Source organism: Tiliqua scincoides, chromosome 2 (genome assembly GCF_035046505.1).
Source record: "Tiliqua scincoides isolate rTilSci1 chromosome 2, rTilSci1.hap2, whole genome shotgun sequence".
Lineage (NCBI taxonomy): Eukaryota > Metazoa > Chordata > Lepidosauria > Squamata > Scincidae > Tiliqua > Tiliqua scincoides.
In genome coordinates, this window is record NC_089822.1 from 210714570 (window position 1) to 210785644 (window position 71075).

At 44.0% G+C, this 71075-nt stretch overlaps 3 protein-coding genes across 6 annotated transcripts; 1 reads left to right on the forward strand and 2 right to left on the reverse strand.

Moving 5' to 3' along the window:
• Positions 1-380: 380 nt before the first annotated feature.
• TREX1 (three prime repair exonuclease 1) lies at positions 381-12148 on the reverse strand. 2 transcript variants are annotated; one of them, XM_066615936.1, is made up of 3 exons: positions 12054-12137; positions 4718-4878; positions 381-1818 (listed from the first exon to the last, which is right to left on the reverse strand). In XM_066615936.1, exons 2-3 carry the CDS (start codon positions 4851-4853, stop codon positions 818-820), a joined length of 1137 nt encoding a protein of 378 aa, XP_066472033.1. In that variant the 5' UTR covers positions 4854-4878; positions 12054-12137; the 3' UTR covers positions 381-817. The 2 variants fall into 2 exon arrangements, with proteins under 2 accessions (XP_066472033.1, XP_066472034.1); XM_066615937.1 differs by lacking the exon at positions 4718-4878 and having other exon boundaries at positions 12054-12148.
• A 2901-nt stretch (positions 12149-15049) lies between these two features.
• Positions 15050-40901, reverse strand: ATRIP (ATR interacting protein). 3 transcript variants are annotated; one of them, XM_066616087.1, is made up of 14 exons: positions 40728-40901; positions 37456-37890; positions 33283-33365; positions 31420-31590; positions 30497-30612; positions 29928-30085; positions 28025-28096; positions 25324-25453; positions 22709-23413; positions 22006-22154; positions 18398-18489; positions 17479-17562; positions 16412-16664; positions 15050-15283 (listed from the first exon to the last, which is right to left on the reverse strand). In XM_066616087.1, the coding sequence occupies exons 2-14, from the start codon at positions 37871-37873 to the stop codon at positions 15216-15218; spliced, it is 2499 nt and encodes an 832-aa protein (XP_066472184.1). In that variant the 5' UTR covers positions 37874-37890; positions 40728-40901; the 3' UTR covers positions 15050-15215. The 3 variants fall into 3 exon arrangements, with proteins under 3 accessions (XP_066472184.1, XP_066472185.1, XP_066472186.1); XM_066616088.1 differs by lacking the exon at positions 28025-28096; XM_066616089.1 differs by lacking the exons at positions 15050-15283; positions 16412-16664; positions 17479-17562; positions 18398-18489 and adding an exon at positions 18820-19760.
• A 5749-nt stretch (positions 40902-46650) lies between these two features.
• LOC136641021 (protein BTG1-like) lies at positions 46651-48484 on the forward strand. The gene is made up of 2 exons (XM_066616587.1): positions 46651-47012; positions 47847-48484. The coding sequence occupies exons 1-2, from the start codon at positions 46895-46897 to the stop codon at positions 48197-48199; spliced, it is 471 nt and encodes a 156-aa protein (XP_066472684.1). The 5' UTR covers positions 46651-46894; the 3' UTR covers positions 48200-48484.
• The last annotated feature ends 22591 nt before the right edge of the window (positions 48485-71075 follow it).

A 71075-nucleotide genomic window follows, 5' to 3' on the forward strand; every position in this document is an offset into this window, starting at 1 on the left:
TAGTTCCATTTTTTCTCTTTTTTTCCCAGCAAGTAGTAATTCTTAAAGTTTTTGCTTTCTCTAAGGCCCAAGAGTGAATTTTGGAGGCCAGAGGCCAACATTTTACCTCCTGTTCTTAGTTTAGGTGTGTTCATTTCTCCACTACCAGCTGTGTACAGCTCTGTAACCCTCTTCTCTGCTTTCACAAATTTCCTCATCTCCCCCCCCCCCATAATTATTAATAGCAATTTTGATCAAGGAACTATGATGGCTGATCTGCATTGTTCCAGTTTACCCTCGACTACTGTAGTGAGTATTACCCTTCTCCCACAAATGAACCAGCATGCCTGTGGGTGTATTCTGAATCGTATACCACTTAAGATAAGTAAAAATCCATAATATTTTCAATTCCACCTTCCTATATTGTACCTAGCATAGCTTACAAAGATAAAGCAAAAGTCACAAAATACTTGAACAAGTGTCATAAGATTTGCCATGAATATATAAACAGTTAAAACCAGAATTTTAAAAGCCCTGCTGATACAATAAAGAAAGCTGGAGATATAATTACAGTACACCAATGGTTCTCAAACTGTGGGTCTGGAACCCACCAGTAGGTTGCAACCCAGTTGTTGGTGGTTCATGAAACTGATAGGGTAGAATAGACTACGTGTATCAAGGGTAGACAACCTACTACTCAGGGGGCATACTGCTGCCCAAACACCATTATAGCCATAGAGGCTTGAGCAGCTGGTAAAGTGAAACTTTTTTTAGGCAGGTCCCGATGCTAAAAGGTTTGAGAACCACTGTAGTACACAATTCAGAATATGCTCTTGGATTATTCAGGAGTTCTGAATGCAATCCATGTGACTAGCATTAACACAAGAAACACGAGCAACATATTTTGAAATTCAGCAGGATGTTCAACAATACTGTTGTAGCTGGGACTGTATTCATTACACTCTGGTTCACTGACCCAATCTGGAAAAGGCCTGTTTGGACAGTTTCTTGTTACCCTTTGCCGTGGCTCCACCTGTAAGTAACTGGGATGTGCTCGTTGAATGTTCCCAGACATTTTGGAAAATGAATAATTTCTCTCATTTTCCTTGTACATGGCTTTAATGGTATTAAACGGTCTTGCATTGGAATCCATCCAGTATATGAGGTCTCTGGCACGTTGCTGAAAGATGCTGATTAGTGTGATGACATCCCCTTCTGCGCTGTGACAGTTCCGAGGATATACTTGGTAGAACTTAAAATATAAGTCACGAAGGCTGTATCTTTTGTTGCCGCCATGTCGGCTAGGTTGATATAGGAACTGGTGACGCTGGTTGTTTTCGTTGTCTAGGGCTTTCATGGCTTTAATAGTATCTGCACAATAGATTCCATCAAGGGCTGAGATACCCAATGCAGACAGTTCAGCTCTCAGTAGTGGAAAATCATAACTATAGCCATTGTGAGCCACCAAACAGATTGGCGGGTCCTGACGACCGAAAAAAGCAGTGATCATGTGCAGAATATGCAAGTTAAAGGTTTGCTTCTTATTACTAGCAAACATTTCATTATTCAGTCCTGTGATGGAACTTGCTGTTGGGGTGAATGGCTTGTCTGGGTTAATACAAACACAGAGTTTATCTGCTAACCGGGGAATGGAAGGAATTGGTTTGGTAAAATAATTAGTATATTGAGGATTTTCTAAGGCATGTCTGCTCACAGAAACCAAGCACATTTCTGCAATTTTAGGCCGAGATGGGGGCAACCCTGTTGCTTCCAGGTCCATAAAAACAAATGTCTGAATTGGTCTGGGGGGCAGCTCAGATGCTGAATACATTGTGAGAACTAGGAAAAACAAAAGTGGAAATTAAACAAAGATACAGGACTGAGAAAGCACTGAATTCTTATTTGCAAGCCAACCAAAACAGCCTCTTTAAGTGACAAGTTGCAAGGGAGGGGCAATAGAATACAGCAAGAATCAACAGCACAACAACCCTTTTTGATCATGCACTTTCACAAGTGGTCAGAGCAGGATTGCCCTGTAAGAAGGCCAGGTGAAGGAGAAGAAGATAAAGGTCCCCCTTTCTTCCTCTTACCTTCAGGTCCATCACTGCCTCCTCCCACTTGCTCCACCCAGTTCTATTGAAACAAACAGGCTGGGCAGGGCATGCTGAGAGCACTCAGGGATCGGAGGAGCTGGGTAGGCAAGGAGGAGGCAGCAGCAACAGTGGTGGTGGGATGCACATGTACTAATATGTGCACTAGGTTTCTTTTGTTTTAAAGGGGTGTTTCAAACTGGCAGGAGTGGCAGATCTGCTCAAACCACTCCTGCTTAATCATTGCCACCTTTGGTCCTCTTTTCAGACAAAGCGTGCTCTCAAAGTGGTGAAGGATAATTTTAAAACAAGTGTACATGCATGTCAACATTAAAGTGGCTGACATACAGCACTAAAATATATATATTTCTTTCTCTATCCATAACCAATTCTGATATACTTTCCCTAGTATTTTTAAAGTGTGTGTAGCCAAATGTATGGAAAGTGCCTACACAGAAAACTTAGAAAATTCCAGGCAATAAAAAGTACTCATAGTGACTTCTTAAGCACATCTTTTCAGAAGTGAGCTCCATTGACTTTAACGAGACTTACCTGAGAGTAAATATGTCTAGGATCACAGCCTGACAGCCCAATCCTAACCTGCCCTGGAGCAGGCAGGCCAGTAGGCCTGCCCAGCATCCAGAGCAGGGTTGGGGCCAGTTGCAGCTCAGCCTGGGGCAAGAAGAATTCCTTCCCCTTACCCCAGGTAAAGCTGCAGCAGCCCCAATGGGGTTCCTCAGATCTGTGCCACTTCAAGAGGTGGCGCATATCCAAGCAGCCCAAAGCTTCTCCAGGTTGCTCAGGACTGGGGTTAGGCTCTGGCACAAGTGCCAGATCCTGGCCCCATTCCCGCTCATCCACAGTCCACCCATGGGCCTGTCCTCTGCCTCGAAATGCCTGATTCCCACCCTCCCCACGCCTCCTCCTGACCCCTGTGTTGGCCTGACTTGGCCAGTATGGGCTTGGGCCAGCCTCTGGAGGCTGGCGCTTGTCCATGTGCCAGCCTCCCGCCTTGGATGCTGGCACGAAAGTAGCTGGCACGAATGGCCTTGGATGCTGGCACGAATAGCTTCATGGCGCTATTACGACACTGTTGGGCTGAAGCAAGGGACAAGATTACACCCTTAGTCTTGTAGCATCTTAAGTCTTGAAGGCATCACAAGACTCTTTGTAATGTGAAATAGCACATAGTCACAGTGCAAGGGACTTGGAGCATGTTTGCATGTTACACTGAAGTTGGAAAGAAATGTGACCAAATTAACAGTTTTCTCTTCTTACTGTTGTAATGTGCAGTGTAATTTGTGCATCTCAGAAATCCCATTTCATACAACAGAAGCAGGGGGTGAAAAAGCAGGAGTCACTTTCATGCTTTTCAAAAGCCTTTCTCCATCTGTTCACTGAATGTGTGGGGGGAAGTGAGACTGTGCCTGCCAGCCACAAGGCACCTGCCACAACTCCAGCAGCACGTGTTAGGCATTAATTGGAAATTCAATAGACAGACATAGGTCTTCATGCAAACTGAAATTCAGGTCAATACAGATACCTGTTTACAGGTGGCTGTTGCCCAATTCGTTGCTTCTAGTTAGCTTACAGTCCAGACTAGTTCATCTAGGGGTACAGACAGCTGTGAACTAGCTTGGAAGATGCTTGCTACTGTCATTCACCTCTGCATATATGTTCAAAATCAATACCACTTTTTAGTTGCTTTTTTAAATAACACTTTAAACAACACTTTTAAAAAACCAATTAAGAATGGGATTGTTTTTTGGAAAAAGAATGGTAATTATGCCTAAAGCAGATGCATGGCAACCAACAGATTCAAGAAATACCAACAAGAGAGACAAATGATGGGTGAACAGCCACACTTGAATATGTAGTGATTAACACCACACAGTTTTTGTCAAGACAAAGGCAACTATTTGAATACAGAAAAGTAACATCAGAATCTGTTTCTCTACTGAAGTGATGTATTTTGTCACATGAAGATCAGATCCCTTGTATGAAGTATGCAGGTAGGGAAAAGGGTCACTTCTCATATCAGAAATGATACTTCTCCAGACTATGAACCCACAGACAATAGCTTTCCCACACAGACACATGGACAGGGGTGGTCAGATTTAGATATACCTGTAAATGCACAGGAATTGCTTTTCCATGACACAAAGTCACAGAAGCTGGGGTTACTGCATCCAGTAATAGTGTGGAAAATTTCTCACTGATTTATTTTTCTGCAAAAAGAATTGAGTGCTGCATTAAATTAATTAGTACTGTGAGGAATGCATACAATTCCAGTCAAACTGGGTAGTTTCAAAATTGAAATTAACTTTTCAGATAACTCTCTCTAGGAAGTGCATCATGCACAGTACATAGCCATCTGCAAGTGCTAAAGTTAGTATACAGTATTTATCAATTTGTGTGCCTTCTTTTTTTCTCTCTTAAAATATAACCAGTATAAAGGAAGATCTATTATTGAGTTGTCATGTATCAAAATATTTACAAGTATTCCTATACAAATAATAGAAGTAATTGAGAGTACATACATTGTACACTTTACAGTTCAACTACTTTACATAAGAACGTAAGAAGAGCCTGCTGGAACAGGCCAAAGGCCCATCTACTCCAGCTTCCAGTATCTCACAGTGGCTCACCTGATGCCTCTCCCTTGCATCTCGCATTCTGAGGTAACCTACTTTTAAAACCAGGATGACGTGTATACTCCTTCTGACTTGTAATCTGTGATGGTCTTTTCCTCCATGAATCTGTCCAATCCCCTTTTAAAGGCATCTAGGCCAGGTACCATCACCACATCCTGTAGCAAGGAGTTCCACAGACTGATTACACACTGGGCAAAGAAATATTTCCTTCTACCTGTTCTAACTGCCCCAACACTCAATTTTAGTGGCTATCCCCAGGTTCTGGGGTTGTGCGAGAGGGAAAAGAACATCCCTCTATCCACCCTATGTATGATTTTATATGTCTCAATCAAATCTTCCCTCAGGAGCCTTCTTGAAGAGCCCTCAAAGCTGTAATCTTTCCTCATAAGTGAGATTCCCCAGCCAAGTAATAATTTTGGACACTCTCTTCTGCACCTTTTCTAGTTCTACTATATCTTTTTTGAGATGTGGTGACCAGAACTGGATGCAATACTCCAGATGTGGCCTTACCATCAATTTGAACAATGGCATTATTATATTAGCTGTTTTATTCTCAATCCCTTTGTTAATTATCCCAAGCATGGAATTGACCTTCTTCACAGCTGCCAAGTATTGGGCCTACACTTTCATCTAGCTGTCCATGAGCTGATCTCTCCTGGCTATGGGAAAACTTTTCAGATACTTATATAGCATTTTAAAATATGCTCAGGCAATCAAATAAAAAACACCAAATTGGATTCCAGTTCATTTGGGGCCACAGAAATTCTCTGATTCAAAATGTTCTGGAAAATGAACATAACTGGCTGAGAGCCCCATCCTATGCCTGTCTGCTCAGAAGTCAGTCCCATCACAGTCAATGGGGCTTACTCCCAGGAAAGTGGGGACAGGACTGCAGTCTCAGAGCCCCATTCTCCGTCTGTCTACTCAGAGGTCAGTCCCATCACAGTCAATGGGGCTCACTCCCAGGAAAGTGGGGACAGCACTGCAGCCTCAGAACCCCATTCCTCTGCCTGTCTGCTCAGAGCCAGTCCCATCACAGTCAATGGGGCTTACTCCCAGGAAAGTGTGGACAGCACTGCAGCCTCAGAGCCCCATTCCTCTGCCTGTCTGCTCAGAGGCCAGTCCCATCAGTCAATGGGGCTCACTCCCAGAAAGGTGGGGACAGCACTGCAGCCTCAGAGCCCCATCCTCTGCCTGTCTGCTCAGAGGCCAGTCCCATCACAGTCAATGGGGCTTACTCCCAGGAAAGTGTGGACAGCACTGCAGCCTCAGAGCCCCATTCCTCTGCCTGTCTGCTCAGAGGCCAGTCCCATCACAGTCAATGGGGCTTACTCCCAGGAAAGTGGGGACAGCACTGCAGCCTCAGAGCCCCATCCTCTGCCTGTCTGCTCAGAGGCCAGTCCCATCACAGTCAATGGGGCTCACTCCCAGGAAAGTGGGGACAGCACTGCAGCCTCAGAGCCCCATCCTCTGCCTGTCTGCTCAGAGGCCAGTCCCATCACAGTCAATGGGGCTCACTCCCAGGAAAGTGGGGACAGCACTGCAGCCTCAGAGCCCCATCCTCTGCCTGTCTGCTCAGAGGCCAGTCCCATCACAGTCAATGGGGCTCACTCCCAGGAAAGTGGAGACAGCACTGCAGCCTCAGAGCCCCATCCTCTGCCTGTCTGCTCAGAGGCCAGTCCCATCACAGTCAATGGGGCTCACTCCCAGGAAAGTGGAGACAGCACTGCAGCCTCAGAGCCCCATCCTCTGCCTGTCTGCTCAGAGGCCAGTCCCATCACAGTCAATGGGGCTCACTCCCAGGAAAGTGTGGACAGCACTGCAGCCTCAGAGCCCCATCCTCTGCCTGTCTGCTCAGAGGTCAGTCCCATCACAGTCAATGGGGCTCACTCCCAGGAAAGTGGGGACAGCACTGCAGCCGCAGAGCCCCATCCTCTGCCTGTCTACTCAGAGGTTAGTCCCCTCACAGTCAATGGGGCTTACTCCCAGGAAAGTGTGGACAGCACTGCAGCCTCAGAGCCCCATCCTCTGTCTGTCTGCTCAGAGGTCAGTCCCATCACAGTCAATGGGGCTCACTCCCAGGAAAGTGGGGACAGCACTGCAGCCTCAGAACCCCATCCTCTGCCTGTCTGCTCAGAGGTCAGTTCCATCACAGTCAATGGGGCTCACTCCCAGGAAAGTGGGGACAGCACTGCAGCCTCAGAGCCCCATCCTCTGCCTGTCTGCTCAGATGCCAGTCCCATCACAGTCAATGGGGCTCACTCCCAGGAAAGTGGGGACAGCACTGCAGCCTCAGAGCCCCATCCTCTGCCTGTCTGCTCAGAGGCCAGTCCCATCACAGTCAATGGGGCTCACTCCCAGGAAAGTGGAGACAGCACTGCAGCCTCAGAGCCCCATCCTCTGCCTGTCTGCTCAGAGGCCAGTCCCATCACAGTCAATGGGGCTCACTCCCAGGAAAGTGGGGACAGCACTGCAGCCTCAGAGCCCCATCCTCTGCCTGTCTGCTCAGAGGCCAGTCCCATCACAGTCAATGGGGCTCACTCCCAGGAAAGTGGGGACAGCACTGCAGCCTCAGAACCCCATCCTCTGCCTGTCTACTCAGAGGTTAGTCCCCTCACAGTCAATGGGGCTTACTCCCAGGAAAGTGTGGACAGCACTGCAGCCTCAGAGCCCCATCCTCTGTCTGTCTGCTCAGAGGTCAGTCCCATCACAGTCAATGGGGCTCACTCCCAGGAAAGTGGGGACAGCACTGCAGCCTCAGAACCCCATCCTCTGCCTGTCTGCTCAGAGGTCAGTCCCATCACAGTCAATGGGGCTTACTCCCAGGAAAGTGGGGACAGCACTGCAGCCTCAGAGCCCCATCCTCTGCCTGTCTGCTCAGATGCCAGTCCCATCATAGTCAATGGGGCTCACTCCCAGGAAAGTGGGGACAGCACTGCAGCCTCAGAGCCCCATCCTCTGCCTGTCTGCTCAGAGGCCAGTCCCATCACAGTCAATGGGGCTCACTCCCAGGAAAGTGGGGACAGCACTGCAGCCTCAGAGCCCCATCCTCTGCCTGTCTGCTCAGAGGCCAGTCCCATCACAGTCAATGGGGCTCACTCCCAGGAAAGTGGGGACAGCACTGCAGCCTCAGAACCCCATCCTCTGCCTGTCTACTCAGAGGTTAGTCCCCTCACAGTCAATGGGGCTTACTCCCAGGAAAGTGTGGACAGCACTGCAGCCTCAGAGCCCCATCCTCTGTCTGTCTGCTCAGAGGTCAGTCCCATCACAGTCAATGGGGCTCACTCCCAGGAAAGTGGGGACAGCACTGCAGCCTCAGAACCCCATCCTCTGCCTGTCTGCTCAGAGCCAGTCCCATCACAGTCAATGGGGCTTACTCCCAGGAAAGTGTGGACAGCACTGCAGCCTCAGAGCCCCATTCCTCTGCCTGTCTGCTCAGAGGCCAGTCCCATCAGTCAATGGGGCTCACTCCCAGAAAGGTGGGGACAGCACTGCAGCCTCAGAGCCCCATCCTCTGCCTGTCTGCTCAGAGGCCAGTCCCATCACAGTCAATGGGGCTTACTCCCAGGAAAGTGTGGACAGCACTGCAGCCTCAGAGCCCCATTCCTCTGCCTGTCTGCTCAGAGGCCAGTCCCATCACAGTCAATGGGGCTTACTCCCAGGAAAGTGGGGACAGCACTGCAGCCTCAGAGCCCCATCCTCTGCCTGTCTGCTCAGAGGCCAGTCCCATCACAGTCAATGGGGCTCACTCCCAGGAAAGTGGAGACAGCACTGCAGTCTCAGAGCCCCATCCTCTGCCTGTCTGCTCAGAGGCCAGTCCCATCACAGTCAATGGGGCTCACTCCCAGGAAAGTGGAGACAGCACTGCAGTCTCAGAGCCCCATCCTCTGCCTGTCTGCTCAGAGGTCAGTCCCATCACAGTCAATGGGGCTCACTCCCAGGAAAGTGTGGACAGCACTGCAGCCTCAGAGCCCCATCCTCTGCCTGTCTGCTCAGAGGTCACTCCCATCACAGTCAATGGGGCTCACTCCCAGGAAAGTGGGGACAGCACTGCAGCCGAAGAGCCCCATCCTCTGCCTGTCTACTCAGAGGTTAGTCCCCTCACAGTCAATGGGGCTTACTCCCAGGAAAGTGTGGACAGCACTGCAGCCTCAGAGCCCCATCCTCTGTCTGTCTGCTCAGAGGTCAGTCCCATCACAGTCAATGGGGCTCACTCCCAGGAAAGTGGGGACAGCACTGCAGCCTCAGAACCCCATCCTCTGCCTGTCTGCTCAGAGGTCAGTCCCATCACAGTCAATGGGGCTTACTCCCAGGAAAGTGGGGACAGCACTGCAGCCTCAGAGCCCCATCCTCTGCCTGTCTGCTCAGATGCCAGTCCCATCATAGTCAATGGGGCTCACTCCCAGGAAAGTGGGGACAGCACTGCAGCCTCAGAGCCCCATCCTCTGCCTGTCTGCTCAGAGGCCAGTCCCATCACAGTCAATGGGGCTCACTCCCAGGAAAGTGTGGACAGCACTGCAGCCTCAGAGCCCCATCCTCTGTCTGTCTGCTCAGAGGCCAGTCCCATCACAGTCAATGGGGCTCACTCCCAGGAAAGTGGGGACAGCACTGCAGCCTCAGAACCCCATCCTCTGCCTGTCTGCTCAGAGCCAGTCCCATCACAGTCAATGGGGCTTACTCCCAGGAAAGTGTGGACAGCACTGCAGCCTCAGAGCCCCATTCCTCTGCCTGTCTGCTCAGAGGCCAGTCCCATCAGTCAATGGGGCTCACTCCCAGAAAGGTGGGGACAGCACTGCAGCCTCAGAGCCCCATCCTCTGCCTGTCTGCTCAGAGGCCAGTCCCATCACAGTCAATGGGGCTTACTCCCAGGAAAGTGTGGACAGCACTGCAGCCTCAGAGCCCCATTCCTCTGCCTGTCTGCTCAGAGGCCAGTCCCATCACAGTCAATGGGGCTTACTCCCAGGAAAGTGGGGACAGCACTGCAGCCTCAGAGCCCCATCCTCTGCCTGTCTGCTCAGAGGCCAGTCCCATCACAGTCAATGGGGCTCACTCCCAGGAAAGTGGAGACAGCACTGCAGTCTCAGAGCCCCATCCTCTGCCTGTCTGCTCAGAGGCCAGTCCCATCACAGTCAATGGGGCTCACTCCCAGGAAAGTGGAGACAGCACTGCAGTCTCAGAGCCCCATCCTCTGCCTGTCTGCTCAGAGGTCAGTCCCATCACAGTCAATGGGGCTCACTCCCAGGAAAGTGTGGACAGCACTGCAGCCTCAGAGCCCCATCCTCTGCCTGTCTGCTCAGAGGTCACTCCCATCACAGTCAATGGGGCTCACTCCCAGGAAAGTGGGGACAGCACTGCAGCCGCAGAGCCCCATCCTCTGCCTGTCTACTCAGAGGTTAGTCCCCTCACAGTCAATGGGGCTTACTCCCAGGAAAGTGTGGACAGCACTGCAGCCTCAGAGCCCCATCCTCTGCCTGTCTGCTCAGAGGCCAGTCCCATCACAGTCAATGGGGCTCACTCCCAGGAAAGTGGGGACAGCACTGCAGCCTCAGAACCCCATCCTCTGCCTGTCTGCTCAGAGGTCAGTTCCATCACAGTCAATGGGGCTTACTCCCAGGAAAGTGGGGACAGCACTGCAGCCTCAGAGCCCCATCCTCTGCCTGTCTGCTCAGATGCCAGTCCCATCACAGTCAATGGGGCTCACTCCCAGGAAAGTGGGGACAGCACTGCAGCCTCAGAGCCCCATCCTCTGCCTGTCTGCTCAGAGGCCAGTCCCATCACAGTCAATGGGGCTCACTCCCAGGAAAGTGGAGACAGCACTGCAGCCTCAGAGCCCCATCCTCTGTCTGTCTGCTCAGAGGCCAGTCCCATCACAGTCAATGGGGCTCACTCCCAGGAAAGTGGGGACAGCACTGCAGCCTCAGAGCCCCATCCTCTGCCTGTCTGCTCAGAGGCCAGTCCCATCACAGTCAATGGGGCTCACTCCCAGGAAAGTGGGGACAGCACTGCAGCCTCAGAACCCCATCCTCTGCCTGTCTACTCAGAGGTTAATCCCCTCACAGTCAATGGGGCTTACTCCCAGGAAAGTGTGGACAGCACTGCAGCCTCAGAGCCCCATCCTCTGTCTGTCTGCTCAGAGGTCAGTCCCATCACAGTCAATGGGGCTCACTCCCAGGAAAGTGGGGACAGCACTGCAGCCTCAGAACCCCATCCTCTGCCTGTCTGCTCAGAGGTCAGTCCCATCACAGTCAATGGGGCTTACTCCCAGGAAAGTGGGGACAGCACTGCAGCCTCAGAGCCCCATCCTCTGCCTGTCTGCTCAGATGCCAGTCCCATCATAGTCAATGGGGCTCACTCCCAGGAAAGTGGGGACAGCACTGCAGCCTCAGAGCCCCATCCTCTGCCTGTCTGCTCAGAGGCCAGTCCCATCACAGTCAATGGGGCTCACTCCCAGGAAAGTGGGGACAGCACTGCAGCCTCAGAACCCCATCCTCTGCCTGTCTACTCAGAGGTTAGTCCCCTCACAGTCAATGGGGCTCACTCCCAGGAAAGTGTGGACAGCACTGCAGCTGTCTGGATGACACAACGCCAGGCACAGGGTGGGGCCAGGAACAGGGCTCTTTCCCACAGAAGCAGCAGCCTGAGGGCGCCAGAAGACCCACGTGATGGTGCGGAGGCTGTGGCACCCCAACCAGACGCAGCGGTCTCCAACATTCTCAGGTCCTCTAGATGCAGTTCCTAAGCAACCAGAGGCGGGGGGGGCGACTCTCCCCAGCTCCTCCCCCTTCCTCCACTGCCACTCAGAGGCACACGCCCGGGCTTGCCCGTCTCCTGCGGCGGGCGCCAGGGATTGGTCGAGTGGCCGACCATCTTCAGGACGCCCTGTGGAGGCTGACGTGTTAACAACGGGCTGTTGGTGCCGCGCCAGAGCCTCGAGGGGAGAAGCGTCTCCTCAAAGGGTGTCGCCCCCCCAGTCACGTCCTTTCCCCTCCAGGGGAGCGCGTTTGTTCCCTGCCACCCCCCTCACTGGTGGCTCCGTTCAAGAACAGCAGCGAGGTCTTGTCCTGGCAGGCTGCAGTCCCAGCCACGCTTTCCTGGGAGTAAGACCCACAGACTATAATGCAACTTACTTCTGAGTAGACATGCCCAGGCTTGGACTCTGTGCTTCCTCTGCCAGGACTGAGCTGGGGCGGGCCTCGCACTGAGCTTTCAAAAGGCCCTCCAGGCATGTTCAGCGTGACAGCAGCACATTGGGGAAAGAAGCAGCTCCAGCAGCAAGAGCAGAAGTTGGCCCCTCTCCAAAAGGCCCAGAGCCTCCTGCAAGAATACTTACGGGAAGGTATCCAGCTGTTGGACTTAGGCAGAATGTGGATTGGCTTTCCAGTCCGGGCACCGACTAGGACACTTTCCATAGCCTTGAGCACTGGCACTTTCTTTCCTCCGCCTCCGAAAGCTCAGCTCCGCCTCAAAGGTGCCCAAAAGCACAGCACTGCCTTCAGCAGCAGGATTTCAATAGTCAGTGTTTTTTTGGAACTCTTAAATGAACTGCTGTTCAATGAACCGCTCAGGGCAACAGGAGGGCTTTTTCAAGTACAGACCAGCATGCTTTGGAGTACTACCCAGTGAGCCAAGCCTCCTACTGCTGTTCGGTGTGTTTCCTGCCAAGCAGTAAGGGCCCAGCGCTCTTGCAAGTACCAGACACCACCTCAAGTGGCACTGGTAATACCCATTCCACTGGTTGACAAACACTGGCATGTATGTTCAAAACTGATGTCTTCAACACCACTTTTTAATTGTTTTTTATAATACTATAAAAATGGGAAGTGGAACACACTCAACAGCTGCAACATTTGGTTTGTCTTTCCTGCTGTATTGTCAGATGAATAAGCCCAGAGATTGTTTGATATCATAGACACGGTTGCTGTTTGGAGTTTAAAAATAAAAGTTAAGTACCTTTAACTGAACCTACCTTTCACTATGCAAGCTTTTGAGCTAACACAGAAAGCTACAGGAAGAAGGAAACTGAGAAGTTGGCAGCTACACAGAGAACAAAGTTGGCTGCAATTAAAAATCAAAACACAGTGGAGGCAACAATTGTCTCCACATATCAGAAAAGGCAGTGAAGAATATGAGAGCCAAACCAAACATGCTAATAGCAGCCAAACTAAAAATAGGAACAATATCTTGTTGCTGCTTCAGAGATGGGAGTGATGTTCCTTACATTAGAGTAAGAACAGTTGCTATCTGAGGGTTCAGAGGTTGACATCATGGATGAATGTGGCTCAAATCTGAGCTAAGTGCTCTAATCTCTGTTCTCTTTCTGAGGCTTTAGTGTAATTACTGGGAAAATTAGAAATTAGACTGACACAACATGCACCTATTATTCACCAACTTACAAGGCAGTAAAAGATTTGATAGTAATGCTTTCCAATTGCTAGAAGCATTTTAAACACCCAAAAATCACTTTATTTTACTACCAGGGGCTGAGACACAGATACCATTACAATACACAGGCAAGGTTCTGTTCTCAGCAACTCAGGGTCCAGCTCAGCATATTTTGTGTAGAGGTTAACACAGCACTGTAATCTCTATAATCTCTTTTCACTGTACAACTAAATAATTCTTATATGAATTAAGATCTGTGCCCTGTTTGTACTTTGATATTGACCAAGAATGACAGAAGGACAGCATAGTACATTACATCTATTTAAGTTAGAATTTCTTCAAAAGCAAAAATCAGCAGAAATTGTCCCACAGCAATTGTAAGAAGCTACTAGAAGAAAAATGCTGCTAACAGGCAGGGGGAGACTTACATCAAAGCACACCAGGGAGCCCAAGGCATGTAAGGGCATAGTACTGCTAGAACAAAGGAGGAATAGATAGGTTTGTGTTTTGACTTGAGGCATGAGCTGAGTCACTACATTGCAGAGCAACAAGTTTCTATTTCTTAAAAGAGAAAGGTACCTGATTCACTAAAGAGGGATGAGCTTGTCTTAAAGCAGACTTACACCCACTGTTATACAGCTGAATTCTATTCTGTAAACTCAGCTATAGTACCAAATTTCTCCAGGCCCCATCATGGTTGCTTCTAGATCAGTCATTTTCAACCTTTGTCGTCTCATGGCACACTGACAAGGAACTAAAATTGTCAAGGCACACCATCAGTTTTTGACAATGGACAAGGCACACCATGCTGTTGGTGGGGGGCCCACATCTCCCAAAGACCCTATTAATAAATGAACCTACCCCAAACTCCTGTGGCACACCTGCAGGCCATTTGCAGCACACCAGTGTGTCACAGCACAGTGGCTGAAAATGGCTGTTCTAGATAGTAATGGGATATTGGAATGCAGACCCATTTGTGTCATAGAAGACTTCTGTCCATCACATATCCTTTCATCTCAAATATAGCCAAGTAGAGGAAGATTACAAACTTTTTCAATTCATTCTACTTTTAGGAAACACAACTTCACTTTTACAGCAGAGAGCTCCACAACTACAGCACAAAATTGCAGATCCTGCATGTTTTAAGAATTGGATACTTCATGGTAAGATTATTAAGAAATTATCTTTGTATAAAATATCAAGGAGAAACAAAGCAGGAAGTAATATGTATTCAGTACTATTACCTCAGCTACAGATCATTCAGCAGCATTGGTTTCTTCTAAGATACAAGACATTCAATAGGCTTAATTAAATGACATTTCATGTTATATCACTTCTTTATAGATACAATGACATATAGATGAGCTTTTTAAAAAAAATATGTCCTGAAAATAGTATTCTTCTGAAATACATATTTAAAACATCTTTGCTAGTTAAAGAAACACAGAGACCTGATATCTGCTCAGTCATGAATTGTTAACATTTAGCAGAGTTCAAACTGAACAGCAACCTTCTAGAGCAGGGGTGTCAAACTTATTTCATATTGAGGGCCGAATAGCATTCACGATGCCTGCTGAGGGCCATAAGTGATGTCATTAGGCAGGAAATGATGTCATTAAACAGGTGATAACAAAAAATAAGCACTTTTTCTCACTTGGGAACTCATTAGCTGCAAATGACAGAAGAAAAAATACACAAATCATGATCATATTTCAAGGTATGGGAGAGTCCAATTTTCATGTGGGCTGCCCTTTCAGAAGTAACACCTCAGCACTGCTCAGCAGATGAGAGCCTGAGGGTCAGATAAAAAGCTTCCGCGGGACGCATTCAGCCCTCAGGCCTTATGTTTGACACCCCTGTTCTAGAATATTTAATGATCTAAATCAGACGAACACAGAAGACACCATGCAAAGCAGTCTTTCAAATAAATGCAGAAACTAAGCATTTTAAGATATTCTTGTTTTTAATATCACATTCTTCAGGTATCAACATTTCATCATCTTTCATTTTCAATAAAACAATTTAGACAATTCTACATTTTAAATGAGTATGGTTAAAAAATTAGCCTGTTCTGAAAATTAAGTCAATATACAGTGTTATTAATCCAAAACTAACTGCATTCCATTTCTTGATCATCGACTTCTGGCTCCAAAGGATACAATTCATCCAACGCAAGTTCTGGAATAGAGAGTGTACACATTTTTAGACTGCTAAATGTTTTCAAAAGACAAGTGTGCCTGTTCTAAATTATTTTGTACATGGCTGATTTAGGTTTATAAATTCCTGTTCATTGACAAATTCTAGAGTGGAGCTGAGAAATCTAATTTATCTTTGAGGGTTGGGGCAAAGATATGTGGAGGAAAATGGTAAAGCACTTTATATCTCAAAAGTGGTATAGAAATTACAGACAATAAAAACATATTTTATAAACTAGAAGTTATAGGAGTTATAAAAGTTATGCAAGCATTGTTGCATACAGTGCATGCTTATTAGCTGCTGAATAAAAACCAGAGCAGAACTTGATTATTCTGTTCTTAAAATGATTTAAGGAAAGATATAAAAAACTATTACCCAAACATACATACATACACACACATAACTCTTAAGTCTGTTTTATTTCAAACAGGTGAAAACAATCTCAAAAGAGCTGCAGGTACTGCCTGCCAAGCCAGACATTTGCCAGCCACAGTAAAGTTGGACAGAGGCATTTCCTACAGATGCAACCTTGCACCATGTGAAAGGAACAGCATCATTAGTTACAAACTGAAGTAAAAAGGACAGCTCACACTGCTAACAGAGCCATGGGACTGAGTTAGAGACTCTCTCCTAAGTGAAGAATCTTAAGAGGAAAAAAAGATAGCCTCTCATGGGGTCTTCATTACACCAAGACTAATACTTTTTGGAAAGCTATCACCTTGGCAGTAAAGAAGAAACAAAATGGTACTATGTTAGAATCTAGGAGAGGAACCACAGCTCAGTGGCAGAACAGATGTTTTGCATGCTGAAGGTCCCAGGTTCACTCCATGGCATCTCCAGATGAAATGATCGAAGGAATGAAGGCTGAGATAGAACTTTGCACGCAAGAGATATTCCTAGAACAGTGAGGGCAGGGTGTGGGCCTGGGGCAACTCAAGTCAATACTGGGCCCTTCTATTATGGCAATATATCAGTCATGAAAATGTGGAGGCCAGATTTCTGTTGGGTTCCACAGAGCCTCCAATGAAAACAGGGCTACTTGGGAACAAGCTACTTTAATTGTATCAAAGACATATATTAAAAAGACATGTTGCGTGCTACCTAGCTCACCTTCACAGGCTTTTAGATTTGTAACTTTTCTGAAGATAGCTCTAATCCCAGGCATGACATGATCGTACTGATGGAGCACTTCTAGGCAATGTTCCTGGAAGAGTTTATCCTTCTGAGACAGATTGTGCAGGAGCAAAACAGTGTCCCGTAAAAACTGAACAACTTTATTTCCATGCACACCAAACAAGTTTCCTTCCAACCTTCTGATCGTCAGCCATTGTCTATGCAACATTATTATAAGAGCTTTCACTACCTGCAGGAGAAAACACAACATGGTTTTCGTACAGATTTTTTTAAAAGTTAGTTTATAATTGTCACTGCCACCACTTTACAAGTGATAATGTAGCAAAACTAAAAAATGAAAATTCATATTCGAAAAAGTTGATCGAAAGCTGATGAAAAGCTCATTTGGCATAGTAGGAAAGCGTTTCTTGATTTCCATAGTAGGAAAGCCAATTCAAATCTTGATTGTCAGATTTGACAGGTAACATTTTCAGCTTTAAAATAAGCAGATTTAGCTTCTGAACAAAAAAAATGCATGATTAGGGTCTAACTCAGTGTTTCTCAAACTGTGGGTCAGGACCTACTAGGTGGGTCACAAGCCAATTCCAGGAGGGTCATGTAGCACATAGCTCAGCTGCCATTGAAAATACAGATCTGCTGGGCAGAGCAGTATCTTGGTGGGAGAGAGGCATGGTGCTTTGGCCTGAATAGGTGGGAAAATAGAATGCTGGAAAGGGGGTTGGAGAAGGATCCAAGTCTGTTCTGCTTTGACTTCTGAGTTGGAATGTTTGGATTCCAAACATGCTATGCAAATAACAGCAATCACATGCTGTGTAATGGGACCTTTGGCTGATTGTGACTTGAGTTTATAGGCTAAAATGAAGATGTCACTTCCAGCCATGACAATACTTACAGGTTAATGACATCACTTCTGGTGGGTCTGGACGGACTGTCATTCCAAAAGGTGGGTACCGGTACTAAAGTGTTTGAGAACCACTTGTTTAGCTAACTGAAGTACTTGGGTTCTTTATTATAATCTTTAGGGCCAAGGTGTTAGTGCTTACCTCAGGGTTGCACTGGCAATCTGTTCCAACAAGTAAAACAGAAGGACAGCAACACTGCACACACTTGGTCAGGAAACGAACTGTCTAAGATACAAAAACAATAATGCCATATTGTATGCAAAGTAGGTTTTAAATAACCAGACCTAATTAAGATCAGTTTTAACAGACACATACAAGAGCATTTTAATAGTGCTTAAAAACACTGCTTCATGGAGAGCACATGGCTACCAGAGCTGTATGCGAGTTGCCTCTTCAAATAAAAAAAGCTGGAGGCTTGCCTTGAGGTATACAGTCAGTCGTATCTTACATGAGGTTTAGGTTCTAGATAGAATCAGCACGCAAGGGGAAAATAGTGTGTAGTCCAAACTACCTTAAAGCCAAAATATATATACTGTCTCTTTAAGTAAAGTCATATGGAGAAACTGCGATGACTGAGGGAACAGCAGATTTATTCTCCCATCTCATGCTCACTCCAGAGCATATACTCAGTGAATGGAATGGTGGAGCACTATTTGTTTTTTCTCTTTTGTGGTTGCAGAGTGCATACACTTGAATTCACACAAGTACAGTGTGTGTATATAATGTTTAAAAATATTCTAGAAATTAGCTAATGTGAAAATAAATGACCTGCCTTGTTCAAGACTAAGTATGGATACTTCTAGAAATAGTTGAGAGTCTTCTCATTTCGGAGGATTCATGTCCATGATTGTGATTTACAAACTGAAACTAGGCAGTTTGTGCTTTATGAGCTCAAAGTGACAGTAGGAGCTAGATGATACTGTTATGAACATCAGTCTTTGAATTTTTTTTAGTGTGATGAACGTTTGTAATATGAAAAAGTAAATTATTATTCTGGCATTTTATATCAAATTAGAAGTCAAGCAGCTTTCTGTGTTCTTACTTAAAAAGAATCCTTTACCTCTTGTTCCACCTGAAGCCAGAGCATCTCCGATGCATATTTATCTGGTCGTAAAGTGACATACATGTACAGTGCCAAGAGAAGACAGGTGTCTATGAAAGGATACCACATTTCAAGATTAATGTTATTACAGCATCTTGAAAATTAAAAATGACAATACTGTTTATGTGCTCTCCCCTCGTCCTCTGGGCACTTCATATTGAAAAAATTTAAATACTCTTCAAAATACATTTGAAATCCATTCCAAAAGTGCCTTCTGAAAAAGGGGAGGGGGAAAAACAGAGAGGGAAAAGAGAGGGGGAAAAAGAGAATTATCTATTTCAAGATTGTTTTAGATAATTCTCTTTTTTTCCTCCTTCTTCCCTCTGTTTTTCCCCCTCCCCTTTTTCAGAAGACACTTTTGGATTTCAAATGTGATTTTACAGTACTTAAATTTTTTTAATACAGAGTATTTAAAATTCCAGGTGGTGGTCCCTTGCCACCTGCTATATATTATGGACTCTCCTCCTTCTCCTCTACCCAATCCAATCTGTTTCATGAGCACAGAGGGAGGTATGCTGGCCAGTACTTCTGCAATGCAAAAAACAACACAGAGCCAGCCCTCACGTGAGCCTCCCTGTCCACCAAGGTATCTGATGAGGCCCTCTCATGTTTCCCACCAAGTCCTGAGATTTGGATCTTATTTGTGGCCAGGTAGAGACTGTAGCACCTATTGCCAAAGGGACTCCATTTCCTTCTCAGATGGCCTTCTGCTAGGCAGTGAAGGCTTGTAAGGATTGGTTTGAGATCCTTTGATTTCCTAGATTTGTATTCTGCCATCTCTTTGCTTCCACTTTTTAAGCAGTCTTGAATTAGTTAACTATATTAGTTCAATATTCTTGTAAACACCCTTGAGCATTTTTCTAAATAGAAAAATGGACTATAACTATTAAATACAAAACTGCAGCAGTTCATGCAGTGGAGGAAGACTATTTGGGTTGCCGTTTTTAACTTCTACATTCTGTCACAAGACAGTCACACAGAATTCTGATGTTCCTGGCTAGGAAATATAGCAGTTGATATCTGGGACTGGGTGCTACCATGTAAAGACCCAAGGTACATGATCCAAGGTCACACCTATACTTACCATGAAAAGGGTTTGTTCCACTTTAATTTCTTTGTAATCTTTAAAGAGTGGCATACAAATGACAATGTTTCATGGGATGCAGAATAAACAATGCACTTTCTTCATACATGCTGTTGGTGTTGACAAGGTGCAACTCACCTGCTGGCTCAGTAGCATTTTCTTCCAAGTTAGTGGTTTACCAGATTCACTTGTCAAGTCACTGTGTGACACCTAGAAACATGTGTTTCAGGGGATCGCCTGTTGACAAGCCAGCAACATTTTTTGTGGGCTAGCACTTTTTTTTTTTGTACATACTTGAAAGCCTGCTTTTACCAAAGCCCTAAAATACTGATAAGATTCAAACAAAACACAGGGAGTAAAAAATCCTTTCCATGAGCTTTAAGACCACTTTCAACTAGTTCAGCTCTCCCTAACGTTTTGCCCTTGACTATGAAGGGTGTTTATCAAAGGACTAAGATGACACCTGAAAATAATGAAAAAACACTAGGAGGAAAGATGTAAAAGCTCCTCTAAGGTACAGATGGTGAAGGGCCCAATCCTATCCAACTTTCCAGTTCTGGTGCAGCTGCAATGCAGCCCCAAGGAAAGGGAACAAACATTCCCTTACTTGGAGGAGGCCTCCGTAGCTGCCACCCCCCTCCCACAGGATGCTGTGCATACCCCATTGGCACGGCTACACCAGCGCTGGAAAGTTGGATAGAATTTTGCCTTAAAACACATTATCCCAGCCAAAAGTTATTAAGACCCCAAGCCTGGGAAATTTAGGTTACAATCTGGCTTCTACAAAAGCCCACTCCCATCTGAATGCAGAGAAAAAGAGGAAGATATATATACCTAGAGACTTTCTAAACCAGGAAGTCCTAGCTAACTGGCTCACTGATTGTTATCCTCATATCCCTAATTACCTAGTCAACCACCAGTTCCATACTTCTTAAAAGCACCTGTTGTTCCTTCCTGCTCTCCATTAAACCTTAGAATTCTGGTGTCTTTAAGAACAGGAATCCAAGCATGACTGAGGCTCAGTCTCCTCCTTCTGATTCATGTTAATATGATGCTTATGAATCTCTATAGCCTCTCTATAGATCCATGTCTGGTAATGCTGTTCTTTAACTAGTACTTGTTAAAGTACTGGCTAAAGTGTCTGGGTAAAATTAATCTGGTGCCCTGTACTGTGCAAAAACCAGTGTCTGAGCAAAATTAATCTGGTGCCCTGTACTGACAGCATGCTCAGCTACAGCTGATTTATCCACCTGCCCCAAACCAACAGTATCTTTGAAGTTCCTTAAGCCTGGTGTTAATGGACCTTTTGATGATACCAATGTATACTTTGCCACAGTCACAAGGGATTCTATAAACAAGTGGTGTATCCCAGGGGTGCCTTGGATTCTTAACAGATTGCAAAAGCTGTTGGACCTTCCTAGTTGGTTTATAGATTGGTTCCATATCTGCACAACCCAAAATTTTTCCAATCCAATTGGTCACTCCTTGGATATAGGGCAGAAAAACCCTAATCCTCTGACCAACCTGCTCATCCACCTGGGGAACCAAGGCCCTGTTGATTATCTTCTGAGGATACCCCTTTTGTCATAAGGCTGTCATACTGTTGTAAGGCTGTCATTCTTGTTCCTATTGGAGATACTGGGGCTCAGAGATCCTTTTAGTCCTAGGTAATTGGGAGTATGAGGATAACAATCAGTGAGCCAATTAGCTAGGACTTCCCCTTTCTCTCTTCAGATGGGAGTGGGCTTTGTAGAAGCTGGATTTTTACCTAAATTTCCCAGGTTTAGGGTCTTAGTAACTTTTGGTTGGGATAATTCAATTTAGTCTTCACCGTCTGTACTTCAGAGGAGCTTTTACATCTTTCCTCCTAGTGTTTTTTTTATTTCAGGTGTCATCTCAGTCCTTTGATAATGCCCTTCATAGTCAAGGGCGAAATATTAGCGACAGCTGAACTAGTTCAATGTGGTCTTAAGCCTGTGGAAAGGATTTTTTACTCCATGACAACTCCGACCACAGAAGCCTCAGTTCCTACAATAAAACTCAAGATTTCTAAGTCTTCTAGCAAACATTGTTCTTCCATGTGGTAATGGCATCTGGCCAGATGCCTTTAAAAGGGGATTGGACATATTTCTGGAGGAAATGTCCATTACAGGTTACAAGCCATGATCAGGGTATATGCAATCCCATGGTTTTAGAAGTAAGCTACCCAAAATATCAAATGCAAAGGTATTGGCACCAGGGTGAAGGTATCTTGCAGTCTGGTTTTGTGTGCTCCCGGAGGCATCTAGTGGGCCACTATTTGATACAGGAAGCTGGACTAGGTGGGCCTTTAGCCTGATTCAGGGGGGTTCTTTATGTTCCAGGTTAGAAAGTTAACACACAAAACCTTTTTATTATTATTATCTTAAATATTCATGCTAGCCCTACAAATACAATATTTTGCAAATCTAACAGGACTATGAAAATTTACTCTCTCTCTTACCTGAACATGAACAAAACTGAGCAGCCAATTCATGGTGTTCAGCAAGGGAAGTCAGCAGCCTCACAGTCAAGTGTACAACAAACAAGGGGGCTTCAGAAGATAAGCAGCGAAGCAAGGTCTGTGTCTGGCTATTCAACAAGAGCTGAAAGCTTTTTAGAAAAATAATAATTAGAAGATAATTATTTCTGCAAACAGCTGACTATTAGGGAGTGTCCTCTTAGTTCCCCCTTAAAAACACAGTATTGCTGGAAGTCTGAACAAGTGACATTTATAGTACCATATCTGGGTAGGAAGGTAACAAAGTTGTCCAGATATGAATTGGTCACAATCAGCTAGGAACTTCTACAGAAGATCCGTCCATTCCAAAGAACAGGATGCTCTTTTTGTTTTGTTTTTAGTATTCAGGCACACACATTCATGAACTTATATAATTCACATTCACTTAAGTGGAGCTTGTACATCTCACCTCTAGTTCTTCAGAATTGCAATTGCTTAGCCAAGTAATTTAATGTTTCTGTTACCAGAAGACCATAATGTTTAAGTTGTAGAGAGGAACTGCATTAACTTCAGGCACTGACAAGGTTATAAGAATCTATATCCATTACCAATTTAGCTGCATTAAGTAGGAATCTTAGTTTAGGACAGGAAGAAAGGAGATGCCTGGAAATAAAAGTTATGAGATTACATTCAAGCTGTGTTTTACCTTACTAATAAGTCAACCGATGACTTTTCCGCTAATTTCACCAAAACTCTGAGACACTGATTCATAATGCTGTGTCTTTGGCACCCTGCTGCTGTAGCACATAAAGTCAAGAGCTGCAGCAGCTTTTTAAACAAGGGATGTTGAGATTGATCATCATTAGCAACACTGAGTGCTAGGTTGTGCTCTTGAAGATTGGTGCTAGACTGCTTATTGCAAACAATCTTGTCCTTCTCTGGTGTTTCTGTTCTTCTCAAATCACAACCTAGTTTTGTATTAAGGGAGAGTAGTATATAAACAACATCCCAGCTATAAAATACTAAATAATATAGAATGCCCAAAGATGCCACTGCAAATTCTTCTACAGATGATAGAAAATCATCTACACTTGCTGTTGAGGAAGTTCTGGAAGAACAAGCTGATTGGTTTCCAGAAGGAGAGCTTTCTGTCTTCATCGTTAACTGGAGGGCTCGATAGTATGTGCCAATATGATGTTCCAGAAGAGGCAGGAGGTGTACTGCCCCAGAAATTTTATAGCGTTTAAAGTGGGATATTCCTCTCTTGTTTCCTTCTGAGCTCTCTACCAAGGATCCTTCATCCATAGCAATCAGATTCAGTCCAGTTAAGGCAAGTTTTTGAGCAACTCTCAACAAAGTCTCTTCTTCTTGAGAACTTGTGGAATTGTCACTAAAGCTTTTTGTAGATCCTCTAGGTGAAGAGAAATTCAGTGTCACATGTGTGATATCATGAACATATTTCAAAACACTCAGTGCATACATTACAAACCCTATATGCCATGTAAATGGTTTTAAAAAACATCAAATTTAGATCAGTTTCTCAAGATTTTCACCTACTGCTGTTAACAAACAAGCCTGCAAAGAGTAACATCCCTGCAATAATGATTATCTGGCTTAACATTTTGCTGTCTCATTTGATCTCAGTTTGAGTGACAGGGTCCAATCCTATCCAACTTTCCAGCACTGATGCAGCCACAATGCAGCCTTGTGGTGAAGGAACAAACATTCCCTTACCTTGAGGAGGCCTCCGTATTTTGCACCCTCCTCACCAGGTGCAGTGCACATTCCACTGGCATGGCTACATCAGAGCTGGAAAGCTGGATAGGATTGGGCCCACGGTGAAACAAGAAAGTTTTTAAATTTGTAAAATGGATTCAAGCAGAGATCAACAATTTCAAATGTTAACAGAAACCTTTCACAACATTGGTAATCTTCTGAAACATCTCAATCTAATTATGCTCAGATGCCAGGGCTACAATACCACACACATATTCCAGGAGGTAATTATCACTGAACTCAGTGGGAGTAGACATGCATATGTCAGAGCATCAGATCTTTGATACAGACTGATGGGTAGAAGTGTTTGTTTCTGGTGAGTAAGACAGATTACAGCCCAAGTCTTACTGAACACAATGGACTTACATCTGAGTAAAGTTACAAACACCATTTTCAAACACCTCTATTGATGGGCTGACTGTGCAAGATGCTCACAAAGCCATAATTCTCTGTAATTTTTCCAGCCAAATGCCATCTTGCCTTCACTGAGATTTGATTATATACATATACTATGCTAAAGCTTACTTTCCTCATATTATACTGTCACCGACAGCCCCAATTAAACTCTCTGAGCCACTGGCTATATTAGCATATAAATTATTATAATTTGCATATCTCTGTATATCAGATGATGATATAAATTGAAGAGTACGCTGCACTCAACAAGTGGTCACCCTCACACGTAGAAAAATCTCTTGATTAATGAACTCGTTAAGAGCAAACAGTTCTTCTGTTGGTTTTTTTTAACTTTTGTATTTGCTCTGAAAATGAATGTCAGAAATCTACTTTTCTCAAAAAAAATACTTTGACTTTAGTAGATGAATTTTCCCTCCCCATAATATACTTTCTTAAGTGTCTTAATGCCAGCGTTCTACTGTAAACTAAAGAAATTGCCTTATTCTGAATCAGACCATTGGTCCATCTAGATCAGTACTGATTAATTAGCAGCACTTCTCCACTGTTTCAGACAGGAAGTTTTCCCTGCCTTGCCTGGAGATGTCAGGGATTGAACCTGGGACATTTTACATGCAAAGCAGATGCTCCTACACTGAGTTACAGCCCCTACCTGAGGTGAATGTTTACTTTTTCAAGCAAGCTAACTGTAGAATTGTTTGGCAACATTAGAGTACTGTGGTCTTTGTAGACCACAGTAACCCCTGCTAATTGGGTAATTAACCCCTGCTAATTGGGTAAGAGGCACTTTTTCAAGTGGGTGCTCCTTTTTTTTAGCAGGGGGAGAGTAACTGGCCCATCTCACCCCAGCACTGTCTGTTATAGTGGCTGTCTGCTGGTATTCATTTGCATCTTTTTAGATTGTGAGCCCTTTTGGGACAGGGAGCCATTTAGTTATTTGATTTTTCTCTGTAAACCACTTTGTGAACTTTTAGTTGAAAAGTGGTATATAAATACTGTTAATAATAATAATAATTAATAGATGGAGTAATGATATAAACTGTAGAAACCATGTATTTCTGATGTGAGGTCTTGTTTTTGCTTCTATTTTGATATAACTGTTTTTAGTTTTATAAATCGGTTAAAACATACTTGTTGAAAGAACCAGGCTGTAAGACAGGTCCAGGCCAAGTTTCAGCATTATTGCTAAGAAGGTAACAGAGTCCTAGTGATGATTCTGGAACAATAGGCTGCTTCATCAGTGCATTTATCAAAATGGAACCTGTAATGATATATAAATCAATTGTTCAAGATATATGTTGAAAATTCCCAAGTATTACATTTGTAAGTAAGGTGGAAGGCAAAAAACACACAGCATAAGCATTCACTCTATAATTCATCACTAAAGGCAGGTGCTTTAAGAGGAAGAAAATTCAGTTTAAATAGATGGGGAAAACGGTACACATACACATTGTCTCCCTTTTAAAGGCCCACTTGACTTGTAGATAGCCAAGTTCTTTAAGGTTGGCTAAACTTTAAAAGAGAATGACATGTCATTTGTTGTAAAACTAGCTTTGCCACCATTTTGTACGGCCACTGTGCAAGAAACTAAAAATACAAGCCATAAAATATACTCTGAAGAAAGGTAACTGCAGCATTGAGTGAGAGAATGCTTAGTCCAGTGGTTCTCAAACTTTTTAGCATTGGGACACACTAAAAAAAAGTTTCACTTTACCAACTGCTCAAGCCACTGTGGCTATAATGATGATTGGGCAGCAGTGCTCCCCCTCCCCCAAGTAGCAGGTGGTTTAACCCTTGATGCACATAGCCTAATCTGCCTTGTCAGTTTTGCAACCAACCAAAAATTGGGTTGCAAACTACTGGTGGGTTCCAGACCCGCAGTTTGGGTATCTCCAGAAGTTTCTGACTTCAAAAGCAGACTTATGGTGTTCAGGTCTATGGTAAAATATGTTTTTCTAGAAGTTTCAGCCAAACTGATCTGCACCAATTCTTATAAAAACACTAGGAGTAAGGACCAAAAGATGACTTGCTAAAGATAACATTGTCCATAGTCTTTCGAGACTGAAGGTTGCCAACCATTTTGTCCAGTATAAACGTGTCATAAACATGCTAGGTCAAAAAAAAAACAAACCCACCCAATCTCTAATTTTTATTTTGGGGTAAAGATTACTGATATAGAGGATTTTTGTTATCTGAAAAAACTGAAATGGCTTACATCTGCAGTTATTTTTTCCTACAGGACTAAATGATATAGGCTCTGATTGGGACTAGAACTTTTAAAATAACCACCCAAAAACATTTATACTTTACAAAGCAGTGCAACAATTTAAATAAATGGTTTTATGTCTATCCTTAAAACTGTAATATGCATGCATAAGCTCCAGTGATCCCCCAGCAGCCTTGAGAAGGTTGCATGGACTTAGTCTCTTGGGTCAACAGGGCTCAGTGATGACTTCATTGCTGAGTGCTGAGATATTGTCAGCTTCACAGCTGATAGCAATGTTACAGAGGTGGAGCTGGATGGCTGGCAGGAGCACTTTAAAAGGGGAAAAACAAAGCAGGGGAGATGAGAAAGACTGATAGAAGGCAAGGGAAACAGGTGGTTGTGAATGTCAAAATTGTCATGCTGCTGGTCTTGTTAATCTGCAAAAATTCTAGGCCCTTATTTGTGGATCGATTTAAGTGCAAGGAATTGTTATATGCTGTTCCTCAAATTGCACTTGAAACTATGGGGAACTGGTTAATGGAGAAGTGGATAGCTGGAACCTCTGATTGTTATAGAGTCCATTGAAAGGGTGTTCAAACCTTGAAACCTTGTTCAAGTCAATTACAGCAACTCCAAATCCAAAATCAGCTGAACTCATAATTCAGAATACTGACTTGTTAAATTTATGGCTTTATCTGTTAAAAGAAAGGATAAACAGTCCCTTTCTAACAAACTATAAAAAGTGACCATCCGGAGATACCATCAACAAAGTACATACTATGTAACTATAACAAACTTGGTCCGGTTGGTTTGAAATAGATAAATTAGCAGGAATTAATATTAAAATCAATGTAGTTAGAAACTATTAGTTTAACATTAAGAACAAACAAAATGTCTGACACTTCTTGTTTATTTAATCATATATATTTTCTGTTACTTCAGTCCAAAAAGTGAGAAAAAAAGAGAACATTCTTTATTGCTGTTCTGTGAACTCCTGTGCAAGCACCAGCTGAACATTTATCACATTGAACAGTCACAATGAAGCTTGCATTACAGTACAAAAATATTTGTTGACCAAAGCCAATATAGAATGTAACAATATAAATTCAGAGAACCATAAAAAGTTTTGAAAAGAGCTTGAGCAAATGAAGGAATTCCTCTGGATCTCGGGTCACTTTTCTCACCCAACACTTCCACTACACTGGAAACAGCCTTTTTTCTGAAAACATCCAGAAAATGGATTTCTGCTACTGAAACCTTTGGATTCAAGTCTTTGATTTTGACTAGGTTATGTATAAGGTTGCTTTGGCATTACCGTGCATCTATTCATTCCATTTGTTGCTTTGGAGTACTGTAACTGTCACATTTAGAAAAGTACTGCACATTTTCTGCTTGGTTTACTTTACCACTCAAAGGAGTCTAGAAAAGGCAAACATTTTGGGAAATGGGCACACCTAGAGGAAGGAACTCAGTGACATTTCATGAGGTTTCCACCTCCCAACGTTGCACAATATTTGGGGGTTCCTCGAGGGAATAATGTTCTATGCTTTATAATCTAGGTTCCCAGTCCTTTTCCTAATAAAAGAATGTAATTAAAGGATGTCTTAATTGGATAGTACGTGTTACCTTGTCTTTGAGCACAGAAGTAACTCTTTTCTGGTTTCACAGGCTCAGTATCAAGAGCAGGCATCTTACTGTCTGGAAAGAAAGCTTTGTAGTAATCCATGCAGCAAAATCCATGCACCTAAAAATGTTTTAGGTTTAATTCTGTCTAAGACTATCATAGAACAATTGAACTATTGCTTACTTTCATTTTTCATTACTTGATTTAAATGGACCAAATGAAGACACTAATACAGGCTTAAAGTGTCATCTTGCTATATTAGAACTTTTATATCAGCACTTACTTTTCCTCCATGGGCTAGTTGTACAGTTATTAACTTTATTCCGATAGTTAGGTTTTACATTATCTGAAGCTGAGCACTTGAATAATAAGAGGCTACTATTTTAAACTTGAACTTGTACTGAATGATAGACTGCCAACCTTTTATCAGCTCCTGCTTCCAACAGTGTGCAGTTTGATCTGCAGACATTAATAGCAGGTGATAACAGATAACAATAGTTCAAGCAGCCACCAGCAAGTTTTCCTTCCAGTCATAAGTCATAAGCTTAGCCCCGCTGGATCAGGTTAAAGGCCCATCTAGTCCAGCTTCCTGAATCTCACAATGGCCCACCAGATGACTCAGACTTTCTTCTTGAAATAGCCAGATCTCATCCATTCTCAAGGTCTTAAAGGAGGACAACCAACTTCTTGTTTTTCATAAAAGTGAACATGCAAGTCAGTACCTTCACCCAGAAACAAAGTTAACACTGCATGGTGTAGATCAGGTGGCAGGGATTCACAGAAGAGTTTGGCGAGCATACAGAAGACTCAAACACTCAAGCAACAAGAAAGCCCACACACTGGTGAAGCCTCTCCAACTGGACCTCATCAGTTTTTAGCCAAGCCAGGATAATTTCCTGCTTATAATTCCTAAGGAATGCATGTGACTCTGACTGGTGTATCAATCTCAGAAAGCTTGTTATTCTAGTTTTCCCACAACCCTTGCCTCTGTACTTAGATTTGAAGATAAAAGTAAGGTCATTTAGCAAGATCATTCTATATATAAAGCAAGCTGGGATGCCATCCTGATTGTTTAGTCAGTCAGTTGCCTTTAATTTCAGTATGTCCATGAACCCAACCAAACAGTCTAGACTAAAGTAAGAATCTCTATCTGAGAAGAGATTGTGAAAAGCAAAGGGTGTGAGCTGATACTGAACAAGACCAGCAATGAACTGCGGGAATCATATTCTGTATATGAACAGGTTTTTCCAGAAATATAATGTAATTTAAGGTCCATAAGTCTACATGAAGTTCTACAGTAACCACAGATGGCTTGGTTTGAAGCTTTCTTGCTAAAGTTTGATGCCCATGGATAAATGCCACTCCCAACTAATCCTGGAATTTAGAACCATGAGGAAAAACTGCAGCATAAGCATTGTTGAATAATCAATAGCCACAATATAATTGCTAGTACTGTTCAGGTAAAGCTGCAGTCTATGGCAGCTGGACAAGTTAACAGCAACACTCAAGGCTTCCTGGTCCAGAGTGGAGGCAAGACTTAACCAAAGCTGAAGTTATAATTATTGCAGAAGGGATTTGATTCTAATAAATGTAAAACAGGCCCGGACCAAGACCTCTCAACACCTGATGCAGTATGCCAAATGCTGACCCTCCTTTACCTGGTGATATGCCAGCCTCTGCTCCTCCCACTTCCTGGTCTGGAAAAGGGAGCCAGAAGAAGAGGAAATGAGCAGCAGCAGAGAAAGTGAGCAGACAAGACAAGTCTCTTCTGCCTCTGCTGCCCGAGGCAACTGCTTCAGTTAGCCTCATGAACTGGCCAGCCCCAATATAAAAGTTAGAATAAAACAACTCTGAGCAGCAGACAAATTTTCCCACTAGGGAAATATCAAGAAATAATTCATTTACCCTCATTAATCCAAGAAGACTGGCCAAGAAGCTGTGTTTTAGAGCAGGATGCTTTTGGTGATATCTCACACCTGAAAGACTCTTTTGTAAGATAACTCTTTTTCTCATTCTGAGAACATCTTTCAGCTCTTACAAAGCTAGGAGGACTCTTCTTCGGACTAAAAGATTAAAAATCAAACATATGAATTAATACTATAAAAGCATTTAACTTCTGGACTTTCTTCATAGATTTGACTATAAAAATACTGTGAATATACCTCCAAATAATAATTAATTTAAATCAAACTTATTTAACAGAGTAAGTGGAAAAGCAGTATATAAACAGTCTTTATAATAAAAGTTTCTAAAACACAGAAGTAGAACAAAATGTACTTAAAATTTAATAGATTTTGGTCCATTACAACAAAGTCTTGTGTTCCTTTTTGAGTTTACCTAGCTTTGTGCTCAATCATGGTAGTGCACTACAATTAGCAAGCAAGAGGAAACAATTATGAAGCACCTATAAAAAGGATGACCTAACTGTGTGGAATATAGACTTGCATACTAATAGATTTGTTCTTTGTATATACCTAGTATATGAAACTGAAGGAGTAACAGGTTTAATTCTTTCACAGTTCAAAAGCTTCATTCTCAGCTCATTCATTTCAGCGTCTTTGAACTGTATCTCAGACTGCAGTGACTGTAACTGAAAGAATAAATTGCTTGGTATTAGAAACTTAGTGAAAGTATATCTGACATTGTTTTTCTTTAATGCTTGATATTTAAATTTTGCTACTACAGCCTATACATTTTTGTTCATGTTTCTTTCCTTGTTACATCCAAAGCCATATGCTAACAATTGACATACCATGACAAAACTGGCAGATATTTTCAAGTTGCACAATTTTGGAAGAAAAAAGTCATAGTGCAATTGACCACCAGAATGTTCAGACAAATTCAACACAATTTTTACAAACAGATTTATATTTTAAAAACTGCAGCTGTGCAAACATTCTAAGAGTTTTAGAAAAACAATGGGGGCTCAGGCTCAATAGCAGTGATGTTATTAAGGGGAGTAAAAGAATTCTGCAAATGATTCTGTTCCAACTTGGAAATGTCAAGAGCTTGCTTAGCAATTTGGTTCCAACTCTTTCCTGGCCAGTGCATGTGTGGCTTGTGCTAGGTTGTTTCAACAGCTTTGTAGTAAAATATAACCAGCTAGGACATTGCACGTGCCTTGCATCAGAATCACAAGGAGAAATGGCAGAGCAGATTTCTATGACTAAGCAAGTTGACCTTAACTCAAATGTTATTATTGCACAAAACTTTCCTGTCTATGTACTCCGAGTCATCAGATTAAGCAATTCGAATTTTCATAATTTCAACAAAGCATTCATCCATATTAAATATTTGTGTATATCAATACATAGATCAAAACAATTATAAACACAAGGATTTATTTTAAAACCTAAAAGTTTTTCATGCAAATTTACTTTCATTCATTATCTAGTACCTTTCTGGAAAAGTCCTTTTCTTTTTCACTTAAGGTTTGCGCTTTCTCCTTTTCTAGAAATGCGTACGATTGTTGTTGTTTCTCCATCTTGGATTCCAGCTGCTGCATTGAGTCCCGTAAAATTTTAATTTCTCCATTTTTAATGAGGATTTCATCCTGCATTTCTTGCTGCTGCAAATTCACAACAACAATTTAAGCAAAAAGAACAACAATTTGGAAAGACTCAAAGGGTTCTACAATCTTTATTTTGCGTATCTTTGCACATACCCTATTGCTGTTCCTCAAGCTAGTTCACATATTTAATCATGAAGTGGGAAAAGTAGCAACTGAGGTCACCCACTATTTCTTTCCCTCTTCTGCAGTATTCGTTAATCTAACTGTGAAGCCCAAATGATGGTGCAGGTAAAGACAAAGAAACAATGTAAGTTACAATTCTGGGCAGCCCAATCCTGAAGAAGGCGGCTTCACCAGATGCAGCTGCACCAAAACAGCTACTGCTGCATCCAGCAGCACTGCTGAGGTTGCCGGAGGTCTCCTTGGGCGACGGGGAAAACCCCTTCCCCAGAGAAAACCCCAAGCCCAGCAATGGGACTTCTCAAGTCCGTGCTGGCTATTCTGCTGTCACAGACTTGAGACTCTGTGTTGGTCCTTCTGGCCCAACACAGCATTCAGGATCCAGCAGAGCAGAGCTCTGCAAGTCCCACCCCTCTCCCACCCTGGTTCCTCTTCCTGCCCTGGAATGCCTCCCTCCCACTCCTGAGACTGTCACCACCTGGAGCTCTTATGTACCTCCAGATGGCATCCAGCCAGTGCTGGGCTCAGTGCTGACTGACCTGGAGCTTGGCACTGGCTCAGTTCAGGATTGACCCTAAGTTACTTTGCTTATAAGTAATATGTGAACTGGCTATTCTCATTTTAACAACTGGAGAAAAGATAGAGTGATCACAACTCACTTGAGGCTACCTAGCCAAGTCCCTAGTTGAACACATTTGAATGCATATCTTCTACATTCAATATTCTGTCCTTAGTAAGCACAGCTGTACTTGTTCCCACCGCTTGTCAAGAGGGGCTCACTAAGTCCAATATTGTTGGATATCAGAAGTGATGTCTTCCTATGGTCTTCAATAGGGTTTTGTTTCCAGTTCCAAAGAAAGAAAGGCACAGTCATGCAACTGGCCGACTGTGCAGTTCAATTCTCAAGGCAACAGAAGATACATGAGAAAAAGCACCAGGAAAGTATGGGGAGGAAAGAACAAACAGTGGGCAGTCTAAGTGCCAGGTTTAGGAGCAAGCAAACAGCTTATACTCATGCAAGGCACTGGCTGCCAACTTACATCCACACATTTCCAAGCAAGTTCCATTAATATCAACAAAAATGACATTTCTGAAAGTGTGTTAAGCATTGCAGCCTAAAAAAAACTTCTAAAGGGTCCTTCGAAGTAATCTAGCCTGATTCATGTATTTATCTGCATTGTTTCCAAGACAAGGGATGGGGGCAATCCATTATTTCCTGTTTTAAGGATCAAAGCTCTAAAAGTATTTTGCCTATTTTACCATTGCTATTCCCACTTGCCCCTCAGTTTCTCTTTTATTTTGTTAAATCCATCTTTCGTTCATTTAGAGGTACAAAAAGACTGCGTGTGCAAACAGTAGTAAAGCCAGCCACCTATTGTCTCACATTCCTATTTACTAATTCCACACTGTGTAGCACCAATATAAAGAATTATGCTGATCTATAGATGGATCTTGCCTCACATAGAGGCATTTTTCCAGAAGATTCAAGACTTTAAAAGGTCAGGAAATCCACCCACATGCACATGTCAAGTTCAAAAACTGCTTCAAAAAAAAGAAAAAAAAGCCAACCTTCTTCTTAGCTTCCTCATATTGTGCTTGAAGTGTTTCGATTCTAAATTTATCTTGAGATGAAACTTCATCTGTACTGCTTCCTATTGAGACAAAGAATTGTGATCTTAGTATTTGATGTAAGTCATGAAAGCTTTTGTGAACAGAGGGCATGAATTCAGAATCCATTTCTATACAAGTCTAGTGGCACAGAAAATTCTGTGGCCTGCAGTACACCAGGCCACTATCAGGAACAGGAGAACCATGCAGACTTCACATATTTCCTCTCCTCACCCCCTATAAATCCCCTCAACTCAGATTAGGTTTGGTGCAAGACTTGCATACTGGGAGGGGGGGGAAGAGTCAGAAGTCTATGGAGTCTCAGGCTAATGCCTTTGCATAGAAGACTGCAGCTAAAGAGAACAGTAAGTTGAAGAACACTGTATACTCCAAAACACAACACGGTATTTAGGGCCCAATCCTATAGGGTCAGTGCCAAATGTCCCCTTCCCAAAGGAGCTGCTGGTTGGATTGGGCTGCCCGTCTTTATGTGATGAAGGCTACCTAATGGCAGAAATACTGTTTCATAAACAGTAACTCTTAAATGCAAAATTTAAATCAAGCTCAGATGTCTCTTTGAGAGATCTTTGTGGGCATAGATCCACATATTGTAGCATACAAGTCCCACTGATTTCACTCCAACTGAAGTATATGAAACTAGGTATACAACTGCAGTTTAGTTTATTGCAAGAAACAACAATAAGATGGCCAGATTAACTTCCAGTCTAAAGAAAAGCACTACAATGAAACTTACAATATTGCATAGAAAACCAGGATTAAATTCTTATGTATCATAATGATACATGAGTATCTTGCCTATATGTTGGCAACCTTCAGTCTCGGAAGACTATGGTATCGCGCTCTGGATGGTGGTTCTGGCACAGCATCTAGTGTGGCTGAAAAGGCCGATTCGGGAGTGACAATCCCTTCCACATTGGGAGCAAGTGTAGTGTGTCCCTGGTCTGTCTCCCTGGCTATGGGCCTTCCTTCTCTGCCTCTTTGCCTCAGACTGTTGGCCAAGTGTCTGGGAAAGGCCATGCTGCACAGCCTGCCTCCCAGCGGGCCGCTCAGAGGCCAGGGTTTCCCACCTGTTGAGGTCCATTCCTAAGGCCTTCAGATCCCTCTTGCAGATGTCCTTGTATCGCAGCTGTGGTCTACCTGTAGGGCGCTTTCCTTGCATGAGTTCTCCATAGAGGAGATCCTTTGGGATCCGGCCATCATCCATTCTCACGACATGACCAAGCCAACGCAGGCGTCTCTGTTTCAGCAGTGCATACATGCTAGGGATTCCAGCTCGTTCTCTGCGCATGAACTGAAGGTTGTCCATGACTTTGTGTACCTTGGCTCAACAATCTCCGACACTCTTTCTCTCAATACCGAGCTAAACAAACGCATCGGTAAAGCAGCTACCACATTTTCCAGACTCATAAAGAGAGTCTGGTCCAACAAGAAGCTGACGGAACATACCAAGATCCAGGTCTACAGAGCTTGTGTCCTGAGTACACTTCTGTACTGCAGCGAGTCATGGACTCTTCGCTCACAACAGGAGAGGAAACCGAACGCATTCCACATGCGCTGCCTCCGACGCATCCTCGGCATCACCTGGCAGGACAAAGTTCCAAACAACGCAGTCCTGGAACGAGCTGGAATCTTGCCTATAGCTTTCCACACAAAGATTTGTTCAAAAACTTAATAATAATTATAAATAATTGTGATATTAAACTATCGCAATATCATAGATATTGTGCTTTTGGAATGTAGTGGGCAAATGGGAAACTGCCAAAAGTGAATACAGTATCCTATTTGGAAATATCTTATGCCATCTGGATGGGAAGGGAGAGATATATTTTGACAGTATGTTTGTTTGTCATTACCCCTGCTAACTGGGTAAGAGGCACTTTTTCAAGTGGGTGCTCCTCTTTATTTAGCAAGGGGAGAGTAACTGGCCCACCTCACCCCAGCACTGTCTGCTCTAGTGGCTGTCTGCTGGTATTCCTTTGCATCTTTTTAGATTGTGAGCCCTTTTGGGACAGGGAGCCATTTAGTTATTTGATTTCTCTGTAAACCGCTTTGTGAACTTTTTGTTGAAAAGCGGTATATAAATACTGTTGTTGTTGTTGTTGTTGTTGCTATCCAAGTGCAAGGCTCTCTTTTTGCCCATGGTAAAACTTGTTTCACGCATGGACGTTCATCACAGTGATTGAAACATCAAGTAGTTACTTGCACAAGTAAATAAACTTTCATATAACATCATGTTAAGCTCAACAAATTTTTCAATTCATAAATTCCACTGGCAGACTTCAAGTAATGTAAGTATGTGTGAACTAAACCTAAAAGACACACAGCTATGACTATTTAGTACTTACAGGTTTAGAGATGTCCAGAAATATAAACTCTTACATGTGCTTAATGCAAGGTTTCGCAGAGTGTCAGTCAAGACCCACTGGTGGGTTGTGAACCCATTTCAGGTGGGTCACGACATAGGACCTCCCATCCACCTTCACCTCTGTTTTGCTCTGAATTGGAGACATTCCGGAGGCATGAAGTGACCCCAAAGGTCTCTTCTGGGTCAGGCCAAACTGGTGAACCACGCTATAGGTCTCTGTGGGCTTCAGAATGGCCTACGTAAGACTCCGAAAGCTACTTCTGGATTTCAGAAGGCAATCTCTGGAAACTGAAAGTTGTTCAGAAAGAAGTTTGGAAGGAAGTTGCCTTCCAAAAACTGGAAGTAGCTTTTACAGCTTCTGCAGGCCATTCTGAGGCCCACAGAGGCTTATAGAGTGGATCACTGGCCCAGAAGAGGTCCCTGGAGCCTCCCCCGACCCCACTAGGAGCAACATGTCAGATGAGGTGGGTAGCAAAGCCAGTACAGACTGGGAACCTCTGGCTTAATGAAATATTTCAAGCATGTACTAGAACTCCTGACTAATAAGCTCACTTCCATATAAAGACCTAGACAAGTTAGCTACCTTTTCTCCTGATCATTTTAATAGCCTATAAAATCAACGTTACTAATGCATCAACATTATTAATGCATAAATACTGAGATTTAATGATAAGACTCGTTCCATTAGTTTTCTTGCTTTGGGCATAAGTTTGCTGTTCCATTATAAAAAATTTTCCCATGTAATCCTTCCAAACTAACAACTGCTGGAAATAAATGTCATGGAGTTCGGCACTTAATTCTTTTTATATTTGGCTTGAAAGCACATCACTATGGTAGTTTTCAGCACTCTTTGCTGGATAGTGTAGAACACAACTAGACACCAATCACTGGAAAAAGCAGACATTTCTATATGCCACTGTACTTTAAAAAAATAGTGGTGCCAACTGCATAACCTGTGTTCCAGAACTGTGTCTCATCAGGTACAGGGAATGGTAAAGATCAGCATGACCAGAAGCTCTTGATGGTGTGTAATACAAGGACTGGAGGCATGAAAACTGCACTGCATTTACTACAGCAGAACAGAATACAGTCGTATGTCACTTAACAGGGGTCGGGACTGCAATTCCTGTCAAGCGGCACTTGATGCAATGCGAACCCTCCACAATGAAGGGGGTGTTTCACTCCTCTCCCTCCGGAGGGTTGTCTGAGCCTTCCAGAGACTGCGCACGTCTGAGCGCTGCCTCTGCAAGGCTCAGACTGAGGGAAATTGCGTCTCTCACACAACTTCACAGAGGAACCAGGAAATCACGTGGGAGACAAGGGAGGGAGAGGCTCCCTTGAACAACCCTCAGGAAGCAAGGGGAGCAGAACTCCCCTCACATTCGGAAGGTGGGGGTGTGCACCCCCAACAACCACATGACCACATGTGGTCGTCACATATGTGATCCCAGAGTTAGCCAGAACGTCGCCAAGGGCGCACACCTGTATATGGTTCCTTAACACTAGGTTGTGTAATCTCTGAAATAAGTTTCTGAACTGTACTTTTACACCACAAGAGTAGGGGAAGACACCTAAACTAACTCACCATACTGCTTTATTGCAGTATTCTTCCATATACTTATTAGTCTACATGAGGGTGAGTGGACAGCCTGTATGGGCAGGGGGTTGGATACAATTATCAATGAAGTCCCTTCAAACTCTATGATTCCATGAATATGCAAACCACAACTCCTTATTCATGCACATACCAAATTGGCCTGAAGATTTTTTGTCAGTTGTGAAGGCAATATGTGACTGCTTAATGCGATCAGCTGCTATGACGGTATTGTTCAGTGGGGAAGGCCACCTTGCATTCTGCTCCACTTGCACTGTATGGGTTTTGAAAGAAGCAGCTTGCGTCAATGCCTGGGAAGCAATAATATCTATTTCCTCCAAGTCATCTTCTGTAAAATCATCACCGTCCCCAAAAGGATCTTTTATATTTTTATGCTCAGGTGAAGGAAGCCTTTTGTGACGCTTGTTTGGTGGAAAGCCATCTCCATGGTTTCCAGTGTTACTCTGGCCTGCAGTTCCTGGCAAAGATGAAGTAGTAACTTTTGCTTGGTCCACACCATATAATATGGAGCTGTTTCTCTTCTTGCTCCCAAAGAAATGGTTTGCTGACATTCTGCGTTATAATCACCCTGGCAAATAAAGATATAAAACAGGTTTAGTCATAGAATCATAGAGTTGGAAGGGGCCTAATAGGTCATCCAACCCCCTGCCTGTAACAGGAAATCCTCCCAGTGCATCTCCACCAGGTGCTTATCAAGCCTCTGCTTGAAGATCTCCAGTGAGGGAGAGTCCATCACCTCCCTTATGAGGCACCTTCCTTATGAGGAAAGGCTACGGCGTTTGGGCCTCTTCAGCCTAGAAAAGAGACGCTTGAGGGGGGACATGATTGAGACATACAAAATTATGCAGGGGATGGACAGAGTGGATAGGGAGATGCTCTTTACACTCTCACATAATACCAGAACCAGGGGACATCCACTAAAATTGAGTGTTGGGCGGGTTAGGACAGACAAAAGAAAATATTTCTTTACTCAGCGCATGGTCGGTCTGTGGAACTCCTTGCCACAGGATGTGGTGCTGGCGTCTAGCCTAGACGCCTTTAAAAGGGGATTGGACGAGTTTCTGGAGGAAAAATCCATTATGGGGTACAAGCCATGATGTGTATGCGCAACCTCCTGATTTTAGGAATGGGTTAAGTCAGAATGCCAGATGTAGGGGAGAGCACCAGGATGAGGTCTCTTGTTATCTGGTGTGCTCCCTGGGGCATTTGGTGGGCCGCTGTGAGATACAGGAAGCTGGACTAGATGGGCCTATGGCCTGATCCAGTGGGGCTGTTCTTATGTTCTTATGTCCCTCAGCAATCTATTCCACTGCCAAACTGCCCTTACCATCAGGAATTTTGTCCTGATGTTTAAGATACGCGCTTTATGTGGGGCTGCCCCTGAAGACGGTTCGGAAACTGCAATTAGTGCAGAATGCGGCGGCCCGTGTGGTCACTGGAGGTAGGCGGTTTGACTCTGTCAGGCCGCTTCTCCGGGGGCTGCATTGGCTGCCCATTCGTTTCCAGGCCCAATTCAAGGTGCTGGTTTTGACCTTTAAAGCCCTATACAGCTCTGGGCCAGGGTATCTCAGAGATCGCCTACTTCCGTACAATCCGGCTCGTCCTCTTAGGTCATCAGAGAAGGCCTTTTTACAAGTGCCGCCGCCTAAGGAGGTACGTGGGGCGGCGGCAAGAAATAGGGCCTTCTCAGTAGTGGCACCAACATTATGGAACTCCCTTCCCCTTGACTTGAGAATGGCTCCCTCCCTTGAGACTTTTCGGCGAGGCCTGAAGACATTTTTGTTTAAAGAAGCCTTCAGAGTGCATGGCCTTTTTAAACATCTTTTCTGTATCTTTTAGTATTTTTATAGGTCTGATTCCTCTGATTTGCTACGTTTTGCTCCTTTTATCTGACTTTTTATCTGACTATGGTTTTTATGGGTATATGTTAATGTATTTTTAATATGTTTTTATTTGTGGTTAATTATGTTTTTAATTTGTTTTTAATATGTTGTGAGCCGCCCTGGGTCCCTTTGGGGAGAAGGGCGGGATATAAATAAAGTTTTATTATTATTATTTATTATATCTTTAAGTGCTATTTATTGTTTTTACATGTGCTGGAGATTTGTTGCAGTTTTAAACATTTAATTTTTATACTGTTTTTATATGAAAACATATGTTATATACTTTGTTTGCTTCTTCGGGTACCCACAGTGGTGGGTTGGGAGGAAACAGGGCATAACTGTTACCTCAGTTACCCCTGCTAACTGGGTTTACCCTTGCTAACTGGGTAAGAGGCACTATTCATGCAGGTGCTCTTCTTTTATTTAGCGGGGGGGGGGGAAGAGTAATTGGCCCTCCTCACCCCAGCACTGTCTTTTCTAGTGGCTTTCTGCTGGTGTTCTTTTGCATCCTTTTAGATTGTGAACCCTTTTGGGACAGGGAGCCATTAGTTGTTTGATTTTCTCTGTAAACTGCTTTGTGAACTTTCCATTGAAAAGCAGTATATAAATATCATTATTATTATTATTATTGCTGTTGTTAATAATGATAATAATTGTATTAAATAAACATCCATGTTCCTGTCCAGGGGCCAAAATCCAAAGGGAAATGAGTGGTCAAGAACAGATTCCCACATGCAGAGACTTCATTATATAGATCCCCCTTCATTCATCACTGCGTTTTGCAAGGTATATCCTAAGTAGCTGCATGCATGTTCACTCAAAAACAAATTCTGTGGCTTTCCACAGGTAGGGTGACCAAAGGGGACACAGTGCTTGTACCTAACTATTGTATAGTTAGTGGCTGTCTGCTGGTATTCATTTGCATCTTTTTAGATTGTGAGCCCTTTTGGGACAGGGAGCCATTTAGTTATTTGATTTTTCTCTGTAAACCGCTTTGTGAACTTTTGGTTGAAAAGCGGTATATAAATACTGTTAATAATTAATAATAATTGTATAGAAGAGGGAATTTGGGCAGGTGCAGCTGAACATGAAAGGGTTTAAAAAGCTACACCTGCTCAAATTCCCTCTTCTATACAATGGTTTAAGGCAGTGGATCTCAAACTTTTTAGCACTGAGATGCACTTTTTAGAACAACAATCTGTCTGGGACCCGCCAGAAGTGACGTCATCAAGCTGGAAGTGCAGTTATTGTGATGCCAGGGCTGGCTGCTTTCCTAAGCAAAGTGAATCAGAAAGGGAAAAAAGCCTATGTACAGTCTTGACGCAAGCTGAATCACCGCACAGCCCTGCCCCTTCCAGCAGCCCATCTGCCCCTATTTCAATGGCTACTGCACTAGGTGTTACGTCGCCCACCTAGTGGGTCCCGACCCACACCGTTTGAGAAGCACAGCAAAGGCATAGGCGGTCTCCCCCTCTAAGGGCCTTCCTTCCCAGCTCAGCCCGAGCCCGCACAGAAGCGCTACCTGAGCTCCCCACTGCAGAAAGGGAGAGGTTGCCCCTCCGGAACAGCCGCCAAGGCCACCCCCGCAGCCCGCGAGGAAGCCACGTTCACCACGCCTCCCGCCGCTTCACCAGCCCTTCCGCCATGTCGGAGGAGACCTGCCGGGGCAGCGGGCTGGCGAGACGGCTAGGGCGGCCCTTCCGCCCCCTCCAAAGCAGCGCGCGGAGCAACAGGCACCGCCCCACTCACCCTCCACCAATCGGCGGCCTCCTCTCTGCCAATGACGAGAACACAGTTCTTTTGCTCGCAAGCCGCGCTTCCGGGTTTGTTTCGGCAGCCTCGGCTCAGCCGCAGGAGAGCGAAGTGGAAGCTGCTCATAGAGCGCCGTCCTAACACTGCTTTGGTAGCTGTTCACTTACGGCTCAAGCCTATGCAGGTCTACTTCGAAGCAAGTTCCTTTATAGTCAATGGGGCTTACTCCCAGGTAAGTGCCCATAGGACTGTACCCTCAATTCTTTATCCCCACGTGGCAGATGGAGAAGTGAAACTCAGGCTGCACTCCTAGACACACTTTCCTGAGAGTAAGCCCCATTGAACAAAATAGACCTGGTGAGTAGACCTGTAGACCTGGTAAGGCTTGTGCCCTAAGAGAGATGCTCAAACTGCAGGCTGGGACAGAGAGTGAAGCTTGCGATAAAACTGGAGGGGAAGCAGCCTCTGATGCACGTGGACCGTTTTCAAGCCTGTGGTCTGCATACACACGTTTAATCAGAAGTCTCACTGTGTTCCGTGTGCAATAATCACAAGTTAGCATGCATAAAACTGCAGTCATATTGCTCACCCCTGTCACACTTCCTTGAACAACTGTTGTGTGCTTCCACAGCCACAATGCAAGTACTGTATTTGTAGTCATTCGTTATTCCAACACAAAGTAACAAACATGATCTTGTGTTTTTGGTGCAAGTCACAGCCACATTAGATTGTCAAACAAATAAAAGACTTTTGTGCATGTGGCACAAATTTATTGTGAAATAAGCTTCTTGTGAACTAATTCTCACATTGTCATATACTAGTTTTTTTAACATTATCCTTACTTTAACAATTTTATACAGAGGAAAACAATGAGGCCACCAATCAGAAATGCAAGGAGTAGCAGTAAGGGTGCAATCCTAACCCCTTATGCCAGTGCTTTCCAGCACTGACATAAGGGCAATGCAGCTCTACGGTAAGGGAACAAACATTCCCTTCCTTTGAGGAGGCCTCCGTGAGTGACACCAACTGTAGGATGCAGCTCTTGTCCCATTGGCACCTCTATGCCAGTGCTGGAAAGCACTGACTTAAGGGGTTAGGATTGCGCCCTTAGGGCCCAATCCTATCCAATTTTTCAGTGCCAGTGCTGCTGTGCCAATGAGGTATGCATTGCTTCCTGTGATGGGGAGGCAGTCACAAAGGCCTCGTCAAGGTATGGGAACATTTGTTCCCTTACGTTAGGGCTGCACTGAGGTTGCACTGGTGCTGGAAAGTTGGATAGGATTGGGTCCCTAGTCTGTAGTTCTATGCAGAGCCCAAATATATCTAAAAAATAGTGACCATTTTAAACAGAAGTCATAGGAGATAATACTATCTTTTTACGTAGAAGGTTAGCATTTAACCCACTATAAGAAAAGTCACTGACAATATATTTCTGTCTTTATTTAATATTGTGGATCATTAGCAACATTTGAACATGTGAAGCAATAATACTGAGGAGTTCCTTCATGCATTGAACGTCTGTATTGTTGACTAATAACATTCAGCTCCACTGTTGGGATTTGGGGGGCAAGACTTCCAAACCAGAAAGCTGGAGTTCCATGTATGTTTGATCTCAAGTTCATCCATTTCCAAATTAAACTCAAATTGGGGCCCAATCCTATCCCACTGCTGATGCAGCCGTGCCAACAAGGCATGTGCTGCATCCGGCAGTGAGGGCATAGTCATGGAGACCTCCTCAGGGTGAGGAAACAAACTGTTCCCTTACCTCGGGGCTACAGTGCTGTGACACTGGCATTGGAGAGTTGAATAGGATTGGGCCCTCAATTACCTATTGACAGGTTCAGGACTGCCCTAAGCTTCTGATGTCATATTTTTATCTTGGTGACAATGCAAAGGCTGCAATCTTATGCACACTAACTTAGGAGTCAGGTCACAGAGTGGGGTGGGACTTTCTTCTGAATAAACTTCTATGTTAGTCTACAATCATGAGACAATTTTGCCCAGCTGATAAAATATCTGCCATCTTTCTAGCTATTGCACCAGATGGACATTGGTATATGTATACAGGAAACAAGCATCATAAGGCCAAACTAGAAATGTCATGGGAGATCAGAATTTCCTGTGTTTTCTTTTTTGTACTAATTAGCAGCTGCATGAAACTGCTTTGAAGATGTGGGGAGGGCAGTAGAAGCCAAGGCAGAAATTGGTGAAAATTGGCAAACCACCCACAAATGAAAGCAGAAATGGCTTCCACTTATACATGGGACATTTGAGATCCAAACCAGAAACATTAACAAAAGCACATCAGAAGTGTTGATGCTTACATATCCTTGGTGTTTTTCAGAATATCTGAATCACTGCTCAGTGCCATCAACACGTCTTCCTGCGTGAAGAGAGGATAGATGTATTCACTTCAGTATTATCTCCATGCCATCTGTTTATACAGTTTCTACTCTGTAAGCTCTGCAGTCTTTGTTTACACATTTCACACTGATCACCACTGTCAAATACAGCACCTGTATTTGTGGGAATATTCTCATTGCTTCAGGAATTTGTCTGTATTCACTTGCTTATAAAAATCTTCTTTGTCTCTCCAGCTCTTAGTGAAGAGGTCATAGTGTCAGTTATATCTAAAATATTCATAATCTTTCTACTTCCATTCATACTATTTATAACTGTCATCAGTAACTGCACATAATACATTGAGAGAATTATTTGGTTTTCCTTTTGTTACTTCAGAGAGAGAGAGAGGAACAGATGAGATCACTTTCGGCCCCATACTTTATGAAGTGAGCAAAAGGATGCTCTCTGTAAAGACAGTGTCAGATTTTAAGATACATCTTTTATTTTATATGACACATTTGTACAAAAAAAAGGATTTGTTTTGTGATCTACCATGTGATACATATGATTCTCATTTATCTTTGCTCCCATTCCCCTCCACTTACTCTATTGTTTCCCTGCATCTCTTTTAGATTGATCCCTCTGGGACAGAGAGCTGCCTCATTCCTTTCTTTTGTAAATCACTGTGAGAACTCTTTGTTTAAAAGCAGTATATAATATTCTAACTAGATATAAACCAAAAGATTTGGGAAGCCACTTTGAGAGTGTCTGATTCAGATAAATCCTTAAAATTGTGTCAGATTCTGATTTTTTTATACCGCAATGCATTTTGACACAAAATGGCATAGTAGGTTTCAACCCTTGTACATTATGGCAAAATATACTTTTGGGAATCCTATAGCCTGAACAAGTTCCTTAATCCTACAAGTTACTTAATAAGACTCACATTTCTTACGCTATTCCCATTATTCTTGAATAATGGTCAAAAAATAAGCCCTGTACCTCTGTAGGCTTCAGAATGGCTGAAAAAGAAGAAAAAAAAAAGCTTCTTCTGGTTTCTGGAGAGAAACTGGAAGTGACGTTTTTAACACCTTATAAGGCATTGGGAGGTCTGGGGAAGCCCCAGAAGGCTTCTGTTCAGCCTGCCATGTCTATGAGTTAGCCTTGAGTCTATATAAAAAGGCAGTATATAAATACCACATAATAAATAAAATAAATAGTACTCTGCACCTTACTACAAGATGCTGCTGCAAACCAGGTATAGTTTCACTCAGGAAAATATTAAACAATGGTGCCATTCTATTGATAAAGCTTAATCTGTTGGCGCCAATTTATAAAGGTGTAATTCCATTATGTTGAATTAGCATTGTAATTGATGGCTATATAAACCCATCACAGTTTGTTATACTTTTCATCTTTTAATATCTACATAATAATATTACCATATAGTATTTACAATCTACAAACAATGATGGATGTTTGCAAAACCACATTTTTGGTGGTTTATATCTTGTATCTCACACATTGCTTTGCAAACAGGAACAAACACACAATTCAGTAACTCAGTGATAGTAAGAACCTATTTCTCGTATATTTCTAGGCCAGTGGTTCTCACACTTTTAGCACCAGAACCCACTTTTTAAGAATGAGAATCTGTCAGGACACACAGTGTCATGAAGTGACATCATCATGCAGGGAAATTTTTCACAATCCTAGGGTGCAATCCTACCCACACTTACCCAGGAGTAAGTCCCACTGACTATCATTGTTAAAAGCATATGCATAGTAGCCTGGGGAGCTACTATGGAGCAGCAGTGGAAACAAGTGGAAGGAGCAGCAGTGGAAACAATTAGAAAGTCAGAGATCAGCACTGCACCAATTTGCAGCCTGATTGCTTCAGTTGACCTCATGGCTAGGCTGGCCCTCTAAAGAGCAGAAACAGGACAATGAAAGTAGGCCAACTGAAACTACTGCATAAGGGAAGCAGGAAAAAGCTGATTGGAAGGACCTAGATGAAGACTAAGGGAAATAGTGTAACTATGGCGGGCACTGCACGCAGTTTTGCAGGGCGCCTCAACATGCTATGCAGGCTACCCCTCCCCCTTGCCCACTTGGCTCTCACCACTGGGAATGGCTGTGACAGCAAGGGGGAGGGGTAGTTTGCATGGCATGTTGAGGCACCCTGCAACCTCAGGGAGTGCTGTGCCCCCATGTAGCTACACTAAGGGCCTTATCCTATCCAGCTTTCCAGTGCCCACTCAGCTGTGATTCAGCCCCAAGGTAGGAGAAGAAATGTTCCCTGACCTTGAGGAGGACTGCCCCCCCCACCTCAGGATGCAACACATGGCCCATTCGCATGGCTGTATCATAACTGGAAAGCTGGACAGGATTGGGCTCTTAAGCCTAGATCAATGTCTCTCAAGATTTGTCTTCCGCCATTCCGCTTCACATGGTCCACCTGTTCGAAGTACCACTGGAAAGATGGCGATGACATCATCGGCAGTTGTGGAAGTAACAGGCAAGGACATCACCAGTTGGTGATGGCGATGACATCATTGCCAGTCGTTTCTGGGTTGGGAGGCTGGCTGTGACGTGACAAACACCAGAAAGAGGCTCAGGGAGGACAGGAGGGCTTTTGGCAAGTGGAGAAGCCTGCTTCAGAGCACTCCCGCCAAGCCAAGCCTCCTGCCGCTGCTTGTGATGTGGTGTTTCCGGCCTGGCAGCAGGGGTCCCACGAGTACCACCAGGCATCCCTCAAGCACCACTGGTGGTAGCCGCTGGACCACTGGGTTGGAAACACTGGCCTGGCTGGAGGTTGGAGGGCTGGGAGAAGGAAGTCTCCGCCTGCAAGCACTGCCTGCGTGCTGCTGCTAAGTGGGGAGAAGGCCAGCTGAGGGGACGACTCACGACACGCTCAGGCTCTGCTGTTGCCTTTGCTCCTGCCCTGCCCCGCCTCCTCCTCAGGCTTCTGATAAACAGCACATCAGGCACGTCCACAACGGCCCCTCCCTCCTGCCAGTCCCTTCGCCCCTGACTGTAAACACTCGCGCTCCACGACCAGCCCCCCTCCCCTCAGACCTCAGGCTCCGCCCACGATCGACTCCACCCCTCTCACCCCATTGGTGTGAACCGAAGCCCCGCCCTCCCTAACCGTTCTGGCTCCTCAACGGCCTCCTCCCTACCACGGCACGTCCATCAAGGGGCGGGGCGCGACTCCACGCCCAATCCGGGCCGGCGGTTTGGCGTCCGCACAACGGAACGCCTGGTTTCTGTGATGCAGCCGCTCGGAGGCGGTGCCATTGGCTGCGGCAGGCCCCGCCCCCCAGCGTTGGCGGCGGGGGCGGGGCGGAGGCCGTCCCTCGTCTGGGTCTCTCGATCTGTTTACTCCTCGCGCTCGGTCCCGGCGGCGGCAGCAGCGCTGAGCGGGTGGCGGCAGCAGCTGGGCCGGCGCCGCGGATCGGCACCCCGAGCCCTCCCAACACCACCGCCGCCTCCTCCGCCCCCAGCCGCAGAACGCGGCGCGGCCGCGGACTCGCCCCGCGGAGGAAGAACGAGGAGCGAAGCACACAGACAGGAAGGAGGACGGGCCGGGCCATGAAGACGGAGATCTCCACGGCCGCGGGCTTCATCACCCGCCTCCTCAGGACGCCCGGCGGCATCGGCGACGAGGAGCTGCGCTGCTTCAGCGAGTCCCTGCAGGAGGCGCTGCGAGGTGAGCGGCCGAGGCGAGGCGCGGCGCTGGACCTCCCGGGGGGCAGAGGCGTCCCTCGGCCGCCCTGCCCCGCCGCCTGGGCAGCCCGCAAGGACTCCCCCCCAGGCAGCCTCGCGCTCCTCGCCCCGGGAAGGCTGCCGTCCTGCGCCTGCTTCCCTGGGAGTGCGCGCCGCGGGCTCGCTTCTGAGTGAACAAGCTGCAAGTTCCCAACTCTTCCGCCTCCCCCCTCCGGCGGCCCCCCAGGCTCTTACGCCTGTCATTCCTCGTCCTCCTTTTTCCACCCCTCGAGCAGCCCCAGGCTCCCCGGAGGAGGGAGGGGTGGGGGTCTCTCCACGCTGTCCCCTGAGGATGGGGGGAGGAAGAAGGAGAAATTAACTGTTGGCGCACCACACTCCTGATTCGTGTGGGGAGAGGGTTGCCTGTCCCCTGGCCTTGGGTGGCACCCATACCCCATTGTGCTGTGGGGTTTTCTCCCCCCCACTCAGGGCAGTTGCTTTCTACTGCCAGTCAAAAGTAGTCGCTTTCTACTATTTTCTCCATTGATCTCTCTCTGTTTCTCTCTGACTCTCTCTCTGACACACACACTCTCTCCTCCTTTTCTCTCTGACACACACACTCTCTCATTCTCTTTTTCTCTCTCTGACACACACACACACTCTCTCTCTTTCTCTTTCTGACACACACACACACAAGCTCTTGTTTTGAGTCCCTGTACAGATGGACGGCTGAAGGAGGGGGATGGTGCCTGCTGCCTGAATATATATTGGAGCTGCCTTAGCCCACCTTATGCAGGCTGTAACTCTTCTCCCTTTTTTCCTTTGTTCCCCTTCACAGACCATTATAAGCACCACTGGTTCCCCCTGATGCCCTCCAAAGGCTCAGGGTACCGCTGCATTAGAATCAATCACAAGATGGACCCCTTGATAGGAAAGGCAGCAGGCATGATCGGACTAAGCCACCAGAGACTCTTCCAGCTCCTACCCAGCGAATTAACTCTTTGGGTCGACCCCTTTGAGGTGTCCTATCGTATAGGAGAAGATGGGTCTATTTGCGTCCTCTATGAAGGTCCTCAGCCAGCAGTGAAGAATACCAAAGCTCTTGAGAGCAGAAGCAGCTGTAAAGATGAGTGGAGAATTGGCAGAGCCAGCCCTTCCAAGAACTACAACATGATGACAGTTTCCAGTTAAAAAAATAACATTCCCTGTACAATGATGTATGTATGTATCCCACTTTGATAATGATTAGATGATGTAATTGATATGTTGATTTTCACCCCATAGTCATTAAAGTTGTAGTAGTACTGCCAAATTCTTTGTTTTGTGGCCAAGGGCTAATGTATAAAGAGCAGTTCTTTAACTGTGTACTTTTCTGGATTGTATACTGTAAATGAAATTGTACAGGATTGTTTTACAGATTTATATTTTGGAAAAAAGAATCCTTGGCTATTTGTAATAAAAATGAAAGTAATTTAACTCTTTTTTTTTCCTTTTACACTGGCTTTTAGTTCACCACCAAAACATTTTGCCAACCAGTTCTGCCTGGATATTCCACTTCTGCACATATTGAGCAATAATTTTGGGATGGGTTGAGAAAGGCCAGGCGGGGGTGGGGATGGGAATGAGACACTCTGACCAACTGGAATTTTTAAACCTCTCTAGTGATTTGGCTGCACAGACTGTTTCAGGGTCATAAACACAGCTGCATGGAACAAATATGATTTGTCTAACGTAAATATCCAGGCCAGGTTTCTTTATTCCCAAACAGCTGTCAAGCATGGAGTCAAATTTCTTGAAGTAAAATTGTAGAAAATCTACTCAGTTGTCCATGCCTTCTTGTCCAATAAAATAACCTTTTAATGTGGCTTTACACTGATGAATGTTGGATAAAAATACACCAATACAAGCAGGCACACAAAGCAGGCATTGCCAACTGTTTCATTGAAGGCCTAATTGAAGCCCTCAAAATGTAATTGTTGAAGTTTTCCTGGACTCTGATGGACTAAATAAAATATTTACCCAAATCCCAAACAACTTAAGTGGATGAAAATTCCATTAATTTCAGTAGGAATTATTTGTATGCAATGAGTTCAGGACAGAGCTGTGAATGTACAACTTTAATGTGCTAGTTTACATTTTAAAAGTTTGAAATTTAAATTAGAAACTCTAGATATTTTACTACTTAAAAATGATTGAACTTTAAAAAACACACACAAAGAAACCACTCTTTTAATAAAAACAATAACAGCCTCAGACCAAATAATTGCTTTGGGATCTATGCAGTGACCAGGATTCCAGGAAGTTACTTTAGATGTAGTCCAGGCCTTGTGTGCATGGGAGACTGCTCTTTTGAGAAATGCGAATTTTAACCTCCCTAGGGCATGCAGACCTAGTGCAGTTTTTTGGATCTAGGCTATCTAGTGGAGAATGATGAGGGTTTGGCAGTTATTTCAGTTGTAAGTTTGAAACCAAAAACTGAATAGGCTTTGTGAAAGGCATACCCCATGATAGCCATGTTTTCAGTTTTGAAAAGAGAGCATTGTTAACATGCCACCGCCAACCTGGTAAAACTGTGACATTCACAGTTGTAAAAGACTCGGCCAAGGGCAGGTCTGGGCAAGTTGGGGCAAGTCTGGGCAAATTTGAAGTACCATCCACAAAAGCTTTTTTGAAAATATGAGGTTACGGATGTTTTAGTGTGCAATCCTATACATAGTTTCCTGTGTAAGTCCCATTTAGTTCAATGGTGCTTACTTCTGAGTAAATATGCATAGGATTGTGCTGTTAGTCTACCACCAATATCAGAGTTTTAACCAGTTTGGTTAAAATCTAGTGGCTACGTTCAATTTTTTTTCTAATGAAATATTTTTAAACATAAATGTGGATCAGTGGGCTATAAATTGGGGGTGGTGGTGGAATTAATTAAAACTGATGGCACACACACTTCCAGGAAGTGTATTTAAGCTGCTGGCCTTATTCTCTTTTATGTCTGAAACAAAATATTGGTCTGAAAATAGATATGATAAATGTTCTCACCAGTTTTCATAATAAAACTTGATAACGTATTGAGGGCCCAATTCTATCCAACTTTCCAGCACTGATGCAGCCTCAGTGCAGCCCCAAGGTGAGAGAACAAATGCTCCCTTCCTTGAGGAGGCCTCTGTGACAGATACCCCACCACAGAATGCAGTGTATCCCCATTACCATAGCTACGTTAGCACTGGAAAGTTGGATAGGATTGGATCCTTTAACCAGATAAAGGCTGCGATCTATACATTTACCTGGGAATAAATCCTATTTGACTCAATGGGACTTCTGAGTAGACATACCTAGAATTGCATTGTCAGTGGAATTTTAAGTAAGAAAATGGCTGTAGGAGATAAAAAGACATATTAAAAATTTATGGAACTACTTTCAATGCAAATGCTTAGGTGAGTTTACAGAGCAACAGCTTTGCTGCTACTGTAGCAAAGCTAGGCTGTACCTAAATTACCAACACAGAGGGTTGATAAAAGTGCATTTTAGCTCTTTTTTTCTATTTGTGCTGCATGTGACTGTTAATATGAAATATAGTTGAATGCAAAATTGACTCTAGATTTTGAACCTAGAATCCAGGCACTTTCATACCTTTTGCAGCAGCAACTGGTTCTGAAGGCAAGGAGGAGGGGTGATTTTATACCAGAGGCTAGGTGTCTGAAGAAACTTAGTGTTTTGCCCCCTCTCCAGGAATGCCAGTGAATCCAGGTGCTATATTTTTTTGTTTGCCTAGAGCAGTGTTTCTCAAACTGGGTTGGGACTCACAAGGTGGGTCACAAGCCTATTTCAGGTGGGTCCTCATTCATTTCAATATTTGATTTTTAATATATTAGGCTTGATGCTGCCATGGTATGTGACTGCATTTGGGGAAATGTTACAGACCTATACTTTTAACAAGCTACTATGTATATTTTAACAATGATAGTAAATGGGACTTACTCCTGGGTAAGTGTGGGTGGGATTGCAGCCTAGGATTGTTAAAACATTTCCTGCTTGAGGATGTCACTTCCAGTCATGACATCACTTCCGGTGGGTCCTGACAGATTCTCATTCTAAAAAGTGGGTTCCAGTGCTAAATGTGTGAGAACCACTGGCCCTAGAGAATTAACCAATTTAAGCCTCAAGTGTGAGAATCCCTATAATCAGTTCCTTGGTTTCTTGGACACACAAACAAAAAGGATTTTCAAAAGGAAAATGATAAAATGGTGCTTTTGTAAAATAAAGCAGGAGCATGAAGATGAACCAGAATTATTGTAAGCATTGCATGTTTTCTCTGCTTCTTGAGAAGAATACTATTCACCATTTCTTTTGCTGAAAACAGTTGTGTTGGTGAAAAACTATTTTTATTTTTAAGAAACATGCATTGGCAGCTGAATTGCTTAAAACTCTATCCACACACATTTTTAAAGATTGTTATAGAAATTGTTTGAAATTATAGAAATTTTGTTTGATGGCTTGAAAGTATGTTGTTAGTGTGCCAGTGTCACGCATTTAAGCGTTATATGTGCCAATAATACGCATAGAGGATTTTCAGCTCATTCATAATACCAATTTCTTGAATGCACTGTAGATTTCATAAGCACAAACAATTTTAAATCAGAGCCTTAACAATTTCTAAAATATCATTTATGGAGAATAATGATTCAAGTTGACATAGAATTCCATGTATTTTAAAGTATTATTTCACCAGCTAAATAATGTTGATCTTAGCCTTCAGAGAAACAATATGTGGTGCTTGCATGCATAGAAGAAAATACAACTTTATTTTCTGAATTAAATAGTACCTCTTTTTCAGAAAATATATTTGGTCTATAGATTCCCTACATGAATTTCTTGCAGTTTTTTTTTTTTCTTGTGCAGGAGTTTCTGCTACTGTTAATTTGTATATACCTATTGTAAAAACATTAACTCTCAAAAAGCAAAAGCAACAGAGTCCTTTGGTACATTACACACAGGAAAAAAATGAGAGAAAATTGTGAATTGTGAGTCTGAGAAATATAAGAGGCATTGCGTGCGTTCATTTTTATGTAAAACATAAAAAGTGTAAAAAGATGATTCAATCAGTAATAGGCAATAACCGGTAACTAGCCTGGTAGGCTGGTTAATTGGCACACAGGAAGTGACATCATTTAATCAGGCAATGACTAGAAATAAACATTTTTTTTCTCACTTAGGAACATATTAGCTGCAAATGACAGAAAATATGCAAATCATGATCATACTTTCAATATATGGGAGAGCTCAATTGCCATGTGGGCTACCCTTTCATCAGTGCCATTCTTGTTGAGGTGTCACTTCACAGCTCAGCAGCTGAAAGGTGCCCTGCATAGTGACAACTTGGCAGAAGCAGCACTGTTGAAAGTGTGGCCCACATGATAATTGGGCTCCCTTTTCACCCCTCTTGGTCTGCCCCCCCATACTGTACTTCACCTTCTGAGGCCTCCTTCCATCTCTCCCTCCCAGCACCTCTGCAGAAACAATGCTGCTGAAAGAGCAGCGCTGGAAGAAGTCAATTATCATGTGAACCACCCTTTCAGCTGTGACAGAAGCAGCGCTGCTGAGAGGGTAGCCTGCATGATAAGTGGACTCTCCCAGGGCTGCCCTTTCAGCATGCTGCTTCTGCCAATGGTTTGTGTACTGGTCACTGACTGTAATAAAAGATTCTTCTTCTGCCAATGTGTCACTTCGCAGTTCAGCAACTGAGAGCAGCTGATGGTGATGCTGGGAGAGCCCAACTATCATGCAGGTCAGATAAATAACTTCTGCGGATTGCATCTGACCTGCAGGCCTTATGTTTGATGCCCCTCATCTAACCTGAAAAGCAAATGCTGCCTTTCAGTTTCACAAATACCTTATTTCAGGAGGTCTGGGAGAGAGGAAAAAGTTCAAATGTAAAAGTTAGTCCAAACATTATGCAGCAAAGGGAAGAAGAAAGCAAAACGTTGCCATGACCAATAATGATGAGAAGAATTCCATGAGAAGCTGCAACTGTAGACAAGCATGATACAATGTAATAAATTCCAATTTTCCTGGGAATGTACGTTATATTCATAGCTACAGGTTACCGGAACTCTCTTTTGCTTTTACCAGGTTGATGGTGGGAGGTTTCACAATGTTTGCAGTGTCACTTTGTTCAGGGGTGTAGCTTTCCAGCACTTGAGGAGACTACTGACTATTGATGTGACTAAGGATTACTCAGTGAAAGGTTTGCTGGAGAAAGACTTCAAAAGAAAAAAGCAGGAAGGGTGGGGGACAAAACAGTCAACAGAAAGTATGAGTGTCCTTATTCTGCAACAATGTAGCATATTCCAAAGTTAGCTCTGAGTGGGAAGGCTGCTGGACTGTTGGTAGAAAAGAGCTTCATGTAACTAAAAGCAAGGAATGCACAACTGCATTGGTAGTATTCCCATGCAGGAGCAGTTTGAGTCATAGAACTGACTTTATTTTCTACACTACATCCCTCATTCTCCCTCTAGTAGTTTCATGGCTAATTTACTAGTTTCCCCATTGTGCTATGCAGTATAATATACCTGTAAAAAGCCGGCAAATCTACTTTGGGATGTCTGCCATTCCTCCATAATTTACTGCCAACATACTGACAACACAATGCTGTGATTTAATGTGCCACTGTTTGAGATTGCCTACCACCATTGTGGAGGATCACTTTGGTAAGGACTTCTGCTGCTGCTACTTGCGAGTTCTGTATCTGTTGCCCTTGACCACGGGTGTCCAAACTTTTTGACAGGAGGGCCACGTCATCTCTCTGACAGTGTGTTGGGGGCCAGAAAAAAAGAATTAATGTACATTTAAAATTTAAATAAATTTACAAAAATTTACATAAATGAATATATTACAGATGGAACATGAATGAATGACGGTCTCATGACAGTTCAAAGCCTGTAAAAGGCCTTGTGCCGAGCAAGGCTGACCTTTCCTTTGCTGCCATTGCTGCTTCACAGACATGAAACAGCAAGCAGCAGAGGGAGCCTCAGCCCGCAGCTCACATGAGAGGTCGAGCAGTTGGCCCTCACACTGAGTGCAGTCACATCAGACCCATGTGGGCTCCAGCAAGTGTCTGGTGTGCCAGAGGCTCATTGGAGAATCCATAGGCCAGATTGGGGTACCTGAGGGCCACAAAAGGCCCCTGGGCTGGGGTTTGGGCACCCCTGCTCTTGACAAACAAGCCAAGCATCTTTAGCCAACTGTAAGAAATGCCCTAGTCTTTGCACAGGATTGTGGGGTGAGTGCTAGAACCTGGAATGGCACTCTGCCAGTGAGTGAGTTGGGTGTCAGCCTGGACTTGCTCAATTCTAAGTTACATCTGCGTAAAGAGCCTTCATTCACAACTGGTACTTTCACACATAACAAAAGCAATCTGTCGGTTCTTTTGAAGGTATATCATATCACCAGTTTAACAAAGGAACAGGCTTGTGTTATGTTCAGTCATCAGAATAGCTGTGATCCTCAGAATTCTCTATTTTCCTCTGTCCTGTAATGATTGTATGTCATAAGAAGCAACCTGCAGGATTGTCAAGTGCCTGATCTGAAATCAGTTTTTTCAGCTGGCAAAGATTGGGGTAGTGAGATGATTTTTTTGCCTTTGTGGTCTTGGTGCTTACGAGCAGAGCTTTTCCAATATTTGGGCCAAGGGAAGAAACTGGAAGTTGTGTGTGTTGTGGAGAGGATGGTGCTTTGTAACTAAGCGTGATGCTTTGGTGCCTCCCCCAATCCTTTTTCTTTTCATCTTCTGCAACCTCCCCCCAGGGGGAGGAAGCTAAAATCAGCAAAGTTCATGGAGGTGACGATGTCAGCCAATGCTGATCTTATCCATTTGCAGGTAGTTGCACCATAGCTCATATAAACAGGAGAAAAGAATTACCTACTCATTTGGTAGGGACTATGTTTGTGCTCCAACCCCCATGCTTTTTCCTCTTCATAGTGTCTACTGTGGGTACTGCAGAGAACAGAATCAGTACTGGTATCTCTGGACTAATGTTATTCAAAAACATCTGGAGAGTATGATCAATGTTGAGTAACATAATGTTAGTATATTGTACATTGTGCTATATGGCACCAACTTTACACTGTAGCATCATAGCATTAGGATTACTGTAATTGTATTCACCCCAAGATCTAACACATCACAACTCAATGGCCTGCAGCGGTCTTCACTACTGCCCAGAGTAACAAACCCAGCCTTGGTATGGCAAGGTATCCAGATGGTGACAGCAACCTGCCTGCCATTTCTATTGGCCTTTCATTGCCCTTTACTGGTGCTCATTCAGGTTGTAGCCTTCAGCAATTTCCATGAGAGTCCCTGTTATGTGCAATGACATCACAGAGATTTTAATGATGATGGTTGCAGGTTAAGAATCTGCGGGGAAGGGTGAAGAAGCATGCCAAGATATATCCAAGTTCCCCAGACACTCAAGCGTCTGTGACTAGGCAAACCATAGCCACTGTTGACAGCAGAAAATCTGTTGCACTAATGGGGAGAGAGAGAGAGAGAGAGAGAGAGAGATCTTGTGAAGGAACAGAAATAAACAGCAACACCTGCTGGATAACTTGCAAGCTTGGAGCTTGGCAACCTGGAAGTTGGTTAATGTCCAGATTATGTCAATGCCCTGGGGGCTGGGGATAAGAATAGGCCCTCCTTTGGCTGTACCTGTCATAAGAGGTGACTAAACAGCCACTGGGTAGATGGGACTTGATAGCCTGGGAAGGCAGCTCATCTAAGAGAAGGAAAACTCTGATCCCAAACCTCCACTGCCTTGTGGCTACATCCAGTTATGGAAAAGGCTTCAGGAGTCAACCTTGAGGCAAAATCCAGAGCTGGAGTCCCTGAGGCAGTTCATGGCTGTACACAGTCACGTTCTGGCAACTCCTGCGATGCAGCTGGAACCAACCGTATTGGCCTCTGCCTTTCCACTGGACCATTTCAGCGACATGGAGAGGGGGGATTTGCTACATGGGTAATAGTCTGTCTTCCATATCGACTTTACCCAGGCTTCATGTACTGGAGAGGACACTCTGTTCCAGAACCACTATTCAGAGCACGATACCATAGTCTTCCGAGACTGAAGGATGCCAACAACATATGTCAATGCCAAACATCCAAAGGCCTTGTCATGATTTGACAGGATGCAGCTTCTGAAGAGGTCTGCAAAACAGTGCTGATCCTTTAGAGAGGGAATGCAGGTGGCAGCAGCAGATCTGAAGTGAAAGATGCCCTAAATTTTCCACTCCCTACAATCTGCTGCTGCTTCAGCCCATATCAGCTGGCCTCATAGAGGAGCTGGCCCTCCTTGGATAGAAAAATTGTAAATCTGCAGCAATGCTGTGCAACTTGGTGCACAGCAGCCATTCTATGTGCTATTTCACACCTAGCTTCTTTTTTTTTAAGTTAGTCATCAGAGTTGTATTGATCATTGTGTTGTGTTGTGTTGTGATAATTGACCATTGTGTTGTGTTGTTTTTGTGTCTCATGGGATTAATAACAAAAAATACATTTGAAAGGAACTGAGTCATTTTCTCACATTTTAATATCTCTAGGGAATGATTAGAGCACTTACTATCAATTATAAATTACTACTCAAATTCTGGTTGTTATACTAGAAAGGACATGTATGGAGTGAGGACCCCAGTATCCACAGTACAGAAGAGGTTCTGCTCTCACCAGTGTCCAAGTGCAACCTCCACTTCTCTGATTCCTGGTGACTGTAGAGTCTGTAACAAGGTAGAAGTAGAGGTCTCTCTCAGCCATGCCTCATACCTACTTAATATATATACCACAGAAGTTGATACAACTGAAAATCCATAATAAAACTATGAAGCTATGTTTCACCACCCTATGAACTATGGAACTATGGTCCAAATCCTAACCCACTTTCCAGCACTGACATAGCTGTGCCAATGGGACATGTGCTGCATCCTGCAATTGGGGGCATTCACGGAGCCTTCCTCAAAGTAAGGGAATGTTTGTTTCTTACCTAGGAGCTGCACTGCCTTTATGTCAGTGCTGGAAAGTGGGTTAGGATTGTGCCCTATGTTTCACAGCTATGCAGCTCACATGGTCCACCCTGCTTCCAACACTAAAATTGAACAGGCTGGAGATCTCCTTGGGGTAAGGGAACATTTGTTCCCTTAAGCTGTGAGCAGCCCCAGCCCAATCAGTGGGGCTACTCAGATCTGCACGAGCGAGCTTGCTGGTGCAAGTCCCAGAAGCCCCATGTAGGGCTTTCAGGCCTCAGAAGGGGATTAAGATATGGTGGAGACTTCCTCTGTCGACTCTACCCCCTCCGAGACCTCTACCCAGGCCTGATACATCTCCCATTCTGCCCTCCCCTGGCTCTGTTACACCCCTCCCTGCCTTTGTTCTGCCCGCCCCCTGCCCCTGCACCACTTGGCACTGTACTTACCCATGCAGCCTGCCATCAGGCTGGATTCAGTAGCAGCAGGATGATGCTGGCCTTCCTGCCAGTGCTCCCTACTCCTGAGTTACCACAAATATGCTTTATGGCACATTTGTGCCAGCTAGTGCCAGCACAGCAGCCACTGCATCAGCGCTAGCCGACCTTAGAAATGGGCTATCAGTGTATGAGAGAGTCTTCCTGCCTTTCTTGTCTTTTGTGGTTTTTTGACCTGTTGAGCATTTATATTTTCCTACCTAGACTGGAAAAAAATAAAAATAAAAATGAAAAAAGCTGAACTTTGGGCAAAATAGATTGGAACCTAGGCTGTCCTGCATATAATTTCAAATCAACTATATTCTTAAAAAAAATTACAATTTGGTTTGGAATGATGAGCAAAGAAGCATTTTGAGAGCATTTTGTCCAATATTCAGCTTTGGTCTTCTCAGTCTGTAATTGACATTATTTTCCTTCTTTGACCCAAGTGTAGTGTGATCGTAGTGAGATCAGCAGCGTGGCTGCTATGTGAAAACACAATAAAGGGAACACTACATGGCAAGAATTTCTGTGAAGCAACTGCCTATGCAGTTGTAATGATTTCAACCATGCTATTAAATCTCTCTCTCTCTCTCTCTCTCTCTCTCTCTCTCTCTCTCTCTCTCTCTCACACACACACACACACACATGCACATGCACACACACACACAATAGATGCTTCACCATTTGCATGGTGCCATCTGTGCCCATGATACTTTACAGAGAGTGAGAAGATAGGTCTTTGTCTCAAAGGGCTCATAATTTAAAAGAGATACTAAAGAGTTGACAGAAGAAAAGAGGGAAGTGGATATGGGGCAAGAATGGGTGAAATGTTGGCTGGTTGAAATCAGCACAGTCACATGCAGAGCCACATGACAACAAGATCTGCAATGTGCTGCTGTGCCCACAAGGCTACATTTCAAGCAACAACAATGCCACAGATCACAGAGATGAACTGAGAGGGTTATCTTGCTGTCAAGGGCAGCATGTACCCCTGTGCTGCCTAAATCCCCCCCCCATGCTACATCTGTGTGTGCATGCACCCCCATGGATGAGGGGGAAAAACAGGAGGGAGAACAAGCAAACATTCCCTGGTCCCTCCCCCTTTATTTACAAAGAGTGTGGTATGCAACCTCCCTGATTCAAGTCACTTCTCTGTGAAGTAGAGGAGCAGAAGATGCTGGGAACCCATCATCCCCTGCTCCTGCTCATTGCAAACAGAAGTGGTGTGGAGCAGTGGGGCTGCATGCCACACTCTTCGTAAGTCAAGGGAAAGGAAAAGGTTTCAAATTCCCCATCCCTGCCTGCTTGGTGCTTCATAGAAATGAAATCCAGAGCTGTAGCAGCTCCCCACCTCCTTCTTCCAGCAGCTTGCAGCAAGTTAGAAGAGGATCAGAGCACCCAGCAGCTTGGAGAGGGTGATGGACAGATGGGTCTCCAAGGGTGTCACTCCATGTGACCATTTCAGGTTACTTCATGGCAAGGTTGGCACTGCTAACTATCATTCTGACTTCAGAAAGATACCCTAATGCTTATGGTTATATCAGCCTCAACGTGAAACCTGGATAAATAAAACTGGGACAGTATTTCCTCCTACTGTACTTACACAATGAAATTTTTTAATTGCCTTTTAATTAAAATTGGATTTTTCTCTTTTTTTTGTTTACAGTCTAGCTTTTATTTTTTTTAGTAATATCATTTTTTAAAAAATAAATTAATGCTCCATAATAAATAATGCATTCAACTTGTAGAGAAAGAAGAATGAAAGAGAAAAAAGGGCATTCATTTATTTTTAAAGCACATCCATTCTGAAAGTCTTCACCTTCCGATAAATTAATTTAAGCCTCATTACCAAAATTCTCTTCCATAATAGGAATATGACCACATTAGCATTACTCAGGGTACTGGAATTCTGTAACATTTTGAATATGATACAGTAGCAGCTTCTAGTAAAATCAACTGAGACCAAATTCCATCCAGGTCTTCCAGTGAATTTCATTTCTAATCACATTCAACTCAATCCAGGCCTAGTAGGAGCTCAAGCCATGCTCACTGGCATGCAAAATCTACCTTCCACAACACTGCTGCTTCCTCCTAGCCCATCTAACTAGAAAGAGGGCAAGAAGGGCAATATGGTGCAATCTTACCCACATCTCACTTACCTACAGGTCCAATATCACCACCCACCTCCATGTTATCCTGTTTCAAATAAACAGGAAGAGTGCAGCATACTGGACTCCCAGCTCACTCTCTTCTTAAGGAGCCTGGTGGAGGGCAAACGGGTGGAGTAGGGCAGTGCCAGCAGCTTTTCCTGCCCTTCCTGCCCAGTGGTGGTGAAGGAAGAAGTGGGCTGTCACTGACTGCCCTGAACCTCTGCAGCTGCTCCAAAGTGGATCAGAGAGTTGATTTAAGCAGTTCCTCAGTGATCAGGGTGACCAGACATCTTCTCTTTCCAGGACATGTCCTATTTTTTAACTTGTGTCCTGGAAAAGATCTTAAATGTCCTCCTTTTCCCTGTGAGCAGACCCTGCAGGCAGTGCATAGCCTTCTTGTAATTAATTATATGCAGTAAATTATAATATAGTTTTACATTTAATAATAAGTAATATGGTGTTTAAATTAATCACGTGAAATCAATATACAAATGGTTTTCGTTTTTATCTTGTCATGTCCTACTTTTTTTGGATGTCCTACATTTTGGGGTGCTTGGCTCTCTTTTGTGTTTATGACATCTGGTCACCTTATATGTGATGGGCTAGAAGGGCTGAGGAAAAGACATGGCATGCAGATAGCTCTCATCAATTCACCGTTCCCCTCCAACTCGCCACTCAACACAATATTTTCAGGTCACTTTGTGGACAGGCTGGCCCTGACTGAATTACGGGAACTGACCAGGGATGGGAACTTGAATCAAGTGACTCAAGTCTGAGTCGCAAAAAGCACATATTTTTGCTGACTCATGTACACGAGTCACCTGCACCAATGAACCAATGATTGGGGCATGAACTCGAGTCTGAGGCCACCTGACTCGGCACTAATTCCCCATGCATGCGCACTGACTCTGTCTGTGTCTGGGTGTGCTTACTTACCTTTTTTGGCATGTGAAAAACCTAGTGGTGACATCATTGGGCAAGCAGCAGGGAGGTTTTGCAGGGAGCCTCACCTCGGCTTGCAAAGTACTATGTGTTGCACAGAGCCTCACCGCTAGGCAACCAGAATGGCTCTGAAGCAGGGACATGCAGTGCAGGGCAGCAGGTGAGGCAGAACTGCCCTATCGTAGTCAATGGAACAGCACCACAGCTGCCCCACCTGCATATACCTGAGGAGGCTCTCCTTACACCGGAGAAAGTGGGCATAAGGAGAGCTTCCTTGGGTATAAACAGGCAGGGCAGCTGTGGTGCTGTTCCAAGGACAATAATAGGGCAGTTCTGCCTCACCTGACGCCCCCACTCTGAAGGTGAGGGGGCCACTTGCATGCCTGTGGTGAGGCTCCATACAACATGTAGTACTTTGCAAGCCGAGGTGAGGCTCCCTGCAAAACTTTGTGCTTTGCACCCAATCTAGGTACACTACTGGTGAGCTCCATTGTTACTTGGGAGGAGGAAGCCTCATTGAATGACCAGCTACAATGGAACTACTTCTAAGCAGAGCTGCCAAGGATTGGGTTGTCCTGGTAAGCCTCACAGCTGCTGTGCGTGACCCTCTTCCCTCTTGCCACTTTGTCCCCGCTCTCTCACAGTCTGTCCCACCTCTCCCAGCTTGTTTACAGATGGGATGGGGACATTAGGGGAATGGTTAAAAAGAACTCACACACACACACAACTCCATTTTTTTTCCACGGCTGGCTGTTCAAAGGGAACAGCTTGTGACATGAGTCTTTTCAAGTCATGAAAATGCTTTGGGCGATGTGGAAAGTGCCCCCGTTATGACTTGTTTTTGAGTTGAGTTGCAGGGGGCAGAGACTTGTAACTCAACTCAAGTCTAGCTGTGCTGGACTTGCCCATCCCTGGAACTGAGTATTGTTGAAAGGTAGCTGATGTGTCACAAAACCTGTTGGAAGCTGCAATACTGCCAACTGATCCATAATGCTTTCATGTAAATCCTGTCAAGATTCTGAGATTCGAATCAAGATTTGAATTAGGCATTTATAAAAGTATTTAAGATGTGAAAACACTTGTGTGTGCATTTGTATTGCACAACTTTATTTTACTGGTGTTGGCATCCTTCAGTCTCGGAAGACTATGGTATCGCGCTCTGAATGGTGGTTCTGGAACAGAGTGTCCTCTCCAGTGCGCGAAGCCTGGGTAATGTAGATATGGAGGATAGACTGTTACCCATGCAGCAAATCCTTCCTCTCCATGTCACTGAAATGGTCCAATGGAAAGGCAGAAGCCAATACGGTTGGTTCCAGCGGCGTCGCAGGAGTTGCCAGAACGTGACTATGTACAGCCACGAATTGCCTCAGGGACTCCGGCTCTGGATTTTGCCTCGAGGTTGTCTCCTGAAGCCTTTTCCATAACTGGATGTAGCCACAAGGCAGTGGAGGTTTGGGATCAGAGTTTTCCTTCTCTCAGATGAGCTGCCTTCCCAGGCTGATGAGTCCCATCTACCCAGTGGCTGTTTAGTCGCCTCTTACAACAAGTACAGCCAAACTGAGGGCCTATTCTTGTCCCCAGCCCCCATACCATTTTACTGGTATGCACTGAAATATGTTGTGTAGTTTGGCACGCACACACATTAAAGGAAAAAGTGTAAGGATGCAGTTACAAGAATACAGAATAAATATTTAAACAATGCAGACAAGCACACTGAAACTTCCAAGGTGAATATGCACAGCAGGTTAGGCTAGAACTATTGTGAGTTTTGATAACACCAGCAGAATTTTCAGGGTAATGTATCTGACAGTGCAATCCTATGTATGTCTACTCAGAAGTAAGCCCCATTGATTTTAATAACCTCTGCATTAAATTATGCTATTTGTGAATTTCAGCCACAACACTAAGCATGTCTTTTCTCAAGCTGTCTTATCATTGTAACCCAGAGTCTCTTGTGATTTGTGGCCTTCTGCTTTTATCCTCTAATGTGTTTGTCTTTAATTCAACTGCATCTGTTCCCTGGGCTGATGAAATATTACTGAATACAGCACAGAGCCTTAGTCCTTCCCACAGCTGCTGTGCTGAATGATTGCTCTGTTGCATAGTAGAACATCCCCCACTTGGTCCATTGCTAGGCCAACTATATTGCATTTGTGTGTGTTCAGCTACATGTGCATTTCACCAGCCCAGTGACCTAAATAAGAGATGTCTTTATACATCTGTGCTCTTTATTCCATCTGACATACCTCCATTTTAGTATTATTTGCTAATGCATGTGTGAGATTTGTTTTACTCCCTAAAGAAAATATTCAACCTAGTGAAGACAGTAATAAACAAACCTCAACATAAATTATAATCCCCCCCCCCCAATCATTCAAATAGTCTTGCTTCCTCTGCCTGAGCGAGTGCCCTAGTTTGTATCCATAGCTTTGACAGCTTTAGGCTGCAATCCTATAAACACTTACTTAAGAGTAAGTTCCATGGAAGACAATGGGACAGATATGAGTAAACATGTATTGGATTGCTCTGTTAATTGTTGTAGATATTTTTCCCAATTTTAGGAAAATTTAAATTAGACTTCTGATAACTTTTGCGCTTTTCTCATATGATTGAAGAGGTGAAGTGAATCAAGTCAGGGCAGAAGAAGCTACTGGATGATTATCATTAAAACATCACAAACTGTATGCAATCATTGCCCATGACACATATGTAACTACATTCCACTTATGCATCCAGTGCTTAGAAAATGTTATAGGTGTGCTATAAAAGGTTAACCCTTGAGAATATAGGTCACAACAAATAAGTACAAAATGCAAGCTACTGTGCAAAAATTGATTGTGTAGAAAGGACTTTGGCTTCTGAAACTTGTTCATTAACCTAGGAGGATAACCAATCCCATCCCCCACTATGGTTATCCTCCAATGGTAAACCCCCAATGGTTTACACTGTAGGTAGCAACCCTGAATCCCCAGTACCAGTGGCTGTTGTAGCACCCAATCTACCACTGAGGACAAGCTTTGCCCCAAGGCCCCCACAGACCTGGCACCAGCAGTGCACCACAGACTCCTTATATATCTGCATCTATCAAACAATAGCTAGCCAAAGAACGTTAAAGATTTCTGTATGCACAGCACACACAAATTAAACCATTTTTAATCAGCAAGGAAAGAAAACACAATAATAGACAGCTGAAAGAAAGCAGTAATAAACAGCAAATGAGAATTATATCACAGCAAGGGTTCTTAGCATTCAGCAATTACTGGCCTGCTTTTTGTGCTAGTCTTGATTGTCAGTTTGAAGACATTTTTTTTATTTTTATTTTTGTCAATAGCTTTTTGAAGGAGGGTGGTAAATCAAAAAGCAATAAAATTACCAACATGTAGGCTAGGGGTGTGAGAAGCAGGTCCTGTGTATAACAAATGAAAGGGAGGAACTTTGATTCTCTGGGTGCTGAAAATGTTCAAACTGCTCTCCACAAAGAGTATTTCTCTGCTTGATCTAAGATGTGTCACTTGGATACAATAAACTGCCCAATTTTGAGTAGCCTGTGAATTCACCATGGATTTATTTTTAAACTCATTTGCAGGAAAATCAAACAGTTATACAATATGAGAGAGAGAGAGAGAGAGAGAGAGAGAGAGAGAGTTGTCTGCAATGAGTTACTGAGTTTCCTGTTTAACTGATTTTTTGAAATTATGTTCAAGCTGTACAGAGAAACAAGGATATGTGAATGTAAGTTGGAAAGGATAAACAGTTTAAAAGATAAAATGAATGCTGGTTGGATTAATACTCTGATGCCTCATCAACTATGCTGATTACCTATTCAATTCCAGGCTCAACTCAAAATCTGGTATTAACTTTCAAAGCCTGTAATGGCCTGGGACCAGATGACCTCAAGGGCCACCTGGACCTAATGGAAGGGAGGGGGGAAAGAAGAGTAATCAGTGCAAATCACCCCCTTTCAGTGAAAATCTCCCAACAACCATGCTAGTTGCTGTCAATAAAACATGCAAGGGAGCAGAGGCTTGGTTCAGTTTCGTAAGAAATATATTATAGTTCATAGCTGTATAAAGCATCTTCTGAAGTGATCAGAGGCTCCTACTATTTTGGAATACAGAACCCTAGAGCCGTTCTCTTTGTGTGAAAGTCTGAGCATGGCCTGGCTGACAAGTACATCCTTCTCCTTCGGTGGACTGGGAAGAAGAGAGTGGTGTGGAGAAAGGGCAGGAAGGAAACAGTGTTAAGGGTGACAAATTCTGCAGGGACCAGAGAAGGGTAGGTAGATGGTTTCAGGTGACTGGATAGTACACTGCACTCCAGAGTCCTTTGCATCCAAATCCCAACATGCTCAAGCTTTAAGATCAGCATTGGAGCTCTGCTGTCTGACTCGTTTCCATTGGAGAAGTGGCTGGTTGATTCTAGGGGCAGGATCTTCTCAGTGGTGGTGCTTCAGTTATGAACATGTTCCTAGAAAAGATCTGCTAGGCCCCCCGCTGTTCCCATTGTATGTGGGCTTTAAAAACCATTTTACATGCTAACATTCAATTATGAATCAGTTTGATGCCACTCAAACAACTTTTCTTTTGTTTTGGTCTTGTTTGTTTTCTTACTATTCTCTGAATTACTTTTAATATCAATATTTTATTTTTACTGGACACTACTTTCAGTACACCTCAATGTAGGATGAAAACAAAAATTAATTGTTTCATTTGTGTGTTTCATTTGTTCTCTTACTGGGGGTAAGCCTCTGGCACTGGAATGGATCTACTCAGATCTGCACCAGCAATTTTACTGGCACACATCTGAGTGAACCCAGGAAAGCGGATCAAGGCCTGGAAGGGAGATAGGATGTTGGCAGTGGTGCTGCCACCAATATATTTCCCTTCTAGCTCTCATTCCATGCCCTGTTCCAGCACCCCATTCCTCTCAACTCACCACCCTGTTCCATTCCTTCCCACTCCCCCCGCACTGACTTACTGGTCCCAGGAGCCATGCTATATGCTACACATAATTTGTATAGGACCCAAAATTGGAATTTGAACAATATATTTGCATATAAATTGTAAAATGTTGTGTACACAAACACTTGTGTAATATCTGTAAAAATCAATTTTAAAAAAATCCAGGTAGGAATATCAGAACCTACATGTTTGAAATCTCATGTTCTAGGTTTATTCATGTTGAATTCTACCCCAGGGAGAATTGTGCAGTGCCAGCATCCCCCAGATAATTTGAAAGATCTGATTCAAGCTTCTCTCTATTGTCTTTAAATAACATGGGCACAATGATTGTGAGCAAGGGAGGAAAAACATCTAAACATATGTACACAATATGATCTCAGCCACTAGGTGGTGATGTTTTATATAATATGTGCAGCTGAGCAAGGTATCAAAAAGACAGCATTTCCTTCCATTCAGGGAATATCCACACAGTCCTTTAAAAATTAATTATCTTAAGACAGACAAGAAAGGTGGAGGGACAGGTCAACATGTGACAAGTGGGATGGAGGGAAATAATGTGGTAGTGGAGTTACAGAGGAGCATTAGAAGCATTACAAACTGAAAGGTCATTAAGAAGAGATGAGGAAGAAGATCTAGTCAGAGAACTTCCAATATAAAGGCATGCTAGTTTAACATTGTTGAGGGGAGTAGAGGAAAAGGTCAGAGAGCCTGTCCAGAAAATTTAGGAAGAATATGTTTGATGTGATCATAAATAATCGGGTAACATTTCAAACATTAATGTTATGGGGAGATATGCAGTGAGGAAGCCAGAATGGAGGAAGTTCTACCAGGATATGGGCAAGAATTTCATCCAGCACACAGAGGAAAAAGTTACTCTACAGGATGTTAATGGTTGCAATGTCATGATTCACTACCTACTTAAGTGTAGGAGGATAAGGAAAATGGCAATTTAAGAAGTCCAAGTGACAGGAAAGAGTGGGCAAGAATGGAAGTACAAAAAGTAATGCTTCATCTTCAATGTAACCAATCTGATATGCCAGCTGCAATCCTAAAGACACTTTTAGGACAAGGGTGTCAAACATAAGTCCCAGGGGCCGGATGTGGCCCGGGAAAGCTCTGTATCTGGCCCTCAGCCGCTCCCAGCAACACCAACAGCTGCTAAGCTATGCTGAGGTGTCACTGCTGAAAGGGCAGCCCACATGATAACTGGGCTCTCCCATATCTTGCAAATATGATCAAGATTTGTGTATTTTCTATTTGCAGCTAATGGGTTCCTAGATAAGGAAAAATGTGCTTTTTTTGTCATGATCTGCTTAATGACATAACTTCTGACCCTCAGCAGGTATCATGAATGCTAAATAGCCCTCTGCATGAAATGAGTTTGACACCCCTGTTCTAGGAAGTAAGCAGATGGTAGGATTTGCACAGTAGGACTTTCTTCTGAGTAAAAAGGCTTAGGATTGCACTGCTTGTGTTCTCTATACTCCAGTCATATGGGCAATATATTGAATTGTCTACACAAAGAATAAAGATTGACATGTCCAGGTAACAGGTTCAAACAGTCACAGCTACAAGTCTCATGCAAGTCCAATTTATGTAGTATTACTTTCTAAGCAACCTCAAAATGTTAGATTGAAATCTTGTCTGCTAAAACTTTACTCCCGAAAACAGAACCAACAGGAGAAACTGTTAGCAAGACTGACAGCGCAATCCTAACTTGTGCTGGAACAGGGAGGCTGGCAGGCCTGCCCTGTATCCAACACAGGTTTGGGGCTGGTTGTGGCTCAGACCAGGGCAAGGGTAATTCATTCCCCCCTTAACCCAGGGAGCGCTGCTGCAGCCCCAATGGGTCTACTCAGTGCTTTTTTTGTAAAAAAATAGGTGCAGGAACTAACAACTTTTTATTTATTTATTTATTTTTAAACCATTTTTTATACATGCGCGCGCGCGCGCACGCACACACACACACACACGTCCATCCCGTGTGAGATCCCTGGTAGCAAAAGCACTCCTGCCACAGCTGGAGTGAATCACCCCATTTTTTTTTAGGTGGGGAGGTGCTCCATTGCGCTATAGGAAACTCTCTCCATTGGGCTATAGGAAAGCCTATACAGTAGTTAAAGTGTTCAGAACAAATATATAAGGTCTTCAGCCCAGCTGGTGGGCATCAGTGCCTCAAGTGTTAGTTCCAAACACTTTGAACTTAAGATTTCTGGTGGCTCAGTGGTTAAATTATAGAACTGTGAAGCTGGAGGCCTGGGGTTCAAATCCCACTGAGAAACATTTTTTTTTTTTTTTAAGGTGGGAAGGTGCTCCATGGCTGCAAAATATAAAGGTTGGTTGCTAGTTGCCAAAAGGGGGGCCAGTTGAGGCTACAAAACTCCTCAAAGTTCAGTCCCAGGCAGGCTCTTTTTTTAACTTTTTTTTTTTAAGTCCCAGGTAGGACTTAACCCACAGCCTCCAGCAGGGGGCTCACTCCAGGAGCTTAACTGTGGGTTAAGTCCTAACTGGAACTTAAAAAAAAAAAAGTTCAAAAAAGAGCCAAAAAAAGGTGCCGGAACGCGTTCCATTACAAAAAAAGCCTTGGGTCTACTCAGATCTGTGTCACTGGAATGGGAATAGGATCCAGCATAAGTGCCATATCCTGGCCTCACCCCCCACTTCCCCGCCACCCACTCACAGGACCTCCTGCAGTCCACATTCCCCTCACCCCAAAACGCCCCCAACACCACTGCACTGGTCTGCAAAGGCTGGCACAAACTTACCAGGCCGGGGGCCTGCATCGGTGTGGGGAAACCAGCGCATGTCCTTGTGCCAGCTTCCCTGGCTCCCAAGTTGATGCAAGTTACTTGTGCCTCCCCAGTGCATCCTTTGGATTGTGCTTTGAGGGTCCTATACTATCCAATTTCCCAGCATTGATACAGCTGTGCCAATGTAAAGGGGCAAATGCTGCATCCTGCAGTGTGTGTGTGTGTGGGGGGGGGGAACAGTCACAGAAGCCTTCTCAAGGTGAGGGAATCCCTTACCTACCAATGCAGCATTGCAGCTGTATCAGCACTAGAAATTTGGATAGGACTGGGTCCTGAAATAATGGATTGGATAGGAGAGTACAGAATGAAAAATTCCTGACAGAGGATAGGCCTGCTGTCAGATTCTTTGGGCCTGGTGGATGAGGACAGAACTAAATGTTACACACAAACATGTGTAACTAAATCATAATGCTCACTTTTCTTAGAGAAAATCCAGTTTGGGAGAGGGCAATATTTTGCTGAGAAGACAAGTGTGTTGGGCGGCTTAATTTTTTCTCTGCTTGTTGCTTTTCTGCTGAACTGTCCCCCCAACTGAATATCCCCCTGAAATTCCATAAATGTTTGCCATCACTATCCTTTACCTGGAATGTCGCAAGAGGAATGACTTTAGTGAAACACTGCAGAGAAAATATGGTTGGCAGGGAAAGTGTTAAAGCCCTCTTAATCTTAAAGGGTTTTTGGAGAGCATATTTGTTTGAAACTCTGCAGGAAAAATGGAACTTGGGGGAAAGTTGCAGAGAAACATGATGGGTGGGGACAGGAATAGCACCCCCTCCTCAATGGAGTTCCAGGCACATGCTTGGCACATGTATGCCTGGAACCCTAAAGGAGAAAAAGTGGCTTGTCAGGCTAAGGTGGGGGAGAGTGAAGTGAAGAGAAAAGTGTTAAGAACCCCCACCACCACTTCACTCCAATTCAATCCCTTCATAAATGTTTTTTCTCTAAAAAAATAACACAGAATTGGTGTTTTACTACTCATACTGCGTGTATAGAAATTTCCATATTTAAAACTTTCAGCTTATGAAAATAAGGGAAATGGAATATATATTCCCAAATATAAGGGAACCAATAACTTAAGTAAAGGTTCAATATAATGCAGAGATTGCCCTGCAAAGTTTCTCCTCTCATGCAAAGCACCCTTTTCCTGCCCTCCTCCTTTATCCCTAGCAGTTGCCCATTTCCTTTTTACTCCAATTTTTATGGGAATTTTCTTTTTGTGAGGCACTCTATTAGTGCCTGAGGTCCTTCCGAACCATGTGTCCTTCCGAACCATGAGAAATGAGCTGAATCTGCTCTGGAGAGAGAGGGTCTCACACACTGGCTTGTGCCAAATTACTCTGCTGATGTTTGAGTTACCCACTAAGCAGGTACTCATAGCACATCTGAACATGCATATTGCTTCTGCTGGAGCAGGGCAAACAGCAGGAGTGCAGTTGCTGGAATTTTTTATCAGGTGCTGTTCTCTAGGATAATTTTTTTTTTAATGGTGGGCAAATAAAGCCTTTTTTGATGCCCCAGCTGCTCCATCCTCTTCATCCTCTTCTTACTCACATTCCAGCCAGCCCCAGCAAGCCTTGTTAGGATGCTTTTTAAGGTAAGACCACACGAGGGCCAGCCCATCCACGAGGCCAACTGAAGCAGACACTTCAGGCCACAGATTGGTGTGGGACACCTGTCGCTATCTACCTACTTGTCTCTACTGCTTCTCCTCCTCTTTCCACTCCCTAGATTTGAAAAGGAAGAGGAAATGTGGAGGGGTGGGGAGCGTTGAGCTAGAACAGGGGTGTCCAAAGTTTTTGGCAGGAGGGCCACATCGTCTCTCTGACACTGTGTAGGGGGCAGGAAGAATTAATTTACATTTAAAATTTGAATAAATTTACATATATTTACATAAATGAATATATTAAAGGTGAACTTATATGAATGAATGAAGGTCTTGCAATAGCTCAAGGCCTATAAAAGGCCTTGCACAAAGCAAGGCTGGCCTTTCCTTTTCTGCTGCTACTGCATCACAGATGTGAAACAGCAAGCAGTGGAGGGAGCCCTCATCCCACAGCTCACGCGAGAGGTCAAACAGTTGCCCTCACACTGAGAGCAGTTGCATCGGGCCAGTGTGGGCTCCAATAAATCACCGGAGGGCCAGAGGCTCATTGGAGACTGGGAGCTCCCTGAGGGCCGCATTGAGAGGCCTCGAGGGCCGCAAGTGGCCCCAGGGCCGGGGTTTGGGAACCCCTAAGCTAGAATATTGGAGAGTTGAAATAGCATCATTGGTAAAACATTGGCTAAGGGGGTCAGCATTTGGCATGCCCCCTCAGGCACTGGAAGGCCTTGGGCCAGCCCTGGATCACACAATATGGAGTACTGTACTTTAAGTGTACTGTAAATACATTTTTTTTCATGTTTCAAAATGTGTTTTCTACAGATAATAGTTGTATTTAAGAACGACCTACAAACAGACCCCTGGAAACTAATATGTTTGTAAGCAGGAGAGTTTCTGTAATGTTTACAGATTGTTTCTTCCCTGGGTGTTATTTCTGGTTGACAGAATGTAGCACTAGGAGCCATTTTTAGCTGCTACCCATCTCTCTTTTTTGAGGTAGTATTTGAACGCTTTTCACCAGGTCAGCTTTCTGTGTAAATAGAAAGTATGTCCCAGAATCCTTTATGTCACATTATTTTTTATACTGCAGAAGATTCCGGACTGTACACTTAACTTGATA

What these genes read in the sequence shown, in the direction of transcription:
- TREX1 (XM_066615936.1), bottom strand. Translation starts at nt 4,853, where the DNA reads ATGCCTTTAAAAGGGGATTGGACAGATTCATGGAGGAAAAGACCATCA. An exon ending in ATGCAAGGGAGAGGCATCAG is followed by an intron (nt 1,819 to 4,717) that starts GTGAGCCACTGT and finishes TGTTTTTCCTAG; the next exon opens with TTCTCACAATGTATTCAGCA.
- ATRIP (XM_066616087.1), bottom strand. Translation starts at nt 37,873, where the DNA reads ATGTCAGCAAACCATTTCTTTGGGAGCAAGAAGAGAAACAGCTCCATA. An exon ending in CAGCCTGGTTCTTTCAACAA is followed by an intron (nt 23,414 to 25,323) that starts GTATGTTTTAAC and finishes CTCTTCACCTAG; the next exon opens with AGGATCTACAAAAAGCTTTA. An exon ending in TCAGTTTTGTTCATGTTCAG is followed by an intron (nt 18,490 to 22,005) that starts GTAAGAGAGAGA and finishes ATCCTTTCATAG; the next exon opens with ACACCTGTCTTCTCTTGGCA.
- LOC136641021 (XM_066616587.1), top strand. Translation starts at nt 46,895, where the DNA reads ATGAAGACGGAGATCTCCACGGCCGCGGGCTTCATCACCCGCCTCCTC. An exon ending in CCTGCAGGAGGCGCTGCGAG is followed by an intron (nt 47,013 to 47,846) that starts GTGAGCGGCCGA and finishes TCCCCTTCACAG; the next exon opens with ACCATTATAAGCACCACTGG.